This window comes from Sylvia atricapilla, chromosome Z, assembly GCF_009819655.1.
Source record: "Sylvia atricapilla isolate bSylAtr1 chromosome Z, bSylAtr1.pri, whole genome shotgun sequence".
NCBI lineage: Eukaryota > Metazoa > Chordata > Aves > Passeriformes > Sylviidae > Sylvia > Sylvia atricapilla.
In genome coordinates, this window is record NC_089174.1 from 49597634 (window position 1) to 49658581 (window position 60948).

Consider the following 60948-nt stretch of genomic DNA (forward strand, 5'->3'; position numbering starts at 1 on the left):
GTTGTCACAAGAATTGACAACTCAGCAGGAGGAGAAACAGGGAACATTCTGTAACAAGGGGCAGGTCTAGGGCAAGATGGATAACTAGGGGGAAGGATACAACTTAGACTGAACCAACAATACTAGGGGAACAGAAAAAACAATTATACATAAAACACACCCCAACAATGGATAGGCTGGAGAAATGGGCCAATATGAGCTTCTTGATGTTTATTTTCTTAGAAATGCTAAATTCTGCACCTACGAAGGAATCACTCTGGGTATCAGTCAACACTGGAAGACAGCTAGCTGGGAAATAACAACACAGAAAAGACTTTTTTTTTTTTTTCCAGGCTGCACCAGGAGACTGTCAGCAGATCAAAGAAGGTGATCCTCCCTCTCTGTTTAGGATCTAGTGAGACAAATCTAGAGCTGCCAAGTCCAGTTCTGCTCCCTCCAGTACCAGAGAGACATGAGCATCCTGGAACAAGTCGAGCAAACAGCCACAGAGGAGTCAGGGGACTGAAGCAAGTCTTGCATAAACTGAAGACAGAGAGCTGAGGCTGTTCAGATTGGTATTTTATCTGTTTGTGTAAACATCTGATGGCAGGGTGTAGCAGTTGGTCTAGATGGTCTCTAGAGGTGTTTGCCAACCTCAGAAAACTGGTGATTTTGTGCTCTGAATAAGGATTGAAAGTTGTCATATTTATATAAGATGTAAAGAAAAAAATTGCTCAGAACTTTTAAAAATGTGTAAATAATGTCTTTGTTCTTGTAAATATGATCTTAGCTGAAGAGGGACTGAACACTTATTTAGATCAAAAGGAGTATTTCTACTTATTTAAAAGGGATTGGAACCAAACCCTTCAAGGATTTATAATAAAAGCTTCCAAAAATTGTAAGGTTATTATATTTGCTTTAAAGTTATTCAAATTACCAGTTTCTTATTACCGGCAAATATTTGAAGTAGCATGAAAAGTTACTGTTCACACACAGTATACATTGATTCTCTGGTGATTTTTAAAGGCAGTTTATATTAATAATAATGGTCACAAGTAAACTATTTATTCAAGAGGACTCTGATCACAGAATTTTGGAATCATTTAGATTGGAAAAGAATTCTAAGATCACCACGTTCAACCTTTGACCAGTCACTGTCTTGTGAACTAGACCATGGAACTGAGAGCCAAGTCCAGTCATTTCTTGCGTGCCTCCAGAGATGGCAATTCCACCATTTCCCTGGGCAGTCAATTCTAATGCTGAATTAGACATGACATGACAAAATTTTCCTGATGTCCAGCCTGAACTTGCCTTGGTGCAGTGTCAGGTCACTTCGTCTGTAGATGCCAGATTTCTGGAAGAGAAACTGACCCCCACCTGGCTGCACCTTCCTTTCAGGGATTTGTAGAGCCTGATAACATCTCCCCTGAGCCTCCTTTTTTCAAGACAAAACAATCCCACATCACTCAACTGCTTCTTATAGGACTTAGCCTATCAACAGGTCCTTTTCTCTTCTCTGGACATACTCCAGCACCTCAGTGTCTTTCTTGCAGTGAGGGGCCCAGAACTTGAGGTATGGCTTCAGCAGTACCCCAGTACAGGGGGACAACAACTGCACTGTCCAATCTTCCTGGACTCATCATTACTGATACAAATCAAGATGCCATTGACCTTCTTGGTCACCTCAGCACACAGCTGGATCATGTTCAGGTACTGTTCACCAGCACTTCCAGGTCCTTTTCCACTGGGCAGTTTTCCAACCACTGCCCCAGCCTGTAGCACTGCACACAGGGCTGCTGTGACTGAAGTTCAGGCGCAGCACTTCACCCTGTTGGACCTCATACCATCAGTCTAGCCTGTCCATATCCCTCTTCAGACCCTTCCTGCCCTCTGGATAAACACTCCCACCTAGCTCCACAAACTGACAGATGATGCACTGAAATGTCTCATCCAGATCATCAATAAAGACATTAAACAGGGCTGGACACAAAACTGAGGCCTGGGGAATCCCTATAATAACTGTGCACCAAATGGAGGTAACTCCATTCCCCACCACTCTTTGAGCCTGACCAGTTCTTTACCAAGCGAAGAGAGCACCTGTCCAAGATACAAACTGCAACTTCTCCAGGAGAAAGCCATGGGAGATAGTTTCAAAGGCTCTTTTGGAAACCATAAAACCATAAAGGATATGGTTGCTCTGACTTTTGTTTTGGACAGTAAAAACCAATGCTTGCTTTTTGTCTGCAATCCTTTTTACCTGCAAGGTGAAAGTATTTGGCCTTAATTTTGGTACCAAGATTTTCAGTTACAGACTCACACTAATTTGGTCCTGGGTCTGTGCTCTGAAAAGAAAAGAGAGGAGAACACTCCCCTTCTTTCCAGAAAATCACTGCTCTTCCAAAGAAGAAGCCACTCAGGCCATTTCTTACAAGTCTGTCTACAAAAGAAATGAGAATGTGTAGTTGCCTTCCTAGAGTCTTCCTGAAATGTGGCTGAGAATGGGTTAAATATCCTTCCCAGTTGTGGTGGGGCCAGCTCCTCTGGGCAGCTCCTAAAGGAGCACTGCTGTAACCTGGATCACAATATGACTTAAAACCAAGCAATGGGAGGCATGAAATTTTCATCTACTACCTGTGGAAATGTCTTCACAGCTCCTGTCCATATCTTCATTTTCCCCATCAAATGCACAGAAAAATCTAACCAGCCTGCAGAAAGAAGAATTCTTACAGTCTTTTCATTGGAACAGCTATTTCAGGGCCACAACTGCAAAGAAAATAGACACATGGCCAATGTGTCTTTGTTCCTTGTGGCCAAGACATATCAATCATTTCAGTACACAGCAATTCCTTCCAGGTCAGAGGAACAACTTCATAGCAAGTGAGAAGTTACATCTGATTGTGGAAAATCAAAACCTTGTGTATACTGTAAGACTGTTGGGGTATAATTAAGTCAAGTCCTGAGTGCCTACAGAGCTTTAAATTAACGGGTTTTTGACTTCTATGATCTCATAGAAATGAAATATTGCATTGAAAATATCTAGCATTAACTGACATTTCCTGTTTGTATCTTAAGAGCTTCAATTTACATTTATTTTATCTGCACTAGATGTAAGAGATTTCTCAGTTCATTACTACCTCTGTGGTTTTAAAATTCTTGAGAGCTAATTTTTCAATGTTGTGTAAATTTATTAAAAAACCCCAACCTTTCATTTCAGGCTCGAATTTATGTCTTTCAGGCAAAAGCATTGCTACTGCATGTATTGTTTATAGACCATATCCATCATATTCATATCCTGAAATAAACAGGTACATTGCTCAGCTCCTCTCAGTTATGTACATACGGCTTCTCCCAAGTATCCATTTATATTGCTTTCTTACATTCTTCTATATAGATAAAATACACTATTTTTCTCAAGACCCATTTTTGTATGGTTGTTTAAAGAAAATTAGTAGATTATATCATTTGAGTAGAAAAGAGGCACATTATATGAAGCTAGTTCATGACAAAGAATTAAGGGTACATATTCCCCCCAATTTTTTTCCTCCAGTCTTCATAGATTTGTGCATCTACCCCATGTGCCCTCTGGAGTACGTCTTGCCTTTTATTACTTGTGTGTGCAGAACTGATCATACAAATCACCAATTATGGTGTCCTGCCCTATCTTACATTTAAGAAAAAGCAGGTAATCCTGAAACAGTATGTTTCAGGATTCGTCTCAAGAAGAGGGAAGGCAGCAGCAGTTTCACATTGCACAAGCTCTGTTACAGTGCATCTATAAAAGGAAAAGAAGCACCAAGAAAAGTCATTGCCTAATTCACATGATATAATAAATTACTCTGCATCACAAGACAGGCCTTTTTACTCCTTTCTGTTACTTACATTGTGTGTTACAGGCTTTAATAGTATGATAAGGAAAATGGATGATTTTATGACCAACTACACCACAATGCGGGATAATTAGAAGATTTGTATAGAATTGCTTTTATCCCTTTTGTTGGGGAAGGGCCAGTTGCAATTTCACTGTAACAACTGCCTGTCTACTCAAAATGTCTGAAGAGCAAAATTACAAATCTGGATTGCCAGACAAGCCAAGGAGCTGCTCCAAATTCCAGGCACAAATCGGGGCAAGCTGTCCTCAGTCGGTATTGCAGCACACACAGACAGACACCTCTCAGAGCTGCACAGCACTGCAGACCCCAACACAGCACTCAGAAACTTGGCATTCAAGTTTCTGTCCTCAGTTTAAGCCGCACAACATCCTCCTTGCAGCTTGGAGGGCTGGCACAGAGAGCCACAGACTACTGAGGCTTACGGATGGTGGTTTGATTGTTTTCATTTCTTCTCAGAGCAGGATTGCAAGACACACTCAGCAAAAATGCTCACATTTTAATGCACCAGAAAAACTTAGTTAATGGATGGTGACAAATTGGAAAACAAGAAAGAATGATGCTAAAATATCATATGAGAAATGTAAGTAAAATGGCTGAAATATTGGCAGATCTCTGCAATGTGTTCTAGAAGCATGAAGAAGTAATTCTGAGGTAGATTGTGTTCTGTAGATTACAAAAATGCTAATTTATTATCATTTCTAAATGAATCTTCAAGAATCTGGGCTACCAAGTAGAGCTACACAATATACTTTCCTATTACTCATCTATGATCTTCACTCAGTTAATGGCTTTCCCAGGCATGATTCTCATACATTGGACTGATCTCTCTTGGTGCACTTCTGCAGCATTGGAGGACCTGATGAATGCACATCCCATGGTGTCTGCTAGCCCTTGATCTTAGGAGAACAGAGGCAGACAGAATCACTGTTGGACCTGTTGGCTACTTCTCTTGCCTGGCCTTTTCAGTTGCACCTGAGCCCCTTTGAACTCACAGCTTCTTCCTCATCACCCTGGCCAGGCCCAAGCAATCACATGCCTGCTGGGCATGGCACAAACACAAGGGAAGTATAAAGAACAGACTTTATATTTCTTTATATATATATTTATATTTTATAATATAAATATATAAATATATAAATATATATATTTCTTTATATTTTTTTTCTCTGCCAGATGGTGCACTGGGGCTGTACCATGGTAGAGTGAATCCTCCTCCAATGCAGCAAGGGATGGAAGAATGCTCTGTGTGGCTCCTACCAGAGGTGACCACCACACAGATGTTTTCAATTGCTGCAGAGCCTTGTGACAAAGACAATTTTGAAAAGTTTGTGGAGGTAACTGGCTCTTTGACCAGTAATCTAAACACATTTTTTAAAAAAATCCCTTAGAGACCATAAAAAATTATGATAGAAATATTAATGAGGAAATTGCTAGCATTCAATTCACTGAAGTTTTCCCATTGTATGCATTAAATGAGGTCTGAGCCCTTTCCAGTGAGGATAAAAGGGAAAACCAAATGATTACCTTTCCCTGACTTAGTCAGCATCCCATGGAACAACTTGTGGGCTGTTACATAAGAAAGGATTGCAAGGAAATGCACATGCATAAGTGGGTAAATGCAAATATCAGGGACAACTTTATTCTAGCAGTTCTTCATTTTCTGAACACTAGACTTCACAGCCTTAGTGGCCTTGCAGTGTCAGTTTGAGATAGGTTATGGGTTCAAGAACTATTGTTTGGAATTCTGAACATTGTGTAAATTAAAAACTACTAAGATTTTACTTACTTTATTTGGAAAACTGGATCAGTAAACTGTTGAGGGAGCAATATCTCTGCAGTTTACTAATTCAGGTGGGTGTTTTTCTTGCTGTCTTTGAGATGATGGGGATATTTAAACTTATGAGACTTTCATACATCTATCTACATCTGAAAGGCCAAATACAGTTAGGAATAAATGTATCTGTTTCAAATCCAGAGCTCAGGGAACCATTCCTTCTGCAGGTGTTGGCTGGAACCCCAGTTCTATTTCTGCTCCATAGAATGGGATTTTGATTTGTGGGCAACACTATTTTGCTCACTCAGAACGTATATTTCCTCACAACATTGAATAATTTTCCTCATAATATTGAGTTAGAACTGTTAATTTAACTTGAAATTACCTCTAAATGCATCAGTTTGGAAGGACTGATCATCTTATTACACTACTTTTTTCACTTTTTGTTTTTAGGGCAGCTTTCATCTGCCCTAAAAATCAACCAACCAGTGTCCTGTTTATAGCATAGTCCTCTAGACATCAAATTTAAATGTAGATAATTATAGCTTCCAATTATTTTTGCAGGATAATATACAGGGCTAGATTAATAGGTCTTGTAAGTTCTGAGTGAGGCTTGTACTGATAATGTAATCAAATAAATAAGTTCGAAGGCAGTATATTCTTTATTGTCTCCAGAATAGGTATATTGATGTTTAAAGAAATAATTCTTTCACTCATTTGGGGTTTTTTTTTCAGACACAGTAAAACAGGATATATTAGACTTGATATCCAAGATGCCTAAATGTGCTTTTAACTTATATAGGCTTAATTTAAACACAGCTTTCAGTCTGCTTCCAGAATAATTTAGAAATATATTTACCCAAAGTTTACTGAAATATTGACGACACCTTGATTGCTCACAAAACTGCTTTGCTAAAATGCGGTTCAGTGGGAGGTCTCACTGCTGAACACTGACTCATTCATAGACAATCTATATGAGTAAATGTTGAAGTGAATAAGTGTTGTGAAAACAGTGTAAAAGGGGCTAGTGACTGCTTAGGGGCTATGCACTGTGTACTACAGTGTCTTCAGCTTGCAATTTTTCTTTGGTGGCTGTACCTAAAGGCCGTCAAATGCAGGAAATGGGTTTTTTTTGGACATGATCCAGCATGTCAGTCTGCTGAGGTGGCCAAGAAGGCCAAGGGCATCCTGTCCTATATCAGCAATATTCTTGCCAGGACAGTGACTGTCCCTCTGTACTTGCCACTGGTGAGGTTGTGTCTCGAGTACTGTGTCCAGCCCTTCCCTACTGGAAAAACATTGAGGTGCTGGAGTGTGTCCTGAGAAAGGCAATGGAGCTGGGAAAGGGTCTGGAGCACAGATCTGATGAGAAGTGGCTAAGAGAGCTGGGGCTGTTTATCCTGGAGAAAAGGAGGCTCAGGGAAGATGTTTTCAGTCTCTACAATTGCCTGAAAAGACGGTGTAGCCAGGTGAGGGTCAGCTTCTCTGCCAGGGAACAAATGATAGGAAAACTGAACTGCTCACTATACAAGATAACTGATGGAGAGAATATAAAATAATAGGCATGATAATGGATTCAGTCTTATGAGAAAGTAAGATGCAATTTCACCAAGTGAAAAAGGAATATAGTTTTAGTTCAAACTGAGGCAATGTTCTATTTTTGTTTTCTTCTAGGGATTTCAGATGAGGTCTTCTCTTGCAGAAAACTTGTGACAAAATCAGAGTGACCTGTTTAATACTTGTACTGTGGCCTCAAGCCACACGTTGTTGTTTGTGTATATAAAATGAAAACAAAAAAATGAGGATGCTGATGATGAAATATGTGCAATTACTTGTCACACTGCAATAAGTCCTTGTAACTTCTCTCATTGGCAGCAATGCAAAATTTCTCATTCAAGACTTCAGCATTGTCCTACTCTTTCCCTCTGTCTCTGTCTTTTTAGCTCTTGCCATGACATTGCCTCTCTCTCTTCTTTTCTCCTTTTCACTTTTTGCCTCTCCTCTTCTAGTAATCACATGATACTTACTCTTCTTGTTTGGATATATCACAGTGTCAATATCCAACCCTAAACTAGAAATACATAGAAAACAATTTGTATTGGTCCTGTCCCTGGCCTTCAGAGCCTTTATTATTTGCCTGATTTGTTATTATAGTTAATAGTATTACTAGTTATGCCTGCTAATACACCACAAAAGCAAAATTAATTGATAGCAATGAGAAGCTTTTAGAGGCAATATTTAAAACAGGAATGACCCCCGAGTCAAACATTTCCTGGCAGCTAATGACTGGCTGGAAGAGTACAAGGTCTAAGACACACCCCAAGGTTCTTAATCCAACCCACTATTAGCTGCCAGGAAATGCCTGACTTAGAGAGCATTATTATACATCATTAAAAAAAAAAAATCTAATTGCTTTTCTACATGTTTGAGAGCTAAAAACTGAGTATCAAGTTGCCATGGATTGTTCCCTGCACTTGTGTTTTCCTAGGTGTTAATCACCAGAGTAGGTATGAAAATAGAAACTAAAAATAATTCATTTGGAATCAGTAATGCTATTTGGAGCTGATTATTCACCCTAATGTGTAAGCTCAGGGAAGTTTTTATTGCATCTCACTAAATCATTATATAAATTTAAGTCATCGCAAACATGAATATCCATGAGAGCTCTAAAGGTAGGTGTCTGACTACACTGACTGTAGACTACTTTTTACAGCTTTATACATCTTTGTGCTGATGTATACGTTGGAACAACAAACATTTGGAAAAGAATAAACATAGTTGCCATCCTCCAACCAGTACAAGCTGGAAGTAAACATTTTTGCATCTCCTATTTCTGAATAGATAAGAAAATTTTCTGCAGCCCAGGTCAGTTGCTATTCTGGAATAAAAATAAAGTTTCTCACAATTTCACAACTTAGGGATTTATATGATTTATTGGATGTAGTTTCTCATATTCCAAATGCCTTTGACTTTTCCCCTGAAACATGCCCTACAGTTTTGTTTCTTTGTACATTAACTTTAAGACACCATGCTTCCTCTTTTCCCACCACTCCTGCCTCATCCATTTACATCTCCTTGTTCTCTTTGTAAACAAATCTCACCTCTTTTGACAGCTGTCCTGGTGTTCTTTGAGACAAAGCTTTGGTTTATTTATAAAGGGGATTTTTTGCAACCAATTATTTCTCAAAGCATTGTGTTTGGATGGGAATCACAGCTGGACAAGCAGAGAGAAGGAGCTATCACCTGCAAAATGGAAGCTAGTTTGAATAAAGAAGTAGACAGATGGAAAAATGTTACTCTTTTCCCTGCTGAATATTGCAATGGCATTGCAATATTTATGGTGTTTCATCTAGAGTACAGGTTGCACAGTTGCAGCTATTGCCGTGGTTTTGCTACTAAAGCAAAGACTTCCACCCACCACATATCAACTTCACTGTGAAATTTCATGTGTCCTTCTTTTCTGAATATTATCCAAAGGCTTTATTTTTGTACATACACTTGTTTTCCCCGTGCTGAAAATGTTCTTGAATAAATGGGGTTTTTTTGTGATTTGTATATCTCCTGCTGATTTAAAGGCCTAGAGAAAACAGAAAATTAATAAATCAGAACAAATCCAGGAGGAGTTATATAACTCAGCACATACTTAGATAAGGAAACATAACTCAATTGAAGAAGAGACATTACAGTGTGCAGGTTCACACCTATAAAAGACAAAGGAACAGAGAAAAATCTAGCTACAGCCTTTTCCTACTTGGCCTTGACCTCCCTATCCTTACAATTGTATTTAGTAGTAGTATGCAAAGAAATGTCTGCTGACCAAAACCTGATTGAGTCCAAAAATCCTGAAATCCCTTGATACCTGTTAAGCTACAAAATCTATATATAAACCATATATAAACCCCATGGTCAGTTCTATGCTTGAACATCTGGGAATTCATAGCTTGGTTCATTACCAATTAACAACAATGCGGATGCTGCTATTCAGTGAACTTTTAGTGCAATCTGTAATTCATTTAATGATGTTCCAACTGCCACAGAATGTTACACTTATACCTACTTTCCACCATGTCATATTTGCTCTGAAACGCAGTCAGAATTTTGGTTTTTCAGCACCACAGGGTATAGGGTAGGAAGCCTTCTGTCACCTCTTTAGTCTCCATATGGATTTGTAAATATGTCCCAAAAAGTACCATTAACACAGACAGCACAAATGACCTTTAGGTGCATCTGTCTTGTCAGACAGCCCAAGCTGTTGCAATCACAGCTGTTCAACACCAAGGGCAAAACATGGCCCAGAGTCCATCACTTCTCTGCTCCCTCTTCTCTCTGCCACAATAATGTACTAAATCAAATGCTCCAAGAGCACTACTACTAATTTCTCAACATGGTTCTTTCTCAAGCTGGTAAAGCCATAAAGCAACAGTGATCTAGTGTTGTTTTTGTTTTATATTTGAGTTTCATTTACTACTTGTGTTGCTAACTCTTTTTAGATAAGAGAGGAAAACCACTGAACCCACATCAAAAAGAATATTTTTGCACAGAGATTTTAAAGTCAAGTCTTACACAAAATTGTTTCTTTGAATATGATGTTCTTTACTTATTTTGATTAGTATAAAGGGATGGAACTGAGTCCTACTGATTTGAGTTATCTGCTTTTGATCATTGTTGCTTACTGAAATCACAATGACATTTTCTCTAGTTCCAACTCCAAAGACACAAACCTGCTTCTTGCTTGGAATGACAGGTTTTGCATGAGAAATCACTAGTTCAAGTTGTCAGTGCAAGGTCTGCCTAATGCCGTGGGTTAATGAACTGGTTTTTCCCTGAGGGAGCAATGTACTTGTAGCTAGTTTTGATCACAAATGGAAGACCAGTAGATCTGAACTGGTCCTCTTTTTTCATCTGTGCAGTGCAACATCCACATAGCATTTCTGTAGGGACAGTTTGAAATTATTATAATGATTAGTTATTATTCACCCAATACCAGATTTCTGTCAGCACCTCACAAGCTGGCATTAAGCTTACCAGGAGGTGGCAGGAGGTTTCAAGCTGGTGAGACACTGGTGGTCCAAGGGCAGTGGCAAGTCCACAGCATCTCCCTTTTCATCTTCCTGGTCAAGTCACACATCACACCAATGCATAGAACTGTCCTATTTACACCTGCTAGAAAAACTTTACTCTTGATGAAGCTTAGCTAAGATGGAACTGAGCCTGAATGATACCTTTCCTTTGAAAAAAAAGTCAGCTAAGCACTACACAATTAAAAGGAACTAGGATGATTGCAGAACCTGGACATATAAATATCTCTCTGACAGCAATGTACTAGCATTTATTTGAAACACCAGTGATTGCTAATCAAGTGCCTGAGAAATATTTTCACAGATCATTTCCCTATCTGGATAGCTGTTGCACAAGCACAAAACAATAACAAAAAAAATGTTGTTCCATCACTAACTTAATAACATTTGACAGTGTAAGAATGGAAATGGCTTGCGGACAAGAATACATGGCCCATAGTCTTGTCCCTGAGAATACGCAGATGTGAGGCAAGCCTAAGAAATGGTATATGGAATGATCTTCGTCCTGAAAGACTTTTTCAGATTCTAATAATGCAGGCAGAGACAGAGAGAAGATAACAGACAACAAGACAAGCATTTATTTCAGATATCAAATGATTATTTATCTGCTGTAGGCCACAAAATAAGGACATTCTTAAGGAGGCTGCATAATTCTGGAGACCATCTCTCTTATTCTAGGAGGGAAAGGAGGCCTAACTTAACAGAACAAATGAGGCCAGCTGTAGCTGAGTCTCCAAATAATAGGAGGTCGGACAGAGCAAAATGACACTGACCAATTGGCTGACCAATGTGACTACCATTCTCTGTTTATTCTTTCCCTGACAGTGGGTTATATAGATTCACAGTATAGTTGACCATGACAGGTCATACAAAGAATGCAACCAAACCTATTTATCTTAATATTAATGTGGGTGAAATGTCCATGTTACAACATTACATTTAGAAACCCACTATTCCCTGGGACATTTTAACGTGGATTTTCACTGGGCCACAGAGGCCTTGTAGGCCAAAGGGCTCAGTCTAGAATTTCTCAACCCTCAATCCAAATATAAATCATGTCCTCGCTCTCTAAGAAACTCTGCAACAACCAACCAAAGTAAATCCTATTGCTCCCACTACGTCTAGTGTAGGACTCCCAGAGAAGCTTGCTACATGCAGAATACACATGCTTCCTCTTCATCCTTTGCTCCCCTAACATCCACTCACTACAGATCCTAGAGGCCAAAAGACTGCTCGCAACTATATTTTATCATATTGGAGAAGTCAAGTCATGCTCCTTGAACTCGCAAAACATTACAAGATGTGCAGAGGTTCTTTGTTTCTTTGCTAGTTTTGCACATACGTATTAAACTTTTCTTTCTGGTAAGTATATAAGCTGTGACTCAGATGTGTTGCCTATGAGGAAGCAAAATGCTTAATGAAACTCTGCAGAAGGGTAGAGTTTAGAAGTAAAAAGCTAGGATAAAAACACCTTTAAGACAACCATAGCAGCAAGTTATCTTTCTATTCATAAGGCAGCATGGATTGTTTCCAGACTGCAGTGAAAAAATTTTCTTGGTTTTGTTGAAAGAAAACAGGTTGAGCTAAACAAGTTTCATCTATTTTTCCAAAGTGAAAATAAATACAATGTCTGGGTTTTAGCATCAATCAATAAACAAATCTACAATTTAATACAAATGTTGTTTTTCATTACTCCATCCTACAACAACTTAATTTTATGAGAAAACTAAAAAATCAAGAATCAAAGCTCCTGTAAGGCACCTGCTATTTAGCATGAGTTCTTCTCAGGCTTGCTGCTGCAAAAATGCATGAAAAAGGAAGTTCTCATGTATGGTATGCTGAAAAGCAAGAGAGAACTGAATATATAAAATTATGTCAATTTCATGGTATTGACATTTACATTGGAATAGAACTACCTACAGTGTAATAAAGACCCTTAGGTGTGTGTTGCCTTAATATTTCTATTATTTTGAGGAGTTTGTTTTTAATAATAGTAAACACTACATAAAAATGAATGCAAACACAGCTTCCAACTCAGCATCATAAAATAAGAGGTTCTCCTTTTCTACTATAATTTCCTCCTACCATTATTTCAAGCAAGACTTTCACTGCAAATTGCATTTCCCATTTACTATTACTATCCCCTCATTTAAGTAAGTATTTATATCAGTGAGAGAAGTACATTAATGCAAATTTCCTCATCTCTTTTTAAGAAGGGAAATTATGGGCAAGTCTTCTGCATGAAAGTAAATTCTCCATGTCTTATCATTTTCTAAAAATGTTTACCTGAGTGCAAGCATAAGACAAATTCAAAGTTCTCATTGATTTGGATTCTTGACCCTTAGCAATAGAAGATTATTTTCCTGGGGCTTGATCAGAGATCTGCTGGAGAACCGCTTCATCTACTGGAGCTGCAAGTATGAAACTTTCCTGAAGATGAGAGCTTTATAAGTTAAGGCAACTGCAGCTAATATGCTGATAGTATGCAGGTAATTTTCTCAATGTAATTGAAGGACACCCTGGACAGATTTTATACAAATGAAGTTGTGTTTATTGAAACTGCTTTCCTTTATTTTCTTATCAGTGTGGCAGTCTGGACTTTGTCACCTATGTCTCCTAAAACTGGTTATTCTGTCTTCTGGTCAAGAGTACTTTGTACTAGGATAATTGACCTTGCAGAGTAAACTTATTTAAACTCAACAGTCTTGGAGCTTTGCATCCAGCTGGTGCCCTTGGACAAGACCCAGGTCTATGTTTCAAAGGTCTTCTGTGGATGCTGAAATTTGAATCAGTTTTTGAAAGAGATTTTGTGTTTTAGCTTGTTCTTTCAATGAAATAAGATTTACTCACAAAGTTTTTTAAAATTACAGAACTGCAAATAAACTTGTCTACTGATGGTTTAGGCTGCCGGGTAGATACAAGTGGAGGATTCACGTTTTATTTCAATAGAGTGCCTAGGGAATTCATTATATTTAGCTACTGTATTAGAGTTAGAGACAGTTTTGTACTTTATATTGCCCACAAGTGCAAGAGGACATTTAATGTGATAAGTAAGTACAGAAAGTAATGAGGAACATGAGGTAAGGAACCAAGCATGAACACTAGGACAGATCTAGAGTGAATTTCAGGAAACCAAAATGATTATGCTGAAAGTTAATGTCATTGCAGGGAGACAGACAATGGCTAGTCCCCTCCTGAAATTTTTAGTTAGCTGGCTGAGAAACTGGCTACGGCCATCTGCCACAGGATAACAAAACATATTTCTTTAGAGATAGTAGAAGAAATGTGTATGACTGTTGCAAATGAAAACATATTAAATATTGCATATTAATATTTAATATTGCATATTAAAGCAATTAAACTTAGCAAAGAGAAAAATGTTTCACAACTAAAACTAAGTGCATTGTCTCCCTTGTTGCTTCACTGCCCTTCAGGCAGTAACCAGCCACTTTGTGGAGATTCCCAATTGTTACCAATGAACTCCTCTTGAACTCCTTTGAGATACTTCCAAGGACCTGAAAAACATGGGATTTCTAATGTTCTCCTGAAATCTGCTTCAAGTGTGTGTATCACTTAGACTGGAAAGCTTGCAGGGTTCAGGAGCTGAGCAGCAGAGAAAACTGCCCCTGTGTGGGAGTGAGTGGTCTGGGAGAGGATGCCCATCCACCAGAGGCACAGCAGGGCTGGCCAGCTCCAGCCAGAGGGTAACACCCTGGAGCCCTGCAGAGCACCTATGTCCGTCCTGGAGAACAGGAGGGGAGGGAAGATAATAAGAAGTATCCTGATTTGGGTATAGCAAGCTCCAGGTGAACGTATGTGGGAAACAGGCAATATTCCATACATCATTTAAACATTTCCATGCACATCTTTAGTGACAGTGGGATGCTCTGCAGTCCCAGTCATTCATATCTAAAAAAATTCTTTACTGTGCAGACTAACTATCACACGTTAATTTAGAAGACCGGGTGACTTGGGTCCACAATTTTCCCAGGGCAGCTACACACAACTTGAGTGTCATACTCCTCTGTATGCTAGATTATTTTACAGTGCAGGTGGAATTCACTACTTTATATTGAAAAATCTCTGAGAATAAAGAGCTCCCCCTCCCTATCCATCTAAATATTGTCGGAGTACGAGAGAGTTCAAAAGTTTCTGCTGGATAGGATGGAGAATATAAAATGAGAGACATAGTAAAACAAAACTAAACCTGAGAAAATTTATCTAGCTGGTACATTCAGGATTCAAGCAGAAAACAAAGCCACTGATCAAAAAGCTCCAGCTCCTTCTACATATCAGAGTCCTTGCAGAGACCTCTCAACACTTCCTGAAAGGAAACCTCCACTCACAAATCAAGAGAATTTCAAAGACAAAGGGAAAAAAAGTGAATTTTGAAGTATGAAACAGCATGAAACAGACTTTCTTTCACCATAAGAGCTCCACCAGGACTGTTGTGCAGAGATGCTAGCAGTTAGGAACAGTTATGGCATTTAGGGTGAACCACTATATGCTACTGAAGGTAATGCAAAATTGGCAGTTAGTATATTTTCTGTACAGAGGGCAATGACTGATGTACTGTGATCAACAGCACATGAAAATGATTATATAAACCAGATACATGAATTATATTCCAATGAATGGGAAATACTGCGATGTATTTCAAACTACTCAAATTTCCTTTCTATCCTCCAGAGGATGGTATGAAACTGAGGATGGTGTCTGTTCCTGAAACTCCACACTGAAGCAAGTACAGCATAATTTAGGGCAGTGTTTGCACTCTAGTAAGAAGACATTAGATGCTTGAAGCATTGTTTGTTTGCTTGTTTGTATGTCAAATATTTTCTTTCCTAATATTTTCCCTTCAGATTTGTATAGAAATTGTGTGGCAGCTGTCAGTAACTGTTAATATATATAGAATTAGTGAACAGAAGTCATTAATACTATCAGGAAAAATCTGTACATATTGAATGCATTTAGATGCATATGTCATTACTAGTCTGAAGTTTAGTAGCTACCCTGGAGATAGTGCTTGGTCTCTTAGGTCTGACTGGATTTGCACTGCTAGTGAGAAAATAATTGTGTGTCAATGACCACTAGGTCAACATAATTTTTGCAATCACAGAGAGTCTCATATTGTGTTATATCTTGTACCTGCAGAAATCGTTTTGCCTGCAAAGTTTTACCACTGCTGTTATACAGATCTGACAATCATCCAGAGATTTTTTAAGTACTGAGTTTTTAAGTCCAGAGATTTTTAACCACTTTAGGAAGTGTGAATTTCATTATTGTACAATAAGAGAAACTGAGGCATGGGTAAAATAAATAATATGTCCAGTGATAATATACAAAGGAGACAAAGGAGATTAGGTAAAGAAAAGAGCCTTCAATAAAAACATTCATGATATTATGACTTTCTGGTTCACACGTCATGCTGCTCACTGAATCATATAGCCAACTCTTTTATTGCAGGTGTTGCATGCTACAGGAGATTAAACACAATCCCATAAAATTTCCCTGAAAGTTTATCCCATTGGGGTTTCACAACTACACATACTAAAAAAAACCAAGATGTGTGATACTGGCTATTGCTATAAATGGCTTGAACATAATACTCTGTAATAGCTTCATTTCTGGCTCATATAACTCAGTGAGATTCAAACACTACATAAAGAAGCTACCACCCTCTCCAGGAGCTGAGAAGGGCTGCAGGAATCCCGTTTGTTCGAAGGGGGAGCACTACTTCCATGGGACCGCTGGAGCACTGGCTATCTCTGCTCTAGGGAAGGAGTCCCAGGAGGAGGGATGTCGGCGCGGCAGGGAGTGGTGGAGCTGTGGTCCGGGTGCTCAGACAGTTTGTTGGCCAAGATGCAGTGGGAGGAATCTGCTGACCCTCATGCACCGGGAAAGCAGATGATGGGATCCAGGCCGGGGTTTGGGTCCGGCTTTATTTTGTGCAGGACCTTGCCGCAGGCAGCTGGGGGCTAAGCCAGGGTGAAATTACAGGCTGTGTAAACATGCCTGGCTGAAGGAAAGGCTGCATGAGGACAACTTCAAACGGAATCAAGCCCCAAACCTTCTACTCCTTCGCCTGCTCCTACAAAGAGGCTGCTCTTTCTCTGCCTGGCCCACGTCAATCTTTTAACACGTAACAAATATCACTAGTGTTTGAAGAAACCTTTGAAGATGAGAAGTGTTTTGTCAAGTGCTTAAGTGTCATAATTAGTAAAGAAAATACTGAATTGCTCTGTCAAGAAGGCAAGGAAAGGACAAATGTCAAAAAATTAATCATAGAAGACATTTTTGCATGAGCTGTACGTTGATAGTATTGTGGTAAAATCCCTTGTCACAAGGGAAAGAGAGTTCATACTATTGCACTGATTAAAACTTAGGAGGATTTCACCTGTCTGCTGCAAGATATAAAACTTTTGGCTAAAAGGTTTTATTCTCCGAAAATCTAAAGAGATAGGAAACAGCTAAAAAACCTGTTAAAACTTTAGAAAAAGAATCTCTTGGTAGAGAGTACACACACGTGGGCTATTACTCCTCTTTTCTAAATTAATCCTTGGAGAGCCAGAGTGGCACAGTAAGAAATTTATAGTTTCACATAATTTTGGTGGGAAGCCCAGCAAAACTTGGCAGGTATAAAAATGGATTTGTAGTGTTTAAATTCAAGTGGTTTGGCATTTTTCCTTGGCTTTTTCAGAGTAACCTAGTTTGATAGTGAAACTGTTTGACAAATGGAAATACTTTGCTGAAAACAACCAAGGAAAAAGGTGAAATTATCACTGAATTTTAATTATAGATTTTATTTAACTTAAAAAAATACTCCTTGCAGCATTCATTTCTCAAAGAGGGCAATAAGCTCTTCTGGAGGCAGCAATGTTTTTTGTTCTGCTTTCATGAAGTTTTTATATATCCAAGTGAAGTTCTTCAAATTGTAAGCAATAATTAAAAATGTGGAGCCTCTCAATCAGAGGAAGGTAGATCTTGGAAAAATCTCATATATAGTTAAAGTCAGATTGAAATTCTGAGAGTACATGAAGGAGAGAGAAAACATTTTACTTCAGCTGTAACTTGAAATAAAACAGAACTCTTTAATCCACTCTAATATGAACTTCAATCTTTTTTCCCCCTTCTTTAGTTTGCACTATTTGTAAAACTTCTAATTTAGAAAGTAATGACAAAGTACTGATATCTCTATTCCATGTTTGTGTTCAGAGAATTACTTGTAGTGTTATGTGAACAAAATACTTTTATTCTTTTCCCAATTATTATATGAAAGGAGCTGGAAGAATGGATCAGGTCTTTTTCTGACCTATTATTAACAGAGTATTTGAAAAACCAGTGATCTCAGAATCCTTGTTTCTGGTGAAATATAAATGGCAAACTTTCAATTTCCAGTTCCAAGGTCTTTTTGGAGCCAGATATCGTGAAATATTTTAATGTTACATGTAAATGGCCCAAACTAAGAGATACTGGAATAAATAAAATGCCAAAGAAATTATGTATTTTATTTAATTTTCAAAATAGAAAACTGCTTTAAGTTGTTATCTTTACAGTGTGAACCTGACTTGCATCCCAGATTCAGCCACCTTCTTTCCAAAACCAAGTGATATATAAACATGAATTATTGACACTTCTGTATATTGCTTTTTTGGGACTTTACAGTCCAAAAAACAGAGTAATACAAGACGTTATGCTCCAAGGTGTAAAAAATGTGGAAAGCTAAGCAATATCTATTCTTGTTTGTCCACGTGAGAATTAAAAAGTAGAAATTTGTTATCCATTTAATTACCACTCTCTTCAATTTGTAATCAGCCTTCTCACCAGGAACTGGAAAGAAGAACATGCCAATTCCATTTGTTGTGTAGTGCTTAACTACAAGCCACCACATGCTTGTGAGACAGTGCAAACAACCTGAAATTCCATTTGTGAGTTACATTTTCTTTTCACAATTAGAAAAATTTAAAAGCAGAAAAGTCATTCCTATTCCTGTATTCTTTGATTTTATTTTCTAGAAGTGGTAGTGGTATCAAGCTTGTCAGGAATATAGATTTCTTCTTTAATGCATTTGTCAAAGGTCAGGTGACATCACTTTGCTGGAAATCCATCTGAAAGCTGCAAAATGGAAACTTGACTTGACTTGACAATGTCAGAAGAAAAGACTAAGAGTCTGTCTCAGCCAGAATTCCTCGCTACATTGAGGAGCAGACATCCTCAGCTGCCCCATCACGTTTTGGAAAGATACAGGTATCCAAGTGTGACCCTTTATCAGCAAGTGCATGTGCTGGATGGGGCCAAGCCATTCTTTCTGAATGCCCATCCCTAACTTTGGCTGGGATCCATTTGGATGAACCATTTCCTCATGCAAATCTCACAGGAGAACTTCACACTTCCTTGAATAAATCTACAATCCCTATAGAGAGTTGTGACTTAAGAATGGCCAGACTCATGTGGACAGCTTCTCAGCTGTTGCAAGCTGGCCTTGTCTCCCGTGTTTGCAGTGCTGATGGTTTCCACCATGTGGAGACTCACTCTGCACAGGCACCTTCAGAAAATGGTCATTCTTTGCACCATCATGATAAAGTAGTATTTATAATTAGCACTATAGGTGTTTTTCCCAACATGTTTTTGGGAAATAGGGTTGGAAAACCTGGAAATAGGCAGGGAGATTGGGGGAAGTATGCACAGACACACACATGTGTAGAGAGACAGATGTACAGTCCAAGCTGCTTCATACAAAACAGGGAAAACCCCACAGCTTTTACTTAAAGCTTGGAATTTAATGTTTTGGCTTTCATACTCCACTCGCTTTCTTGCCAAGTTTAAATTAAATCAGAATAAAAAGAATTGCAGGATTTTTATGACGCTAGTGTGAAAAATGTGTTTCTGTTTCTCAGCTGAGAATAGGGATGATCACTGTATGCCACTGATGATGGACGGTTCCTTTTGTGATTGAACAAAGACTTTATTGCGTATTTATGGCAACTCTCTGCTATGGAGCATTTCATTACTTGTGGGTGTTTTAATGCCAATTTTAATGAGATTTAGAACAAGATTTGGCATGATAAAATATTAATTATTATTATTAATAAAATATAATTTATATATTTATCACTACACATATAGTAATCTTATTGTCTTTTCAAATATCTTTTCTTCTTCTGTTTTTTGTTTGCTGGTTTTTGGTTTTTAGGTAAAGTAATTTGTGGATTCTAACTACTCAGTTAACAGCAGGCAATATATGAACACTTTTCAGCCATATGAGTATAAGAATATGAGAGTGAAATCCTTTAAGTGTGAAATCTGTACTTGAAAACACTTAATTTAACAGAAAAAATAAGATATTGGATAACTGTAATTATATCTTGCAGCCAATTTTGGCTTGCTATTGGAAAACCATGGTATATGATCTTACAGTAAAATACTTGCTGCTCTGTTTGGTCATAAAAAAGTGAATTAAAGCTGGAGTTTTCCCTGTGACTTCATAATATCCACATTCTAGTTGGTTTATCAAGCCTGTATCTTCTATTTTCAGATTTTCACGTGTCTCCATCCATCTTTGCCCCTAAATTTCACAGCTCGCCTCTGCCATCTTGTGGGGAAACGCAAAAGGTGAAGAAAAAGGTGACGAAAACTCATTTAATACAATTTGTGTTCTGAAGACATTCCTAGTAGTTAGCAGAAATACATTACTTCATATCCAAATCAAAAGTCATAAAATCCGTATATTTACCATGAAATAAAAAATTTACCATGAAATTTAAACTTGAAAGTACTAATTTCAATACTATCTAAGTATTTGGCAATATCATTAAAACATTTTTTGTCCTTTTATTATAAAACTCAAAGGGTACTACATTAAACGTATAGTAACGTAATTTCTATACACATATAGCACGTTAATGTATTCTATAAATTGAAGAAAAGCTGGTTTGACATTTATGAAATGCTTTGGCATAAGAAAACTGAAAATGTGCTCAAAGACTTTCTATTTTATTTTTTTTTTTAGGCTAAATTTCTAAAAAACACTTTAATTTTTAACAAACTGCATTTTACCATGTTTTTTTCTGTCTTCAAGAAAGCACTAGCATATGCTAAAAATTGATAAAGGCATTAACACTAACAGAACGAACCTTACAAGTATAATTAGAAAATTTACAAGGTTTCATGCCAGTGTATGATACCTTCAAAAGCAGCAGAATTGCAAAAATACATCGTCATCATCTTACAAAAATTATCTTCTTTTTTGACACTTCTTCCAAAATTTGCATGATCACAAACATTTTTCTGGACCATGCATCTAGAGGAAAGAGAACATCCCTATGTTTTTAACATAAAAAACATAAAGGGGATAAAGGGCTATCTGCCCTCTCATTTGATGGAAGAGTCATCATAACAGGTGGTGGCAAAGCATCACTCTGGTTTGTGGGAACAAGAGAGATGTCAGTGCTGGACCCAGAGCTCGCTGAGGACTCACAGCAGCTGCAAAAGAGGAGGCATGTCTCTGCAGCAGCGGACATGCAGACAGAAAAGTAATTTGTGCCTTTCCTCTGACAACAGCAAGGATTGATTAGCTCTGGCATCTTAGGTGATTTCATTCTTTCTATTCAGCTGCAGTAGGTCTGGGAGTTCAGAGGGACATGGAGGCACTTGAAATGTTGCATGTTGCATTGTGAAGGGACTAGTTTTTTGTAGTTCCACCCAAGTTTTTGAATGGATTCTCCCATTTAGGTAGACATCAAAATGTGCTTTCTGATAGATTAAATACTCTTGCAGTTGCTGCTCCAGGCTGATTCAGTACCACAGAAACATTGACAACAATCTAAGGTGTTGCCATGTGAATTATTCCCCATTAAAGGACCAGGCTCAACAATGTTCTCTGTTTGGCTGACACACTGCAAATACCTTAAATCCAGGTGACCTGGTCTGAAATGCCTAGATTTACTGTTGACTGGCTTTGTCAAAATACCAGGACCTATTGCTTTAATAATAATAAAAAATTGCTTTTTTGGGTAGAGCAGATCCTCCACTAATGAAACGTACTCATCCAGACGTGTTTATATTGGATGCACAAAGATAGGAAAAGGAAATTGGCCTGTTACCCTGGCCACTGTCCCTCAGGCATAAAATCAGCTTTCAGCTGTCTGTGCAACTCTTTGCAGTCTTGGCCACTTTGCAGAGAGATGCCCCTCTCTTCTTTCACTCCAAAGCATAGTTAACTCAAGAAATACTCAAATCCATATGACTGTGGTGCATGATCATCTTTAGAAGTAAACTTCATGGAGAGAAAGATTAGCCAATGTAAGATTTCTGTATTTTCTGCCATGAAAACATGGGCAGCAGCACCCAGGAAAATAGTGGAAAGACTGTGATCTGAGGAAGGTCATATGCAAGGCAGCAATTGGACAGAGCAACAGGAAATCTGGGATCCTTCCCATGCCTTTGAGTCTTGAATTGCATCCTTTAGTATGTATTTTCTGTGTTCATGAATGGAGATGGATAGGAATTAGTAGTTCTTTATTGCACAAGATATTTTTAATTATAAACCCCACCTTTTCTACTTTTGCATTGAGATCAAGTTAAAACATTTTTGTGTACCGTTAACAGGAGGATGAGAAGAAGGAAGGAATTAATGTGAAATAAAAGTGCAATTCGCTCATCTCTCTTTTTGCACGTTTCATAAATTCCCCTTATATTCATTTCCTTTCTGGACCACTGACTTTGTATTGATACAATATGGAAGGTCTTCAGGTATGTAGTTATACAGAACTTCAGTTTTTGATAAACTATCATTTCCTGTGAAAAGAAAAAAGAATTTTAAAAAAATCATCATTTATTTGGAAAATTGCCAGTCTTTTTTTTCTGAAAAGCAAACAATAAAAAAAAAAATAAGAACAGATAATGTCTTTGCTTTTTTCCCTCCAAATTTCTCTTTGAACTTGGATGAAAATCATAAAAGAAGAGAGAACACTGCCTTCTGCTTATCTGAGAGTCAAATGGAGCAGTTTATTTCTACAAATGTTTGCAGCTTTATCATTCACTCACCAGCAGCTGTCATTGTTATGGCACAGCATGTTGGAAGAGACTTCCTAAAAGACAAATGAGTCAAATAAACAGCAAACAAGAGAGTCATTTTACAAAGAACTACACAAGGCCAGAGAGAGATGTTTTGGTCATGGGTGTGTATGAAGTTTCTCAGCTACTGCTGAATGAGTGTTCACCAGTTACTGACAGTTGTTTGTTGGGTTGGCTGTATGGTAGCAGACTGGGTTACTGCTGTCCCAGTAAACCACCATCACTGGTGTAGCATCACAGATGCAACAGTTTGTTGTACTCCTGCACGTACATGTTCTTGAATGTGTCCCATAACTAAGCCTGCAAGGCAAATTTAGACATTGGGAAAGAAGGTGAAAGGAACAGTGTGAAAGACTAGACTTGCAAATTTCAAAGTACAAAGTGTCAGTCTAGTCATGTTAAAACATCTGCTTACAACAACTCACACAGTAACTGTAACATATTGTAGAGAGGAATCATGAATATGCAATCAGAACAAAACAGTTTCAGAGCCTGATTGTCACCTCTGTCAATTCCAGCAGTCACTCTCTGTGATGTTGTCTTGTCATTTTGACAGTGATTACACTTTTGTGTGGTGTATTGCAGATACTACACTTCAGTTGTTTACAAATAAAAATGTATCTTACACTTTCACTGTAAGAGTAGAACATTTTAAGTAAGAAAAATACTCCTCCTAATACTACTTCTACCAAACTCATCATGCATGAGATGCACTCAAGAAAATCATCCTCTGTCACAACTTCACAATGTGACCAACTCTAACAAAATCAAGTCATGCTGGTGGTTTGCAAACAGTATCTAAAACCAGAGAGAATGATTTCTCAGCTAATAATCTCATAGCAGAATATTTTCCCCAAGTTATCAAGCCATTTTTAAAGAAATCATTAACAATTTAAGATTTTCAAGCAATATAGTTTAAATACAGCAAGTTATAAACCTCTGATAGCTGGCTGAACAGTTTATAGAGCTCCTATGTGCAATGTTCATATTTATAAACAGATCTATCCATGATGCTATACACTCATACTCCACAATCATATAGAACTAGGCAAGACTCTTTAAAGACAATTTAAGAAAACTGTAGAATCATCATAACAAAAGAGGTGTGTAGAAATCTTTATTCAATAACTACTTACAGGACATTATATTTTTTAATAATAAATACATCAATATATCCTCATCATTCAGTTTTTTGGCATGGAGATTAGAGTATATGAGGGATATATATCTCAGTTGTCAATAATTATCACAGCATAAATATCCTTCCAAGTTCTAGTAAAAAAGGACTTTAAGAGATCAGAATGTAGACTGTATCAGCTAATTTAAAGTAAATACAATAAAAGATTTCAAGTCCTATATTATTTTTTTCTGCATTTGTTGTCTCTGTGATATCAAATCAGGAATCTTTTACTGGTGATGATTTTAGACAGTGTTCCATGTAGATGCAGTATCAGATTTATTCCAGGTATTAAATTTTTAATCAGGTGCTTTAGACATTTTACTAGTAAGGAGATGGCATGGGTAACTGTGTGATAAACACTGCCATGACAAATGCACATAACTCTGGATGAGTTACATTTTCAGTTATGACTTCTAGTGACCAAATTTGACATCAGAACTCTGAGCAATTAGAGCTTTCATACAAGAATTCTGAATGAAACCATTTGATAATTAGGTGATAAAAAATATTTCAGAGAATTTTTACATTGTTAACCATCAGCACAGCTGAACAGCAACTGTGAAAATTGGCAGAGAAGACAGTAAACCCTGACTGAAATGCAAAGTTTTTGAACCTACTAAGAATCCACATGGCCAGTGAAAGAAATCTGTCCATTCATCAACATCTGTTAATTCACCAACACAGAATGAATCACTTCTGTGTTTGTTATTTCTACCAGTTTTTCCCATGTGGTGCCATTTGAATCATACCATTTAATTAATAACAGTCAGAATAAAGCACAAAACAATACCTATTACTAGACTTCAGAAGTCTAGACTGATAGTTCACTCAACTCCTCTACACCCATTATGAACAGAATACTTGCACCTAAAGTAACCTTCCAATTTGCCAGAAATTTTAACACTGATGATCTTATTCAGGTTTATTTGTCATGGCACTTTTCAACACATGGTAAAGGCAAAAACTGCAAAACTTGTCATCAGCAGTGTTAATGTTGCTATCAAAAGTACTTCCAAATATCTGTGACAAATGGAAGGGGTGAAAGGGCTTAATAAAGTATTACCTTCCTTTTCTGAGTCGATTGAATAATTCAGAGATACTTTGCAAGTACAGCCAACTTAAACGCACAGTTATTTAGTAGCTATAATACACCAAAGGCACACATGTTACTTCTAGTTCCTCGAAATAAAAAGAAAAGAAGTGTAGAATTACAGAATCACATTGAAGAGAGTCAAAGTACAACAACAATAATAGGGTTGTCATGAATGGCACAGGTTTAACAGAAAATGCCAAGAGGAATTTGCTTACCAAGGCACTCTAATTGCTTGAATACTGGTTGTGAAGTACTGCATATTCTTTCAATGGAAAATGCCTCTAAAGTTACTTCAGATTTTGCAGTGTTTGTTTATCAGATGTCACATCAGGTACCTTTTTGTTTTACTTCAACAGATACAGTAGTGATAAATTGTTTCAGTTAAATACCTTCTTCCAGTATTTGTTTTTCCTGTCTGTTGAGGGCTTATTACCACTATCTCTTGGGTCAGTTTGTATAGCTGCTTTTAGCTCCACATGCAGATTCTGCATATAAGATACAAAGACTTTCTAAAGTAAGTCAGTTATATAATGACTCAACACACATAAAAGACAGCTAAGGTTTAATGGGCTAATGAGGTCCATTTACTCACCAACCTCAGAAGACTCCTAAAGGCTATCTGGTGGGCTGTGCAAGCATCAGACAGAGAAAATAATCTGAACCACCAACATCTTCACCAGTAACATAAAAAAAAAAAAAAAAAAAAAAAAAAAAAAAAAAAAAAAGAAAAAAAAAAAGGAAAGGAAAGAGCCTATACAGTTGACAGACAACACATTTCATACTACTGGAAGGAAATGCATTTTTTTAGTGCACAATTACCTTGTGAAACTCATTGTCAAGAAATCTTCCTGAGGTCAGAAGCTTTGTAGCACTGAAAGGCTGCAAAGCTTTATGCTGCAGGAGTACTCAGGGTCATTCTGAACATCACAAGGGAAGCAAAATGTCATCCTTTTGTCCATAATCGAATCTCGTTTGATAAAAATGAACATTTTTTATGGAGTCTATTTGTTTTTACACTCTTCTTATGCAGCTGACAGTGCCAAATTTAGGGAAGATTCTCAGTCTGACCATCCAGGATCCACTCTGGCAGTCATTCTTGCACCACCTCAGCTGGGACTGAGGCCCCTTCCCAGCTACAGCCCCCACATTCCCACAGTCAGAACAGCTTTCCTTACTGCGTAGACCCCAGGTTTCCCATAGCAGTCTCAGGTGTCCCAACCACTGAAATAATTTCATCACAGTGCAATAACAAACAGGTCGAGCCGGTGTCTCTGAGGAGGGATCCTGAACAAAGGAACCCCTGGGCTTTTATCCCCTCCCCAGTGTGAGTGGGGAAGGTCTGGGATCATCGGCTCCTGCCGGGTCTCAGTGTCTGGTCCCCTGGCTGGGCCGCAGGTCCCCGGGCCCTTGTGCTGAGGGTCGGCTCTTCACAGCCTCTTTGCTGGGCTGCAGCAGCCAGAGCTCAACTGCAGTTCCCCCTGCAGCTGCACCCTGAGCTGCCTCAGGGAAATGTGTTCCTCAACATCAGGTGTGGAAACATGTTACTGAGATGGATGGATCACCACTACCATCTGCGCTCCCATGTTCTGCAGCAGATAAAATGTTTTGCTCAGAAAACCTTGATCTAAGACAATAGAAAAATATTTATAATCAAATCTGGACTGATTCCCAAACATATATCCAAACAGCTTTTCTTGTGAAGTTTTTAATTCTTAATCTCAAAAAGATTAGCCCATTAGGTATCACAAGCAGGTAAAGTTGGAATTCAAGTGATGATGACTATATACTTGTTTGTTAAATGCTTTTCTAATGGATAAAAAATAGATAGGATTTTTCTAAAATTATCAAATGTAATAATAAGAATATTAATTACTGAATATTAACTGAGCATACAGTATCAATCACTGCATGAAAAGACAAGGTATTGTTACTTCTTTGACTCTGAAAAATCAGTCCCACTTTTTTTCCTCAATTTGTATCAGACTTAGGGATAATCATTCCTTAAGAAGATGCTTCCCTGTGTTGGCATCAAATACCTACTCAAAAATGCACTTCACAAAATGAAGCATCTAAGGCACATAATCATCTTGGGTAATTTTTTACCTCCAGAGAAGTTAGTGGAAATATGCCACATGATATACAGCATCTTGTTTCTGAATTCCTCTTCCACTTCATGCTTTCTTGACACATATTCAGGCAAGGAAGGACTGTTAGTTCACTTAGTTTAATCTCCATTGTAATAGAAAGTTTACAGGCTAACAGCAACTGCTCCAGCTCCCAACCCCTTCCACAAATGCTACAATCTCATAGGCTAAAGTAGTAAAAAAATCCAACTGAACAAAAAAATAGGGAAAGCTGTACCTGGTGAGAGGGTTATTAAGAATGTGTATTATGTGTAAGAAAAGGGCAGTTGCTGGTAAAGAATACAAAACAGAAGGTGAAAACTAGAGTAAATTCAAAGCAAAATAAAGCAGGAGAAGAAGAAGACAGAAGGAGAGTTCTACTGGCAGCAGGTAAAGGGTTTCACACTTATATAGCAGTATTAATAAAATGTGTAAAAGTGCCAGATGACCCATACCAAAGTGTTTGTGCAGTCAAAGCAAAATGGTTCAAGCTGATCCTCAACAAATATGAAGCATAAAGAAGCACCCGTGAGATTTTTAGTGGTGTGAAGTAGATGATAGGTCAACAGGTGGTGCAGGCCTAAGTTGCCAAATGAAGATGTCAGCTTGAAACATTTTTCAAGACTGATGCTTGAACCTGCTGTCAGAAAGCTTGTGCAAAGGCTTGCACAGGTAATCCTGTGATCCTCACTAAGGTCACAAGCACTGCAGATGAGGGAAAAGGGACAACAACAGTTTGTAGGCACTGGATGCCAAATGGTCACAGAAAATTCTTCTTAGTGAGGCATAGTTTGAAAAAGCTAAACTTGGTGGAAACTGAATTTTTCACAAAACAGATTGCACAGAAATTCCTGGAGTCCACAGAAGTGTTTGCTCTAAGATTTGAGAGAGGTGGACGCAAGCTGGAAAGCAGCAGGATGGAAGCCTCTGGCAGGACACAATTGTCTGTGCCCTTTAGAGACAAGAGTAGCAACATTAGCACTGGTGAACCCAGAATAGACTTCTGGTTCAGCCTCAACTAGAACTGCTTTAAAAGTGAGAGGCAGATGTATTTTAGGCCCTGATGTATATCCCTACTGGTGAAACAAGAAATTATGTTGCAGTTGTTAATTCACAGTTGTTTATCTTGTTTACTCTCCAACAAAATAATTGCTGCTTGACTGTAACTACAAAAAGGTTTTGCCATCCAGTCATATAGCAGAGGGTTATTATTTCCCCAAGGCATTCTCAGAGGACAGATGCTGCACATTTCAACAAACCAAATCATAGTATACTAGGAGTAAGTTCGCATCCATCTGATCACAGGCTTTTAGCTGTTGCAAGCCTGTCAGATACCTCTAGCTTGCGAGGATTACGTAGTTTTATTCTCACTTTTACAGAGCAGGCTCAAACCAGGCAGATTCATCTAGAGATTACAAACACACTTGGCCAGCTCCTCAGTTGAAATCGATGAAGGTCCACAAATTTATGTTTAGCTGAAAGGCTGTATTTTTTACTGCTGACAACTTGCTTTCCTTTCACTGAAACAAATATAGCAAAGTGCTCCCCATACCCAACACATATGCAGAGGTGCAAAGGCATGTGTATGCATGCATTAGAACAACATTGTATGAATCTATGGTACCAAATAACACCCAAGTCTGACACCAAAGAATTATAATTTCTTTTCCTTCATAATCACAATACATTTGGAAAATATAAATAATACTTGTTTTATTTTATTTTAAAAAATTTATTTTATTTTATTAAAAAAAAAGAGGTGTAAGGTCCTTCCACTGACACCTTTTCACAATAGATTACCTTCTGTTACTTTCTTAAACTTTGAAAAACTTAGGTATTTTTTTACCTTTTTTATGTGGATAGAAAGAAACTTGATAGGGATCTATATCCCATTATTTTTATACAGATATTGGTACCACAGCAGTTTGTTCACACATTTAGTTAAGAAAGAAAAACAAGAGCAGACATTTTTAAAACAGAATAAGCTAGAATATAAAATTACCTGGTTAATTGCAAAACAAATTCAAGTAATTAAAATAACATGATAGGAACTGCAATTGGCAACTGTGGCCCTGGAGATATTTTAATTTCCATTAAATACAGGCTTCTGGCTGAGACAATGGTGCCTGCATGCCAAAACTGGGACAGTGACAGTGTGGTGCTGCTGTTGGGAAGTGCCTGCAGTGCACAGGAATTTGTTTCTTAGGTTTCTCACTCTCCTCTGTATATCAGTGAACATTCAGTCTGAGCAGGTCCAGAAGTGACACTAAGAGAGTGGGTGGGAGATGCCAGGGCAGGGGCGTCCAGGCAGCTCTGTGTGCTAGTCCATCTGCAGCAGTGGTGGAGCAGGTGAAATTGCTTCTGTGTGCTTCTGGACACATCTTTGCTGTGCAAGAGAGCAAGTCAAAGGAGAGAGGATGGGTGAGAAGCAAGAAAAAAATTCTGCCTGGGATCACAGCATATGTATTTTGTGGTTTAGGTCACAGTGATCAGTGAGAGGGATAGACATCTATTTGCCCTCTCAGTGTTCCTCCTGAAGAGATGCACTTCTGTGTGTTCTGCTAAGGCTGTTTTTATAACTGCCTTAGTTAAGATGCTGCTATTCAGGAGCCACAGTTTCACTTTGGCATCCCCAATCAGCTGTTCCCTTCTATCACATTTCAGAAAGCCTGCAATGCTTTACTTAGGGAAGAGGAATGAGCAGGTATAAGTTTCATCCATAGACAAACATAAATGAGAGTTCAGGGATATAAGCGTAGCCTACACACCACATCATTGCTTGTGAGTGACAGAACCACAGAATATACTGAGTTGGAAAGGATCCACAAGAATCACTGAATCCAACTCCTAGATGAACTCCTATGGCCCATATAAGGATCAAATCCACAACCTTGCCATTATTACCAACATGCTTAATCAACTATGTTAATCAGCCAAGCCCCACTTATCCAAAGCAGCCATCTGAATATCCTTTTGGTGTCAGCAGCTACCAAAACAAAGTTTTGCAGAAGAGCACTTCAGCTTGTAAAAGAACACAGAAGGAAGATGCCAGCTTCCACTCCATTAGTTCCTTTCCATACCAAAACCAATGATATTTCCTAAGGCCCACAGACACAGATTTAGCATACTCTATCTGAGGGAGGCAGGGAAGGACACGTTGTGTACATCTATTACAAAATGTTTCAGAAATTTTCTATTGGACAAATAAAAATCTCTTGCCCATCCAAGTGAATCACATAAAAAATAATATTCATGTTGATTGTCAAGTAAGGAAACATAAAGAAGCATAAAACTCCTGCTAATAATGGTCCTTTCCAGGCAAAATATTTTCAAAATAATAGTACAGAAAAAAAAAAAAGTCATATATTTTATAAAAAAATAAAAACAGAATTACTAATACACATTTCTATTGCTAACTTTAGAGACCTTAAAAATCATAGCACTTCACTAGTCCTCATACATTAGGGAAGTTTGTCAAAATTCCTCGCATTTTGCAGAAACAATTCAGCAATCTTTCCAAACTCAGATATGAATTTCAAGGGGAATTTAGAAAGGAAACCAGCACTAATAAGAGACTGACTAATAAGAATCAGTCAGAGTTGTTAGGAAGTGATTAGGACCCTGGTTGTCTTATAGACTCCTGTGCAGCTCAAGTTATCCATTAGAGTCTGATAAGCCACTGATTACTCTGATTAAGGAATTCCCCTTGCCATCTCTGAACAGAGGAGAGATTTCATTGAAAAGGCTTGCTAACTTTTCCTAAAATTTTGCAACTCTCTAGTAAACATTTTCAATGTTTCCAGATTTCTTATTGTGCAGTCTGACACTTAAACAATGCGTGGCTTTCAATAAATATGCTGACAGCTCACTTTAAATAAGTTTACTGCTGCCAGTTATGAAATAAAGTAACTAGACTTTCAATATCCTCTATAAGTCTTGCTCTGCTCCACTGCTCATATAATGGGCATTTGGCATGTGGCATCTCCCTTTATAATAAAAAAGCACTATCTTCTATCTCTCAATGTATTATGTGTTACAAAGTAAAATTTGAAGCACTCAGCAGCAGAAATGAAAGATTTCATAAACAATTAAGTTTCTACTTTGGGTCATGTATTGATTGTTATAGTGATAATATTAGTGATAGTGCCTTGTGTACTTCATTGTGCACAGTGAACTACAAACAAAGCTATCAAAGAAGTCTTTTCTGTTTAAGAGAGAGGGGGAAATGTGGGAAATGGATCTGTTGCAAATTCTCAAAGCCTGACAGAAGGCTCACACAATGTACATCTGTATGCAAACTTTGAGATAAGAAATGCTGACTTAGAAATGCCATGGAATAAGACAGACATTGTTGAGAGAGAAATGGAACTAGAAACATGTTTCAAAGGATGGCCTTGCAAATAGGACTAGATACTTTGGAGAAATAGAACTATGAAAGGTACATTGTAGTAGGACCCAAGAGAGGTCATTTTAGATGATTGGCTCTAAGGCATTAACAGCATTGTGAGGCAGAAGTTGATAGACCAAGAAACACTTGTATTGTAATTAGGTAACAGTTGGCTTCTGATTGTGATGGCATGAACTGTAACGTCTGTACTTTCTCACCCTTCACATGAGACTGAAAATGGAATAAAAGTTTTTAAAATGCTTTTCAGTTGCCCCATCTCTGAGTCAGAAAAGGGTATAATCTGACAGTGGTCTAAGCTTTCAAAGCAATGCAGTGTTTTACTGAAAAACATGGGAGTGCTGGTACTAGCAGTTTTTTGGTTTTGCCTTTATAAACTTGTATTGTTCAAACTGCCAATGTTTTCTTTGTCTCCTTTTCTCTGCCTCACAACACCAGCAGGAGAATATTTATATTGCTTCTGGGCTTCTTTCTTTTTCCACTGGCCATCTGATGACATGCAATGTCCTTTGAGATTATTTGCTTGAAGCTTTGGGGGATCAGTGCTGAAGTGTGCCAAATACCATAACTGCCTCCTATTCCCTACAAATCAACCAAATAGATTCTCTTTGAGGAAACAATATTCCTCCTCGCTGAGAGGCAGAACTGCAGACTTAGCTGCTTAAGGAGCTTTTGCACTCAATTCATAAAATACTTAATTGCACTGGAAAGCTGATGGTCAGCCTGCCTAGCCAAAACCACTATGACACACAGGCCAGTTCAGAGAAGATTAAAGAGCAGTTTTTCTTGAAATCAGCTCTCCTCTCTCACTAACAGAATAGAGAGTATTTAGGAGTGAGAGTGTCTGCACTTTTAGATATTTAATTTGCATTTGCATACAAAACATTAGAGGTACAAGCTCTTAGCTATGAAGAGGCAATCTTAATCTAACAGAGACTGTTTGTATCTTTATAGTCAAAAAAGTAAGCTCTGGAATCACCAGAATAAACAAAAATCTTGAAACAAATTTAGAGAGCAGCTGCAGACTGGAGTGTGTGCATGTCCTTGAGTCTGTTTTCATAACAGTGCAAAGAGAAAATGAGAAAAAATGTTAATTTGATCTTCTTAAAAGATTGTCTGTTAATTTTCATCTTTGTAAAGTGAAACAAAAGTGAATCTCAGTAATGGCATTTTTCTTTCAGTTACCAAAGTTATGCCAGGAGCATGTGAGGAACAAAGAAATGAAGCACCAAATCTCTAGGTCTCTGAGAGTGTCAAAATGAAGGCATGATTAAAGGATTAAAATCATACAAATGTCAAACACTGGGTTGTAGTAGACAAAAATAGATGGGAGGAAACAAAATACAGAAAACTATTTTTCAAGAAAACTGAGACCAGTTCAAATTTCAGAAATAGCACCAGTTTTGTTTAAACAGAAGAAGGAGCTTTAATCCAAAATGATCTGAATTGACATTCATATAGGTTTTCCCATCATTCTTTCACCTGACTTTGGCTTATTCTGGTGTCTCTTCACACAATTTCTAATTTAAAAAATTAAATTTATATGCTTTGGGTTAATACAACTTCAGAATTATATATATTCATACTTAATGAAGCTGCTGAGGTACTTTGTCAGGAGATGCTCAGAGAGCTACAATTGTTCAGTCTGGAGAAGGTGAGGGAGGGTGAGTGCGAGGGGAGGATTACACATGTGTATATGCATATACTCCAGATGGGAGTAAAGAAGACAGAAGATTTTTCTCAAGGGTACCCAGTGAGCAGATAAATAGCAAATAGCACAAATAGAATCACAATGAATACCACTTAGACATTAAAAAACTCACACACTTTTGCTGTGAGGGTAGTCAAACAGTTGAGCAGGTTGTTCAGAGAGGTTCTGGAGACTTCATTCCTGAAGATATGCAAATCCTGGCTGGTTGTGGTCCTCAGCAACCTGCTCTAAGACACCCTGCTTTGATGGATCAGTTAGATGGTCTCAGAGGTGCCAGTCACTTAAATGTTGTAGTTCTGCAAATGAACAACCTTAAAAAAACCCCAGAGATCAGGAAAAAAAAACCCCAAAACACAGAAGGGAAATACATATTTTAAGATTAAATTTCATTTAAGGTAAAAAATGCTCATCTAAATGTTTAGATTCTTATTCTGTCTTGTCTTACATAAATATGTGGTGGTGCTCATTGTAGGAAGAATATGTGGTGGGGGAAAGACTACTTAAAAGTGAGAAATTTAGTATGGAAGAAGGAAACAGGAGATTTCATGGAAGCTAACTAGTAAATGTGAAGCAACAGAAGCTCTCCTGAGCTCTGATCACTGCTTGACACAATGCAGTGCCACAGAGCTCTGAGAACATCCATATCTTTCTATAAACAACGTCTTGCCTTGGAAGGGAAGCTTTGCTGTTTTTCTAGGGTTGTGTCATCTGAAAATCTAATACATAGCACTGTGAGGATGGTATCAACAGAATGTGGTTAAAAGAGATGACACAGAATGCACTGTGGATCAATTCTGCAAGCCTGTCTGACAAATACTATGGGAACTGCATAATACTTCAGGTGTCAGTAATAGTCTTTATGGGTATCCAAAGCCTGTAACTAGAGGGAACTACCGAGATTTTCAGTTTTGTAAAAAGGTTTTGCTCCACTGATGTGAGGTAAACAGCTGGCTTGTTGAGGTCTAGTGCACTCTCTGGTCTTTGTCAGCTTGTAAATCCTGGTGTGAAACTGCCCCAGTTTGAAACTGGGACCATACCAAAATAATGATATAGCACTGTTTTCACTGATTTCAGAAATCAAAACACCACACCTGAAGAACAATTTTCTTCCTTTCTACTGAACATTCAATTAAACAATTCAAATGTTTTTTCAACTTAATACTTTAACATTAATTTCTATAGAATCCTGCCACCACTGAAGATGCCATTGCCTGTAGTTCATTATTTTGTAGGAACTTAGCTAAAGTCATAGGTATTTAAATTAATAGACTTCATTCTTCACCTCTTTCCTTGGATTCTTTTATCCATGAACTGTATTTTTCTATTGCTGTTCTATGAAACTAACCACACTATTGCTAGTGGATATAATTTTACCATGTGTATTAATTTTACTAAACTGAATCTCAGTGCTGCCCATTATTTCCAAGCAGTTTCTCACTGAGATAAATCAAAAAGAAACCTCTTTTGTTTCAGATCCTGGCCAAGGAACCAGAGTGATGTGTCTCAATACTCTCTAACTTTGGCTAACTATCATGCTTCAGTTCATCCTTCAGATTCATCCTCCAATTCCACATCACCAAAAGGGCAGGGATAATATATCATTTCTGCTGGCCTTGACTCTTGCCTGTGAAGAGGACAAGACCTCTGCAACAAGCACCATCTCTCTTGGTAAACACCACAACATGGCCTATAAGGACTTGAAGAAAATGACAGAGAGGTAATACTGCAGCTGTTTGCCTTAGTACAGAGAGATGGTCAGTGTTTAAGGAAGACAAAGAAGGTCCCTGAAAACCTTTGTTGTAAGTTTTGAATCTTACAGCAGGGCTAAACAGGGTGACCTGTACTCTAACCCATGCAGGCTGAACTGGTTCAGTGAGGAAACAATTTCACAAATTTTACCCAATGATCAGCCTCTGCAAGGCTCATCCACAGCAGTGACCTCCCCAGCATGAGTAGGCATTTTAACAGTGCTGTGTATACATAGGTTGCTTGGTCCAGTCCTTGTCTTTGCAAAAATACAAAAAACCCAAGGGAATAATAAATCTATCTTTGTGATACAGTTATTCACTTAGATAATTTGTCTCTGTGAACATGTAAATGAACAATGATAATATTAGTCCACTTGCGATTTTTTTTTTAATTGCATTGATTTTGAAAGGTAACTACATTATATAGTGTACCCAATTACCGTCCTTACACAAAAAATAATTAATGTTCTTTCTTCTTGAATTTTGAAAACCACGATAAATTTTGCTTTCTTTGGCAACGTTCTGAAATGTAATCATGTACAGAAATCTAGCATAAAACCTGCATTTTTATTATGAAATACTGTTATTTTATCATTTCTGGTAACTTCTTCAATATGCCAAGCCCTAAAGGTAAAAGCTTTCCACCCTCACACAGCACTGCAGTCTGGCTGGCACATGTGAAAGGCAACCATTTCAGGAGTAGGTTAGGTGACTGAGCAGTCCAGGAACACTTCTCCATTTATACCAGTTGCAGAATACTGGCAGGTCTTTTCTTTGTCCAGCCTGCAGAGGTAAGCATTTGGAGAATGATGAGCTTTTTGCTCTATCAGAATCTAGTGATAGTCTGATAATCTGTATTTTAGCCACCCTCTGAGCTGGAAATCTTGCCCAGTACATCTTTGAAATTTCAAATTTTCAGTGACATGTAGTGAAAGTTCTATTACTCCAGGGGCTTGTGTACTAACATGGAAAACTGAGTAAGAACAAAAAGAGAGAGAGAAAGAGGATGCTGAAATCTGCACCACTGCATGCTAGTAGATTACCAGACAGGGCAGGGGGTGATGAGAAGTACAGTGGGAAGGAGAAATTACACAGTCATGAAGAAGTTCAATGAAAGTAATTAAATGGGAACTAATGAGCTTAGCCAAAACAACAACACAGTCAGAAGGATGGAAAATCAGTGGGCATTCACCTCCCGTGAGAAAGAAAAATGTGCATGTACAGAAAGTCAAGACAGAGAAACACAAGGGCATGGATGGGAAGTCCTCTGTGTACAGTAAGGTACAGAATAGTCCCTCTAAAGCATTTGACTAGAACAAGAGGTAGTTATGATTCAAGATGAGAAGGGATGAAGGCTGAATAAAGTAACAGGTCTGAATGGCAAATGGCCCATACTGCTGACAGTGATCGCTTGAGATGTTGTGGTGGTGCACTCCCCCTTAACTCCTTTACAGGCTGCAGTGTTCTCTGAGAAAATGCTTGGTAGGCCTTGTCCTTGAAAATACCACCTTGGCTCAGCTCTTTCTGAGCTTATCAAAAAACATTCTCCACTCTCAGAGACTCCTAACAAGCTTCTGTTTTTCCCACGACCAGCCTTGGAAAATATTTCTCTGGCCTGAATGGCATAGCATTCCTATTTTCACACTTTCAAAGAAAGTGTGGAGGCAAACTGTGGCCAGGATGAAACATTGTTATGACTGAAGTCCACTCTCTTGCAGCTCTATAAACAGTGGTCCAGAATGCGCCCACTGGGAGATGCAAAAGTGTCTACAGTGAGTACAATCACTGACCTCTGAGGGGAGTTTTTCCACAGGTACCTTATCTTGCACTGACCATGTCTGCATGCATACCCTTTGCGCATTTACTACAGCAAATCTGGAAGTTAGGTTAAGGTATGGTTATAATTTAGGATAATGCTGTTAAGTGTTATTTCTGTATTAGATTGTTATGGTTAAGATATAAATTAAGGTGTAAGCTAAGTTAAAGCACTGTTAAGCTTAAGGGTTATCAATCTTTCACATTCTTTTTCATTCTTGTTTACACCTGTCTTTACACACAGATACAGCTAGGTAGTTTAAATTAATTTGTTTTAATTGCTTGGATTTTGTTTGGTTTTGTTGTTGCTTGCTTCCCTTGTTGTGCCTCAGCTGTCCTTTGTAACCAGAGTGAATCTTGAATCTTGCCAACGAATCTGTTGTGCTTTGTAGTTTAATATTAAATCTGACTTTTGCTCATACCCTTGCTGGTGATTTTTCGAGCAATCTCAAACACACTTGTTCGGGACAGATATGAAGGTGGCTTTAGAGCAGAATGGTTTCAAAAAGGTTTTAACAATGCCAAATGAATCAAAATTCACAAGGGATGGCAGTAGAGTCAGCTGATACATAGGGTTGGATACATGGTAACAGAAATTTTAAAGGGCCATTGATGCATCAGTGACTGTAAGAGGAGTGAGAACTGAAACCACAATTATATCTCTGCCAAGAGAGTCCGGGACGTAAAAAAGAAGAAAAACTCTGTGGAAAATCAGACAGAACAGGAATATCTAATGACAGGTATACCAATGGCTGGGCATTTTCATTTCTTGGAACTGACACCAGGTTTTCTTCCTGTTACGGGGAGAATGTTTGGCTGACTGCATTTTCTGAACTTGCTTAGGAGTAGTAATTATCAGTTAAGTAATTTTGGTAAGTAAATGAAATATTCACATTCCTAGTTTGCTTTCAGCCAATAAGTTCCCTATCAATATTTATTTCCTCAGATGTCACAATCACTTGCAGTAATTTGCAGCACCCAAGGTAAACAAAAAAATGATAAAAAATACTATTCTAACAATTTTAAACTACTGTGTGACTTACTCCTCTCTTTCAGAGTTCATTTGCTATACTTTAATTATACTCCTCTACTAAAATATGTTTCAAAGTACTTCATGTGAAGGCTAAACAAAACAACATGTACTAAACTTGTGCCATTTATTGTGACAATCTGTCAACTTGTTGTGACAGGCATAACAGATTGGTAGCAATAGCTGAGCAGCAAAGGCTGGCTGACTGACTTTTTTTTTTTTTTAACAGATGATACTCTTGCTTGGCTACATTTTTAGAAGTGATTAGAACTAGAAAGACCATTTTCAAAAATAATTAAAATTTCCTTAAAGCTGCAATGTAAGTAGTGTTGCAGTCTTGGGGCAAGAGGCAAAGTCATTGCTTTATAATTCACACAAGGCCTTAGAGCAGACATGAATTTGCTTGCATCCAGGAAATTTGGGATGCAGATCTCTTCCTGATTTAATACAGGCTGATTGGTAACTTTAGTCTGGGCTGGGCTGAAGATGATGCCACTGAGTCACTATTAAAAACCAGTTTCCCAGCCTCTCCTCCTGAAGGCAGTCTGTCAAGGCTTGGCCAAGAAATCAGATCACTGTTCTCGTTTCCTGTGCTGTGAAGTGTGGGTTTAGAGTCATAGAATCACAGAATATCCTTGGTTGGAAGGGACACACACATCAAGTCCAACATCTGGCCCTGAACAAGACACCCCAAGAGTCACAGCATGTGCTTGAGAGCACAGTCCAAACACACCCAGTGGACACTTGGATAGGCTGGGGTAAAAACCCAGTACTAGATACATATCTCTTTGGCAAAAGAAGAGTATCACTGCACAGCTGAAGTACTAAGATAGACATAAGTCCTGCAAAAAATCACTATTTTGCTCAAATGTATGGAAACCACAAACTTGGAAACTTCTTGCTGGGAAACAGAATTGCTAGCGAGAAGTTTCTGGGAACAAAATTGACAGCCAGCCTCTGGCTGTCTCTGCCCATGACTTCAGCACCATCAAAGGACAAATCCACCAGACATTAGTCCATGACCATGAAGACCTTAGCCAAAACTCAAATACTTCTAAAAAGGTCTGGAAATGTGCACACTAGTACAGTCAAAAGCATACACATTGTATTTGAAAGACATCAACAGTATCCCAGACAACCAATTTTCCACAATTCACTCTCCACATCCTTGACTGCGCCAATAATAACCAGAGGCTGAAGCAAGGAGATCGTAACAGTACTGGAGGTAAAACTCTCAGATCTGTTTTTTGTTTTCTTGAAAAAAAGCAGCCAAACAGATTAAAGATTAGTACAGTTCATAAGAGAAAGTCACTATTATAAATTGAAAGTGCACAATACCTCCTACAATGCTATTGTGCAGTAAAGACTGTATTTATACATTGTGACAATCATTTAATCAGATGGCAATCTGATGAAGGTGGATCAAGCAGTCATGTAGAGGCTGTAGTGGAACGAGGAAACATGAGAAGACTTAAGAAAAGGAGATAGAAATAAAAGCTGCATATAAAGATAGTCAAGCAATTATGTCTGTTTTCATCCAGTAGAAGGAAGTGTGAGGATAGAGGAGACATTTTTGTCTTGTGCAACCATTACACAAGATACTTGAAGAGAAGAAAATTACTTCCAAAAATGCTGTGAAATTCCTCAATTCAAGAAAATGGGCTTTCAAGTATCGTATTCTAAGCTTAAAATTAAAATAAATACACCAGCAAGGAGTCATGAAATGCTATGAAAAGATGCAACCAAATGATTTAGGGTTTCTCTGCAAGCTCTGGTTTTTTGTTTTTTTTTTTGTTTTTTTTTTTTTTTTTTTGTGGTTTGTATGTTTGTTTGTTTGTTTGTTTGGGGTTTTGGGGGGGTTTTGGGGTGTTTTTTTGTTTTTGGTTTTTTTTTTGGTGGTTTTTTGTTTTTTGTTTTTTTTTTTTTTTTTTTTTTGGTTTTTTGTTTTGTTTTGTTTTGTTTTTTTCCTGGACCTCAAAGCCAAGCAAAAGCCCAGCCCAGGCACACAAGGGGAAAGGGAAAATAATTGTCTGACTAGTGTACTTTCCAGACTCAGTAAAGAACACCAAAGTTGTTGGGTGCTCTTCTGTAGCTGAAGACAAGTGTTGGTGCTTCTAATGGCACACAGAGTACCTCGGCCTCTTATTCCTCAGGAAGGCCGACAGCACCCTCAGTACTTCCACCTTGCACAAAGCCCTTCTAAGGTCACATCAACAGCCATCATAAAACTCTTGAGTTTTTCTTACTGACATGACAAGGAGTCCGGAGTCAAGAGTCCAGAAGAGGAAAATTACAAAAAGAAAGTATTTTTGGAAAACTGTGTCTTTGACTTTAAAAGAAATACTTGAAAGACCTTTAGAATACTTTCCATTTTTATTCCCCTCATTTTATTAAGCCATTCACAAACTCTGTAACACCAAAAATATCATTCTACAAGACAGTTCACAAAGTCTGTAGAAAAAAAAATAATTCATTAATACATTCATCTGACAGACTTCATCAGAAAGTCTGTAAGTCTATTTCACTATGTCTGATATAATTTTGCACATGCAAATGCTCACTTAAATGACATCCAGTGAAAATTCACGGCAGCAGGTGGCTCACAAAAAAAAATTCATGAGATTCAGCTCAAAAGTAATAGTGCTGTTCAAATACCCTGTTACCATTATGAAGTTTTCTGATTCTATTCTACATGCTACATTTTGCACAAGACTTACCCTGGAGAGATAAAAGCTGCAAGGCTTCCAAATGAGTTTCCATTTCAGAGGACACCTAAATATTGTTTATATGCATAGCAATGTATAGAGTCAGAATTAGACAGAACACATTGGCCAAGTACTGCTACCTATTTTGTCCATGCTTTCCTTTTTCAGTCTCTAGAAAGTATGATGCTGTGGGGTTCAACTCAAGGCATGAATGCTGGTAGCGTGTTTTGAGAAGACAGATGGCTGAAAAATTACTTCCTCTACCCTGATTTGTCTCTCTTCTCCTGAAAAAAGGTAATTTCTTCAGCTCTACAGTATTTCTAGTGTGTATAGATGTATGAAAATAGCACACTTCTTGAGAAACTATACAATCAGTGATGCAAGTTGGATTATAAATAAAGCTATCTTCAGAAAAAAAGACTGGAAATTAGATATTTTGAGTTCCCTACAAAAAAAACAAACTTGCACAAAGCAAATGCCTACAGATATCAGCAAAGTTTAATCTTGAGAGATACCACTTTGAATTCTATTATGAAAAAGAAAATATAAGGTGTTTGGTTATTATTACTCTGATAATTCTCAGCTTCACTTTGCATCTTTCATTTCATAGAATGGCTTGTGTTGAAAAGGACCTTGAAGATCATCTACTCCCAATCCCTCGGACATGGGCAGGGATGGCATTCACAAGATCAGGTTGTTCAGAGCCCCATCCAACCTAGCCTTAACCACTTTCAGGGATAGCATATCCACAGTTTCTTTGGGCAAACTGTTACAGTGTGTCATCACTCTCTGAGTAAAGAATATCTAAACTTAACAGTCCTCTTTCAGTTAAAACCATTGCCCCTTGTCCTATTACTATCTGCCTATATAAAAAGTCTCTCTCCCTCCTTTTATGCACATAGTGGACTTAATAGTTGCAGAGCAATTAAGGTGTATCTGCATCTATGTACTTTAAATTTTTTTAAAAAAGGAAAATAAAACACCTGAGCAGATGGAGCAAAAGTACATTTAGAAGTGAATGAGTCATAGGATGGATAAACTTAAGTTACAGTAAGAAAGAACATGGAGAAACAGGGAACTGTGCAGGAAAGTTCACCATTGCAGAGACATTTACTTCTCTGTCCTTTTTAGTCAAGCTGAAAGCATGTCAAGGCTGACACAAAGCTGTTCTTGTGACAGTTTTCTAGATTCTCCTGTTAGACACTGCTTAGTGGTACTGGCAATGTAATCTTTCAGGATCTGGAAGAGGAGCAACACACAACCAGACTCAAGGCATGCAGCACAAAGCTAAGGTAACTGGAAGCTGAACCAGTTTGCACCTCCACCAAATACTGGCAAGTGGCAATAGCTGGTTGCTTGGCTGAGGATCTGGGAGTCTGGGCACAAGGACAAACCAATGGGGCTGAGCTGATGCACAGCTCCCAGGTGATGGGGAGGCCCCCAGCACAGCCCCTGGCACCCCAACACCACAACCTCAGACTAATGGCTGCCCCATGCCAGAGCTGGACATCAATGTAAGCAGACAAGAACTGGGGAGAAGGTTGGAATGCAATGTCCTCAGGGCCTTGACATTAACTTCACAAGATTCATACTCTGCCCATATTGCCCTATCTGATCAAATATCTGAGATACTCAGAGTACCTGCAGAACAAATGGAAAAGATGCTAGAAGGAGAAAAGGATTAATAAGGAGGAGAGGAAAGAGCAGGGGAAAAATGCCAGTTCTACAGCTTTTAGCCAGTTTTTAAAGGCATTGCTAATCATTGATAAAATTTACTATTTATGAGCTTCTTTATGGTGTTTCAAAACGGAGGAAGAAGTTCCATGCAATCCCTCCACTGTCCTTTCAGGAATACTGTGATTAAGTGTAACAAATACATCTACCTAACTGCAAAATACTATTAAATAAGCAAACAGTCCAGGCAGGGTGATGTACCAACAGTTATTTACTGTTTTCATTTCATAGCTCTGTCTTGGGATGTTTTTTGTGCTGCAGATGCCCAGGATACCATATACTTTTCTCATGGAGGTTAGGTAGCCACTTTTGGGAACTATCAGAGCTTAGACCATGAATTATCATTTTATGCTCTTAAGACCATCATTTCAGTACTCTGCATACATAGAACTTGCAGAAGAATGCATGATCTCCTGGTAAGAAGTGGGGCTTTGCTGGTTTTAATTCTTTATCCCAAGCTCTGGGATGCAGGAGATATGGCTTAAACCTCCAAACTGTAACAAGTTAATTCTTGTAATGAAGCACAGATGTTCTGTGATAAGTATATAACTTCCACTCAGCTAAAAGTTTAGATATTGGTATCCCTCTGGAATCACACTAAACAAAAGAATATTCATAGGACAAACAATCAGACAAATAAACCAAGGCAGTCAGTTAAAAATGAGGCCATCGCTCATCCTAAATCCGCTTAATCTAATAAAACTTAGGGTCTCCAGAACACTTTATTTAGGAAAGTGTGGTTCACCGTGTTGGCCCATGCTGCATAAGGAAAGAAATGTTTCTTCCTACTATTACAGAAACTTCCCACTCTGACCATCCAGGAGCCACTTTGGCAGTCACTCTTGCACGACCTGAGCTGGGACCAGGATATTCCCAGATACACCCATTCCACCACACTCACACAGGTACACCAGGTTTCCTTCCTGTGTCGACCTCAGGTTTCTCATAGCAGTCTCAGATGCTCAGATGTCTTCTTGGTGCAACAGCTGAAAAACAAACCAGCAGTTCACACTGGTGCCTCCAAGGAGGGACCCAAAACAAAGGAACCCCTGGACTTTTTATCCCTCTTAACAATCTAAGCACAGTGAGAGGGACCAATTTGATTTTTATTTATGCCTCGACATACGTTACACCGAAGTGTCCTTTAGGGAGTGTACACGTGTTGGGAACCCTGTCCCGGGGAGACTTTTCCGGGCAGCCGATCAGGGCAGAGAAAGCTTCCACGGTCGAGCTGCGAGTGACTCCCACTTGCTGGTGGGGCAGATGCCCGGATGCCCAGGAAAAAACACCGGGAAATCGGGCCGGGAGAGGAGCCTGAACACAGAGAAGCGATTAGCTGCGACACGACCAATGCCATTTTGAATTTCTTGCAGGGATCAGAGGCTCGCCCGGAAGGTCGGCTTGGCCCTCCTCCCCGCCATCGCCTTTCGCTCCCTGCGCTCCCGCTTCCCTGTCCGCACCTGCCCTGCCGTGCTCCGCCGCTTCCCGCGGCAGCTGCTGCTTCCCAGCGCTGTGGCGTTTCCCTGCGCGGAGCGGGCGCTGCCGACACGGGCACACGCTGCTGCCGCCGCCTGGAAACCGCCCGGCCGCTGCCGAGAGCCGCGAAGGCGCTGCCCGGCTCCGGCTGCCCGGCTGGTGATAACCGGGCCTCTACAGCGGGAACCAGCTGTCCCTCTCCTCTGCTTCTTCCTCTGTCTCTCTTTTGCCCTCTCTGCTCGCTTTGCTGTCCTGCTTCGGGAGGAGCACCTACCCTTCTTTATCGATAAACAGTTCTCAGTTCCACAGTTCATTGCTGTGGTTGTGCCTCATTTTCGTCTGAGAAATCTATCAGTAAGAATCCTCTCCAACTCTCCTTTTTACAGCAGGATGGGACACATGAATTGAGATAAAGAGAGTTTAATAGGGGAAGTAAAAGTCGCCCACAGAAGCAAAGGAAATCAAGGAATTCATTCATTGCTTCCCATAGGCAGGCAGCTGTTCACCCATCTTCAGGAGAGCAGAGCCCCTCACAGATGGGAAGGATGGCTTGCGAAGACAAATTCCATGACTCCAAACTTCCTCCTCTTCCTTCTTCTTCCTCCAGATTTATATGCTACGTATGGCATCATAAGGTATGGGATTGGGACATCCCATAGGTCATCTGAGGTCAGCTGTGTCCCTTCACAATTCCTTGTGCAGCCTCCTTTCCTCAGCCTCCTCATTGGTGGGATAGGTGAGGAGCAGCAAAGCCTTGGCCCTGTGCAAGCACTGCTCAGCAGCAACAAAAACGTAAGGATCACTTATCTTTATCAAGAAACAGTTCTCAGATATAATATTGTTGCATTTGCGTTTTATTTTTGTCCGAGAAATCTATCAAGTGTATCCTGCCTGATTTCCCTTTTACAGCAAGATGGGACACATGGGGAAGCCTTGAACTGTTGGCTTCTTTCTTATCTCCCTGGCTTGACTATGGTTCCTTGGGCCCTTTGTTATGAAAGGGTCAGTGAGTTTGGGTTCCTGCCCCAAGAGTTCAACCTGCAGCTTGCACACTGTGCTACCTGCACCAAATATATTCTTCAACACTACTTCTCCACTCTCGTATTTATTCACATCTGACTCAAGCTCACTTGAAAGACATATTGAGTTTAGAATTCCAGCAGCTTAATGACATGGGCTGAGAAGATGGCAGGAATCAGAACAGCTGATTTGGTATTAGAGAACAGTTCTGCATGGGCAAAGGCTAACCTTCATTTTCTAAATTACATTGACACTGTTGAAGGAAATATCTATGGAAATGGCACTGATCATGATAGTCTCTAACTGGTGACAACAAAGCATTTTTATAAGAGACTATCTCTCTGGCAGCTGTGGTTACAACACAGGTAACATGCTGCATACTATTTCAACATATCTGCTCAGTGCTGTGTAGGAGATGAGATCATTATTCACCTGTTTGGCCTGTGGTACATGGTAGAGATATGATGTGACAGCAATTTGTTCTTTGGTAACCCTCATTCTGCTGCTGGCAGAAATTCTCCTGCACAAAGCTGCACAAAGCTGACTGTACACCAGCACTATCTTGCATCAACAGGCCTGTGCAAAAAGACAGCAATATTGCAATTAACTTCTGACAATTTTGGCATGTTAAAACATAGGATTATTAATGTTTCCAAGGATAACCATACTAATCTAGCTTAGCCAACCAGCCCTGTAAATCTGGCAGTAAACAGCAAACCTCCCACAAAGCAATAGAAAATTTGGAATTAAAATAAAATAAATTGGTGATATTTAATCATACTTTGGAACAATGAAATTCTTGCACTAATTTTAAAGTAAGCAATGGCACCTAGTGTGTAATGGTGATAGTGTAACAAATCTCTCACTCTCTGAAACTGAGGTGCCTGCACAAAAGACTTTACCATTAAACAACATGAGGCTTTGTTTTGTGGCTGGACTCTTTTATTTCACATTTTATTTTTTCCCTTTTTTTTAACCTGGAAGTTACTATTTAATCCAATTGTTTACTATGACCCACTTCATAGCAAAAGTCAAAGAGTCCTACTGGGTTATTTCTGCATCAACTTGCTGTGAAAAATGTAGAGATTTTCTTTTTCCTTCTTGAAAAAAATACTATAAAGGAATTGATAAAATCTCTTTCCACTCATTAATGCCTCATCCTGAAATTACAAGTTCCTTGTGTAAAGATCTTGGTGATGTAGTTTGGAACACAGGTGGTTGCTATGAAGAAACATTGAAACATCTATAGCTACAGGTAAAGCAGTAGAGATTGCCTGTAGAGGTTATCTGAACACAGCTGGGTCACTCCTTGTGATGATCCTCTGCATTTTAATCTGTGTGATTCCTGCAGAGTTTTCACCTGTACCAATTGAAGCAGGAGTTCTGGAAATTACCCATCACAAAGGAACACTACCTAATAAAAAAGAGCAAAAAAAGATGAACAATTCAATACAAGCTTTATAATGACTACATATTTTGAGATCCAGCAGGATGCTGGCTGGTCTGTGCAGGAAAATGACAAATGAATGCTATTTAACATTTTGCTTGAACAGTTTTTCCATTTAGAAAACTATCTGCAATACAGTAATGAGAAAAGCAGAACTGTGAAGCATTTTATAAGGCTGATTCCCTTTCTAGGACATATAATTTGATACATGTGTTGTTTATCCAGAGTAAATTCAGTGGTTGAAAAGATTAATTGAACCTATTTTATGTTACTTGTACATGCTCTCACAGAGAAAGTAACTTTTTTTTTTTTTTTCTTACTGACTCTTGCACAAGAGCCTGCAATACACTGCAAGAGTAAAATGACTTTTCTAAATTTAGTCATTCATAAATCTTACAAGATACCAGTCTGTCCAGTGGTTTGTTGTTTTGGGGGTTTTCTTCTTTCATAGATCCAAATACAATAGGAGTGTAGGCAGGAGATGCACAATACTTGCTTTTGCTTTTCGCCTTCACCAGGGTAAAAGAGTCATCTGTCAGCTTACTCATGCTCTCCCCCTACTCTCTGTCCCTGTCCCCTCATAAACCTAATGCACGTGCAGGTGTGCATACACATACACTTGCATGTACGTACATTCATTTTTGACTCTTCAGCTAATGGACAAGAAACTGCTATGACTTCAAGGTACAAACCTCTCTGTTTTGGAGGAGTTGTGTGACCTGGCTCATGAAATTGGCTGAGGATTAAATTTACCATCCCAGCTACACTCACCAGGTGAAAGATCTTAAAAAAAAGAAGTTATGATCTTCATGTTTTTTTCCCCTATACACTTGATGTTCATCTCAATTCCTTGGACAGCAGCTTGTCATTTAGTTGTTACTTGTTCTGTGCATAACACACTGGATGGATGCCTGATCTCTTAACAGCTACAGGTTTTCAAAAGATAAACAGTATTATGGTCACACACATTGGTTCACATTATTCATCAGGACTAAAGACTAGTTTAAATGTGCAGGTGGTGACTCCGGAACCTTAGGCAAAAAGTTCTTCAGGATTCAGCATTCCAAAGCATTCTAAGAGGAGACTTTTCCTCTACCTTCCATCAGCTCTTGCTAATACAGAAGGCTTGCTTCAGTTAATTTAGTTCTCCATTTGGAGACCACTGACAGGAGACCTAGATGAGCGGGTTGCCTAGCTAGGCTTGGGACATTTCCAGGTCTTCTGTCACTTCATTGCAAATGCCATGAAACCTACTGAACTGCAGACAGTTCCAGCTTGCTGGAAAGTGACACTTGAATCTTCTTAAAACTGAGGCACTAAGCATCTGTGACACTGTTGATGATATATTCATCTACCAATAAAATGTTCAGCAGATATGCATGACAGCAGCAGCAGCAGCATTTTCTGCAACCACATTTTGGATTCTGGTCCAGTCTGCAGACAGAAACATGCTTCATCCCTGTAGCTTCACTTCAGTGTGATGAACCTTAGAAACTCATTTGAAGCACAGCAAGTGGTACTAGAGGAGCCCCATGCAGAGCACCCTGGGTCATTATGTATTTCTGACAGAATAAACTGCAAACAAGATCCCTGCTCCCTACATGAGCAGGCTCTGCATGCATGTAGAGCAAGATAACTCTGGTGGGTTTATCTGCTGTCGTGTATCTCCTGGGATTTCAAGTCATCCCAGTGTGAGAGACTGGAGAAAATCATAATCAATGTCTGTGTGTGGCACAGTGGCAAAGCAAGCTCTGCAAAAAGTGGGATGATGCACTAATCCATATTCCACCTCCCTGGAGCCTCTAGTGCAGCTCCAGAATGAATGGTTGTTAGCCACGGACACACCAGAAGCCCTGTGTGGAGGAGTGGAGAGGGTTCCAGGAGGCCAAAGCAGATAAAAGCAGTTGCACAATGACACACCCTCTCCCTTTCTAACTTCCTTTTCTTGAAATCTGAGTAACTTAAAGTTGTATGGCTTAGAGTTTGCAAAGTCAATGCCTTGTGAAATGCTTTATGTCAACTGAATTTTTCAAAAATTACCAGGTACCCTTATCTTCTAAAGTTTGCCTGTAAAAGTTTGTTTAACCTCCTGAGAATATTGTGTTTTTCCCATGAGCCTGTCCCAGGGGATAAAAACACCAAACTTTAAGAAACAAGTCAAGAAAGTTCAGGGCTTTACACCCCAGGTCTGGTAGATACCTTCTTCTCAAAAGGCACCTGGAAAACAGGCAGAATATCCAGGGAAAGTCAAATAGCCCTGGACAAGGTTATGTGGGTTACTAAATCAAACAACATGCTGACTGATGTTTTGTCTAAGCTTACAAAATTATGCCAAGAGAACTCTGAAAGAGGTTTGGTAAATCTCATTTCCTACCCTGACCAGATTAATGCAGCTCAGTTCTTGTCCTGGTTTTGGCTGGAATTTGAGTTAATGTTTTTTAGAAGCAGGTACAGCACTGTGTTTCAGATTTAGTATGAGAATGATGCTGATAACACACCAAAGGTTTGGTTGCTGCAAAGAGTGCTTACTCTGAGTCAAGGACTGTTCAGTGGCTCATACTCTGCCAGTGAGAAAGTGCACAAAAAAAAGTGGAGAGGAGCATGGCCAGAACAGGGGATCTGAAATGGTCAAAGGGATGTTCCACAAAATAGACTGTCATACCCAGTATATAAACTGAGGGAGTTACCCAGAAGAGGGCCTATCTGGGTTTGGCATTGGCCAGCAGGTGGTCAGCAACTGTACTGTACATTACTTCCTTTTCTTTGGTTCTCTTTCTCCTTTTTATTACTATTATTAATACTACTATTATATTTTACTCAAGTTTAATTATTAAACTGTTAACGAACAAGATTCACATTTCTTTTTCGCCCCAGTTCTCCTCCCCATCCCACTGGGGCAGGGTGTTGTGAGTCAGCAGCTGCATGGTAGTTAGTTGCCAGCTGGGGTTAAACCACAATGCTTTCTCTATGCAAGCAGAATTCTTAGTGTCAGCTGACATCAAACCATGGTGCTTACTCAAGACTTTGCAGGTAGGTGCAGTGGGAGTGATGAGCCAATTTACACAAAGCAGCACTGGAAATCAATGGCTGCCTGTAGTACCTGTTTTCCTTAGTTGTGCTCACTGCCCTAGTCGCCCTTTACATTTTAATGACAAATTCCTAGTACTGAGTATCATGAAAAACAACCAAATAAGGTTTCCCACACAGTAAACGTCTCTCAAGTATTGAGAATGCTTTCTGACAGCTTGTTCTTTTGCAGAGTTTGCAGAAGGTCTCACGCAGCATGCAGCTCCTGAGCCCTTAAGAGCAGATTCCCTGGGTGGTGCAATGCTTGCCCTCTCAAAATAAAAAAGCAACATGCTTTTTAAAGAATTTTTAAGCTGAACCATTTCCTGATCACTGTGGCCAAGACCATGCCATCTCCCACCAGGCCTTCTTCATTCCCAACCAGCAAGTCTAGGGCATCTTTCTTAGTTGTCTCTCTGAGTACTTATAATACAAAGTGCTCTCCCACAAACTTTAGGACTTTCTCAGATCTGCTCACCACAGCAGGACGGCATTTCCAGCTGGTCTCTAGAAAGTTGAAATCTGCCAAAAGGACAAAGGCTGCTGATCCAGAGATTTCTCCTAATGGCCTGTCAAACTGACTTCTCAGTACTGATATCCTGGCTGGGCAGCTGATAGAAGACACCCACCACATCTACTTTGTTTTTCCATCCCTTCATCCTCTCACCCATCATCACCATCTGTAAGGGCTGTACCATCAAACCTCCTCCGTCTATTTAGTGCAACGGGTCCACCTTGCTCTGCTCTCTTCGCAATCATTTGTACCCTCCATCCCAGCACTCATAAGTCCCACTTATGCCAAGGATACCCCAGCTCTGTGAATGGAGCAAGGCTTCCAGTCAAAGGCACTTGCACCATCAGTCCATGAGCCATCTGCCAGGGACACCCACCCCTGAGCCCCTGCCCTCCAGGGGAATTTGGAGAGGCTGTTGGGGCTAACAAAACAAAGGGACCCACCACATTCATTCCTAGGAGATGCCAGGGAGCTTTTAGCAGCCAATAGCCAGAAGGGACCATGGCTAGACCACCACTCTGGGTCACACCACGTGGTCCCCCATGCTTCCCAGTGCCTGGCTCCTTCAGACATTTGTGCTCCTTGAAACCTAATCCCAAGGTAGGGACCAACCCGACCCCTGCAGCCCAGATATGCTGCCAGAGGCAAGAGTGGAGATGATTTACTGTCATTACTCCTGTTTCTCCCTCAGGCTCAGCCAACTCAGGCTGACTAGTTGGGCAAGAGCAGCCCTTCTACACAGCTTGGGCACTTCCAGGTGATGAGGACCATGGTGAGACAAGCTGCCTCCTTCAGCCCCTGGATAACCACAGTAGAGCAGAGACCCACCTGTGGCCCTTGGAAATGCCCCACTCTGGAACAGGTACAGATGCCCTGATAGAAGCTACAGCCCATGGAGATCCCCCACAGGAACAGGCTCCTGCAGCCTGTGCTTAGGAGCACACAGGAGCACATTTCCTGGCAGCTGGAGCAATCTGTTTCAGAAGCACTGGTAGAAAGGGCTCCTGTTACAGCAGAGGAGCACTATTACGAGTAAGAAGCAGCAAGACTGAATGTTACGGACTGACCACAATACCCAATTCCCCATCCTTCTGCATAGCTGAGGAGGAGGAGGTAGAAGAGCCTGTAATGAAAGAGTGAAGTTGAGAAGGGAGGGGAAATTCATTTAGTTTTGCTTTTGCTTCTTATCCTCTTACTGAATTTCTCATTGTCAACAGAAGATATTAATTGCGCCTGATTCTATCTGGCTAGTGACAGTACTCTCCCTTTACCTTATCTCTTATTTCCCATCTTATTTTTTCCCCCATCCTGTGGAGAAAGGGAAATGACAGAGCAGCTTGGTGAGTATCTGGCAAGCAACCAGCCAAGGTCAAATCCATGGAGGTACTGGAGGAGAGACAAGAGAAGGTAACCTCCTCGTTCAGCCCTCAAAGTTACTGCTGTGCATACAGAGAAGGGACAAACCTGGAAAACAAAACCCTGCCAAGAACCCTGTGCATTGCACATATGTGCAGCAGGACATCTAAGATGTGTTGAGCTGGGCGAATGCTGGTTATTTTAAGGGGGTCAGGAGAAAATATTTTATTGCCAAGGTTAGACAAGACAGATGTCTTTCAGGTATGCAGCCATAGGGTATAAAGAAGAGGAAAAGACTCCTTGAAGGGTGCACAGCTGTAGGACGCAAGGCAGAAAACATAGGCTCCAATAAGAGAAATAAAAAGAAGAAATCTGGGGGGAAAAAAAATGTTTCCCAAGGGAATACTCCTTTGTTAGAAAGGGAAGGACAGAGCAGCCACCCAGCTTTTGGGACAACTCAAAACTGAACCAATCCCATGCAATCTGATCACCATTCCTGTTTTCATGAAGGCTTGTACCAGCTCATATCCAGACAACCATTCTAACCTGGCGTACTCCTGACTGCACAAATATCCAATGGTCTGGATACATGAGATGCTCAAAACCAAAAGAAAAAACTCCATTTGCAAAACACACAGTACATATGTAAATATATTTAAACAAACAAGCAAAATCTTATTGCTTTATTCAGATTTTGACACAGCTTACCTTAAAATTACTCTAAGTCTTTGAGAATTTCTGTAGAAATCACTAACTACTTTTCAGCAGAGATCAGCTTAAACCAAAGAGATTAAAATTATTTTGGAACTCAGACTGAATTTTTGTGAACTAAACAATGTTTCTCTTGTCTAAAAAGAGCAATCCCCATAAAATTAATTTCTTGGCTCTTGTTTTAGACTCCTTTTCTGTCGTTTCGTTTACACAAAACTTTGAAATACTCTGTGGATGGCTTTATGAAATTACAACTTCCAAACAGTCCTCTAACAAACTTTAAGAATTACATACTAGCAATATTCTATCTTCTTTGACTTAAAAGTGCATACACATTCAAAAATTTTATACACTTCCTAGACATCTTTTTAACAGAAAGGAACTCTATCAGACATTTTAGTTCTCAAGGGAAAAAAAAAAACGTAGTTAAATTCACAGTTTTAACAAGTGTTCCAAGGGAAGTCTACTACATTTTTTCTTCTGGGAAGTCAAACCACGACGATCTGTTGACAAGTCTCTTTGGCAGTCTTAGTATCAACGGCTCTCTCTCTGGACACTCTAGGAAGGAAGTCCTGGGGGAAGGCAGTTGCCTGGAAGGCGCTGCTGGTGCTTCCTGAACATAACTTGTTACAGTTTCTGTGTGAGAGGTGTCACTGCTGGTATTCACTATGGTAACACTCTGATCAGCTGCTGTTTCTTGAAGTTCAACATCAGCATTCCTAATGCCACCATCTAAGTTTTCCCTTGTGGCAGGGATACCATACTTTTTGTCTACTTCTACAGTTTCCTCACATCTTGTCCTCCTCAGAAAAGAAGATGGAGACTCATTTTCCCTCTCATTTATCTGAGCTGTGCCTGTCCATGTAATACTGCTGTCCCATTCGGTAGTTTCTGGCTCCTTGCTACTATCACTATCAATCGTAATCACCACCGGAGAAGAATGTACTGAGTTACTTGTGTGATGCTTCCGGTGTTTCTTCTTATGCTTTTTCTTTTTCTTTTTAAGATGCCTTGTTGTGTCTGTTGCTTTTCCTTCGTAGACTATCTCAACACTTGGACTCCTCATCTTCTTCTTCCTTTTCTTATGCTTTGTCTCGCTGCTTGCACGATTGTCTGGCAGGCTATCTTCATTTTTGCGGCAGTCACCAAATTTTGAGGAAGTTTTCTTGGAGTCATTTTCTCTTTCTAGACTTGTGCTCTCCATGAATGGATTCTCCAGATGGCGAGTTTTGTACTTCCTTTTCCCACCAGGCTTTTCACTTTTCATTCTGTTAGTTCCTCCAGAAGGAGTCCTTGATCTGTTGCTTGACCTACTCCTGGACCTGCACCTTTCATAACAGTAATAATGTCTCTCATGGAGTCCCCTCTGACTATGCAGATCTGTCCTCTCAATAAATGATCGTATCCTGTATTCTGGACTAGCAGATTGCCTTGAGTAAAGAGTGTTAGACCGGGTCCTCCTTCTGCTGGAGGACTCATAGCTGTCTCCAAACACCTTTCGACTACAGAAAGCAGAACCCCATTGATGTCTACTTTGATAACTGTCTCTTACATAATAGCGATCACTGTCTCTACTTCTTGATCTCCTTTTACTGTGACCTTTGCTACGAGAACGTGATCTGCTCACTTCTCTGGATGGAGTGCTCTCACCACTTAGAGAGCCCCTATGGCTTTTCAGAGAGGCTCTGGTGTCATGAGCCCTTGACCTTCTGCTGCTTCTTTTACTCCTGTGTTTGCTACTATCTCTGCTTCTTGATCGTCTTCTTTTAGGTTGGCTTTTGCTACAGTGCTCCCTTCTAGACCGACGGCTGTGACTTCCTCGACTGTCCCGTGAAGAGGACTGTGGGCTTCTGGACTTTCCCTTTTTAGACAATCTGTGATTCCATGGGGAGCATACTGTGTCACTCCCTGGAGAGGGGCTCCAACTCAAGTCCTGTGGAGGCAGATCTTTTCTTTTACATTTGTTCTTCTCATCTTCTTTTGATTCCATCTTCTCGATTGCAGGAGATAAACAACTTCTACAACTTCCTACATCCTCCCCGTATGTTGGAGAATGGGGTGAGAAGCTCCTGCTCGGTTCACTGTCACTCCAGCTGTGACACTGGACTGGTCGCTGTTTCTTGACATCTTCCTTTTTCTCTTCCTTGATGGACTCCTCAGAGTCAGAGGACAGCTCAACCACCTCTGGTGTCCTCTCAGCTAACGGCTTAACATACCCAACAATGACACAATTGTCTGAGGAAGAGCCACTGTCATTTGAGTCAGCATTAGCCTGTAACTCAGTTTGCAGTTTAGCTCTTCGACTCCCTGAAGCAGAGTCCTCATCAGAACTTTCGGATGACTCCAGAGGAGAAGCTATGGTTGCACGAACCTCTTCTGAAATGGAATAGGAAGGCCCTGGAGTTTCATCATCCCAGGGGGCCTGACCAAGACCAGGTACAGACAAACTATTATCTGGCCCTTGTGGGTACGCCCCATCTGGAGATATGGTAATAATGGATGAGTCCGAGTGGCTTCCTTCCTCGTATGACGGCGTAGGACAGTCATAATTGGCATGTTGATCATATGCTTCCAGGTTAAAAGGACAACGAGCAAAACTGATGAATTCATGCAGGAAGTGCTCTGTGCGATTCAGCAGAAAGGGCTTTAAATCATCAGCAAAGGCCTGACTTTCCAGATCGTACCTAGTTACGTTACTCATGATTATGTGCTGCACAATATTGATCAAAGATCCGTGGGCACCAAACAGAACTGTAAGTTCTCGCTTCAGCCAAGGAACCAACCGGTGAAGGCAGGCGGGGTTGCGGCGGAAGAACTCTGCCGAAATCTCCCGGTATCGGCCGCCGTCCTGAATGCTGCGGATACGCACGCCGGTGCGGTACAGAGCCCTGCGGAAGCTGATCATGTCCTCCTCCTGGATCTGCCGCAAAGATCTGCCCTCTGCGCTAGCCTTCCTCCTCGAGGCCAGCCTCCTGATCATCTGCTGGATCTCTCTGTGTCTGGGTCGCCTCGGCTCGCTTGACAACCCTTCAAACAACATCCCGTTATCTGGAGGGGACAGCATCCTTCGGGAAGGGGAACTGCGCATGCGGCGTTCCCTCGTTAAGGTAGTGCGGTAACGAAACCTCCGGCCATCGGGGCTGGCAAAAGAGCTGGTTTCTAAAGGGCTGAGTATGTACTCCTTAAAGTCATCTTCAGCACGAATCGTATGGAAAATGGAGAAAAAGGGTTGCTTGCAGAGCGGGCATTCTGCTTTGTTTTTTGACCACTCCTGGACACAGCGGAAGCAGAACCTATGCAAGCAGCGATCCAGATACGCAACATTGTCAAATCTGTCCAGGCAGATGGGGCATTTGGAGTCAGGAGACGCATCTGTTGGCAGCTTACTGGTGCTGGCTTTTGGCGAAAAATTGCTGTCTTCTGCAAACTCCTTATCTGAAGTCATGGTCTAGAAAAGACAGAGACAGAAGATGACTGCTACCACAGAGACACAAAAAGCTTACACTCTAGATGCAGAAACCCATAACAATTGCTTTTAAGGTTGCAAAACCCAGTAGCGGCTCTGAGAGAATACTGAAGAAAGAGGCAGCATTACCTCATTACTTTGGCTTCTCTTCACAGTGATATCTAGCTCTTCAGAGCTGCAAGTTCTACACAGCACTCAAATCATGCTGACATAGATGAAGGTAAAAGGCAGGTCTGTCCTCTTCCTCACTCTAAAACAACTCATTTGGTGTGGTCAGTAAATTTTTTTGATTTACATGTTATCCTCCAAAACGTTTTATGAGCATTTATACATAAAGAGCATGAGAACAGTTGGTTCGGAACTGAATTTAAAACAAACCAGCCAAAAGAAGTAATTGCACTTGAACTATGTTCCAAGTTCTGGTGGACCTGTTCTGTTCCTGCACACTCTGCCCCTCTTTCTTGGGCATTCATGCTGGACCACAGGCATGTTGGATTAGACAACCTCCAGGGATGTGTTCCTGCCAAAATAAGTTTGTTTTTTTTTTCAAGACTGAAGCAGAAACAACCAGATGTCATCCCCAAGCACACACTGCCCTTTATCTAGTCAGGCTGTTGTGCCGTTTTGCCTAAGGCAGTAAATTTTCTTTACGGTGACTGGTCTGGGGCTGAGTTTTGAATTTGTGTTGAACACAGGGTTGATAATACTGAGGTGTTTTAATTATTGCTGAGCAGGGCTTACACAGAGCCAAGGTCATCTCTGCTTTTCGTTCTTCCACACTGGTGAGGAAGCTGGGGGTGCATGAGGGTACATGAGAGGCTGGGAGGAGACACAGCTGGGACAGGTGACCCAACTGACCAAAGGGATTTCCAGATCATGTGACATCACCCTCAATATATAATGAAAGGTTGGACATTTGGAGTGATGATGCTTGTCTGCTTAAATCACTGTCACACATGATGGGGCCCTGCCCTCCTGGAGATGGCTGAAAACCTGTGTGCCTGTTGGAGGCAGGGAATTCCTTGTTTTGCTTTGGTTGGGTGTGTGGCATTTGATGTCCTTATTTAACTGTCTTTATCTCAACTGATGAGTTTTTCTCCCTGATCTGGCAGGTTGAGAAGTGTGCAAGCGGCTGCCTGGTGCTTGGCAGCTGGCTGGGGTGAAGTCACGAGAGATGTCAAACTTGTTCAACAAAAAAAAAATCCATCTATTGAAAAGTTATTTTGGGTTTTGGCATTACCTTAAGACATTACAATCCAAGGGAAATACGTTACCACACTGTTTCAAAAGCCATCTGCCCACGTTTTGCAGCCGGTCTGGCAGCAGGCCTTTCCCGACGGCAGGACCATGCGGCGGTTGGGCAGCACCAGCGCTCGAAGCGTCCGCGCCCCCGCGGGGCTGAGCCGGCCCCGGCCCCGCGCCGCCGCCCTGCGCGCCCCCTGCCGCCCCCGCCTGGGGAGCCGCCAGCCCGCGCCCCGCTGGCGCCCGGCGCTCCTCCCGCCCCCAGGCCCGCACTCACCGCCGCCGGGCCTTCGCTTCCCGTGCGGGCCAGGGCCGCGGCCGCCTTCAGCCTGTGGCGCGTCCGGCAGCGCCCGGTGCCGGGAGGCTCCCGCCGCTCATCCCCAGGCGGGCGGCGGCGGCGGGCGCCCTCCGCCAGGCGCCGAGCCGGGTCCGCCATCGGCACCGGCGTTGCCACGGGAACGGCTCCCCGCGGGCGCGGATCTGAGCCGGGCCCTGCCGGGAGCGAGGCCGGGACCGTCGGCGTCACATCCGCGCCCGGCGCAGTGACCGTGTTCCGGGGGGCGGGGGCCGGGGAGGGGCCGATCGCGGTGGCGGCGGGGTCCCGCCGGGTGCGTGCCTGGAAGCGGCAGCAGTGGCGTCACTGCCCGGGGTGCGGCCAGCAGCTCGCGGGCGGCGGTCCCTGGGGAAAAAAAAGCGACGGGAGGCGCGGCCGTGCCGCCGCCTGCGCGGAACGCGCTTTGTTCCGCAGGTGGTGGGTGCCGTGGTGGTGCGCAGCTGGGGTTTCGTTCTCCAGGGGCGCGGATGGCCGCCCTGCGGCAGCTGGAGAGCCGCTTCCTGACCCAGGGGCTACCCTAGGCAGTGGCAGAGCCCAGGGCCAGCGGGAGCTTGGCGTTGTCTCCCAGGGCGCAGAGGAATCCATCGAAGGCTGGAGAAGCCGTGTGGGTGGTTGGGCAGATAAATAGCACGGAGAAAAGAGATAGATAAAGCCTAAGCGTTATTAGAAAAGAGAAAAATAACTCTCCTTACTGGTTTTTACTATCGCACACCTGCAGGAGACAGGTGTGCAAAGGACACGGACAAGGCCAGCTGTGCAGGCTGCCGCAGGTGGGGCGCAGCCTGTCACAATACCTGCATATATTACTACCAGGACTTGTGTAAAACATGAGCGCGGCCAGCCCTGTCCCTTTTCTTATCCACAGTCAATATGGACTAAATTTTACAAAAGCACACGTGAATTCACAGATCCCCAGAGTACCAGCACAGCCCTTCTGTTCATGTGATAAGCCTGTCCCATATCCTGAGCCATTTTACTCATTCCCACGCACCAGCTGGTCCTGCGTCCTGCTCAAGAGCAAACGTTCTTTGGCACTTCCCAACAGGCACTCCATTCCTGCAGATCTCCCCCGGTAGCAGCACACGCCAATCCTTCATGCCTGGACCCAGGGCCTACTTCTCACCAGGTAGCCCAACTTGAAGTTTGCTCAGGAGTTACATCCCTGCCCCCAACAATTCTCCCTGCTGTTCAGAGCAGATGCAACCTCTCTTGTGTCCATAGCAGGCAGCACCAGGCATTTGGGCTGTGACCTGCAGTCCTGCTTTGTGTGTGAGTGCCAAGACTGATTCGTTTTACATGCCTCAGTTCCCCAGCAGATGCACCTGGGGCACACATATCCCCCATCCTGCCCTAAGTGCTGGAGCCTCGCTGTCACCTGCACCCTTTGCTGGCATCAGGGCCCTTACCCTTACCTACTCCCATTGCTGGCATAATAGGAGGGATTTGTATCCCAAGTAGTTGTACTCTTGCTAAATTCTGTGTGCATGTGTCAGCTTTTAGGCAAGGTGGGACCCACTTGGACGGTTCATCTCTGGGTCATGGATTGAAAGGCATTCCAGGCTCTTGAGGAGTTTATAATTTCTAAGCTGAAAAAAGCAGTTCTTGAAGTAAAATGGATCTGGTTTGAGGTGCTGATTTTCTACACAACTATGAAGAGCAGAACTCATGTGACTCCTCTGCCACTGCCCACACAGATTGGCACATACTTCATCCCACATACCTCTTGAAGTTGGGAACAACCTTTTCTTGGGGAGCCTGGTCCTCCTTCCTCTGCCATCAGGTCCTCTGGAGTCCCTTGGTCAGCAGCAGGAATCTTCCCTGCCAGCAGCTTTGTGGGAATAAGAGTGTGGAGAGATCTCATCTCCCTGAGCAGCAGCCACAGCACTGGCAGTGCCCATGCTGTTGAGAGTGGTATCTGCAGTCCCTGACCAGGGACAACCCCCACCCCTCCTGGTGTGCCTGTCACCATGGACAATCCTGCCTCAGGCACAGCAGCAACAGCTCCTATGGGAAAGGAGGTCAGTGGAAGATTCAGATTGTTCAATTCCTGAGTTTGTTCAGCATCTCCCATCTTAGCTACATCACCCTGCAAATACATGAAAATTGTCATAGACCTGTAGCACTGCTTCTCCAAACGTTTCTATGCTGACAGGCTCTCTGCCTCTCCACTGACTTTCTCTGAGCCAAAGCTGATTGGCTGGATCCTTCTTCACTGTCCACACCATAAGAGCTCAGCTTCAGTCCGCTCTTGTCCTCACCGTGGTATTGAAGCCTTCACCAGCCTGTAGTTATCCATTCCTTTCCCTGGCTCGCTGGGAGTCTACAGCAGCATGACACCAAGAGCAGGAGTTAGAAATAGTCTCTGACCACCACCCTTACCCACATTGGGTCCTCTTTAGTGTTATCTTCTCAACCTTTGTTCTAGGTTCCACCACTGGCATGCATCTGGGGGTGCAATGGACAGGTACCGGTCAGTTCCGGTCCGGGTTGTGTTCTACTGCAAACCTTCCAAGTGTAACTTTACAGCCAGTTCAGTAGAAATCTCTCTTTTTTGGCTTTGTTCCTTCCGAGCGGTGAGTGCTTGTAAGCACATAGAGATGCTTTACTTCCGAGCTGCCACGAGATGGCAAAGTACTCCTCGGCATCCCCTCCAAGCTGGCTTGCCTGCACCCCAGGCTGGAGCCGTGCAGGACTACGGGGAAGCTGCAGCAGGAACAGCAGCTGAATTTCTTTCCCTTCCACTTAGCTGCTGCTCGGTGTATGTGTTCGAGGATGCTTCTGCAAAAATCTCCGGAGCACCAAGACCTGTCCGTTTTCTCTTGTCCCTGAAGTGAAAGGCAGAGACGGCTCACAAAAGAGGTGAAACACTCGATAATGTCCCTGCTGATGATGAGGACCTTACACAGTGACAATAACAAGGCAGAAGGAGAGACTTCCTCTTTTTGTGACATCGCCCTTAGCTAACTGAGAAACCTGTGTGATGTTTCTGTGTATATTAAAAGAACTCAAAAGAGCCTCGCTCAAGAGCTTTTACTTCTCTAGCCTGTCTTGACAATTTTCTTTATCCTCTCTCTGGTACTGAGCTAGTCACAGCTCAATGCTAGAGTAATTGTCAAGGGTCCTAGAAACATCTTCACTTTCACATCCTGATGCTGACCTGAAGTCATGTCAGCATGATGGCAGAAGTAAGAAGCCACTTTTACCTCCCCTGTAACTCTGAAGTGGGATTAAAGGCCCCATAGCGATTTAGAAAATACCTCCTTCTAACCCAGTGGAAAGGTTCTGGTTTTCGATGGGGTAGAGCTAATTTTCTTCACGTCATTGGGCTGTGATTTGAATTTGTGCTGAAAGCAGGCCTGATAACATTTTTTCTGCTGAAATTTTTTTTTTTTCATTTTTTCTGAAGGCCTTTGCTGCTCCTCATCCATGCCACCACTGAAGACCATGAGGATGTACAAGGAATTGTGAGGGGACACAGCTGAGACAGCTTACCCCAAATAACCTATGGGATATCCCATACCATAGGGTGCCATGCTTAGCATATAAATCTGGAGGAAGAAGAAGGAAGGGGAGGAAGTTCGGTCATGGCATTCATCTCCCCAAGCCATCCTTACAGATGATGGCGTGCTGCTGTCCTGGGTGAACACCTGCCTGCGTATGGGAAGCAATGAATTAATTCCTTGATTTCCTTTGCTTCTGTGTGTGACTTTTGCTTTCCCTATGAAACTGTCTTTGTCTCAACTCCTGAGTTTTTTCCCTTTTACCCTTCCAATTCTCTTCCCCATCCCACCATGGAGAAGTAAGCAAGTAGTTATGGGGTGCTTAGTTGCCAGCTGGGGTTAAACTACAATAGTCCTTCTTTGGACCCAACGTGGAGCTCAAAAAACTCAGATTATGACAGTCTAGGTTGGAATGTGCTAGATGAAACTTTCAGCTGTTATGGCTGTTTAATTATTAATCAGCAGGCTCCAGTGCT

General features: G+C 40.7%; 1 protein-coding gene and 1 long non-coding RNA gene across 2 annotated transcripts; both read right to left on the reverse strand.

The window, feature by feature from the left end:
* Positions 1-43013: 43013 nt before the first annotated feature.
* LOC136374391 (uncharacterized) lies at positions 43014-45406 on the reverse strand. Its single transcript, XR_010745899.1, has 2 exons — positions 45269-45406; positions 43014-43326 (listed from the first exon to the last, which is right to left on the reverse strand). It is a non-coding gene; the product is annotated as an uncharacterized lncRNA (long non-coding RNA).
* A 6463-nt stretch (positions 45407-51869) lies between these two features.
* On the reverse strand, positions 51870-57145 carry TOPORS (TOP1 binding arginine/serine rich protein, E3 ubiquitin ligase). The gene is made up of 2 exons (XM_066339673.1): positions 56916-57145; positions 51870-55378 (listed from the first exon to the last, which is right to left on the reverse strand). Exons 1-2 carry the CDS (start codon positions 57072-57074, stop codon positions 52397-52399), a joined length of 3141 nt encoding a protein of 1046 aa, XP_066195770.1. The 5' UTR covers positions 57075-57145; the 3' UTR covers positions 51870-52396.
* Positions 57146-60948: the final 3803 nt, after the last annotated feature.

Excerpts from the sequence above, each read along its gene's own strand:
- TOPORS (XM_066339673.1), bottom strand. The coding sequence starts at position 57,074 with ATGGCGGACCCGGCTCGGCGCCTGGCGGAGGGCGCCCGCCGCCGCCGC. Across the intron at positions 55,379-56,915 it reads GAAGCGAAGGCCCGGCGGCG|ACCATGACTTCAGATAAGGA; the intron begins GTGAGTGCGGGC and ends TGTCTTTTCTAG.